At 39.8% G+C, this 72089-nt stretch overlaps 1 protein-coding gene across 1 annotated transcript; it reads left to right on the top strand.

Moving 5' to 3' along the window:
* The first annotated feature begins 22933 nt into the window (after positions 1 to 22933).
* On the top strand, positions 22934 to 40527 carry PHLDA1 (pleckstrin homology like domain family A member 1). Its single transcript, XM_075209554.1, has 3 exons — positions 22934 to 23114; positions 24289 to 24859; positions 35656 to 40527. Exon 2 carries the CDS (start codon positions 24388 to 24390, stop codon positions 24832 to 24834), a length of 447 nt encoding a protein of 148 aa, XP_075065655.1. The 5' UTR covers positions 22934 to 23114; positions 24289 to 24387; the 3' UTR covers positions 24835 to 24859; positions 35656 to 40527.
* The last annotated feature ends 31562 nt before the right edge of the window (positions 40528 to 72089 follow it).

Raw genomic sequence — 72089 nt, 5'->3', positions numbered from 1 at the left:
AGGACTAGAGCTTGGATGTATGAAGAAGGCATTTGTATATCATGTATATACACTTTTACTTATAGACTGATATGTGCGAGATTTTATTGTAAAGTCATACATTTACTAATCCCATGTTGTACTTGACCAATCAGGTGATGATATACATATGATATATGTTTTATGGATACTGAATACAATAGGATGGTAATACTGTCCTTAATAGTTGAAAGACTATAATTCAGACCCTGTCTCCTTGGTTTTTCACACAGAGGGGCACATTTATCAATATTAACATAAAGTGAAAAATAGTTTTCAATCCTTATCGCAATGATAAGGATTGAACTATTTCACACATTTATGTACAACCCAGCACAGAAACAGCAGTTCCGAAAAACTGCTGTTTCTGTGATAAAAAAAATCATACTTACCCCCCTCTTCGGAACGCGATGTCCCTGGATCACCTCATCGTCCTATTCAGTCTTCTTCTTTTAGCAATTGTGCATGTGCAGTTCAAAGACCTGCACATGCGCACAAACATCTCGCTCAATCCCTGCAACTACAGTTACAGAGAGAGAGCGGTGATTGACAGGGAGAGATCACATGATCCCTCCACACATGCGCTGTCCAGCTCTACTCTTGTAAGCAGAGCTGACAGCACTGAGATTTCTCATTTATGATAATGTACGCCAGCTTCAGCTGGCGTACATTATCATAAATGAGACATTATCAAGACAAGTTCCCAAAAAAAAATATTTGTGTTAGATTGCAAGAGGGAGCAGTCACCATACTATTGAATGGTGACTGCTCCCCAAAACGAAGCAGAATGCAAAGCAGCAGATATCCACGATATCTGCTGCGATGCACCTTTAATAAATATGCGGGGACACATCGGGGTATGAATTGTACGTTAAGTGCACCGTCACAATTTGTTAAATATGCCCCAGAGTGAGAAGATGTTTCTCTGTTGAAGGTATGAGTAAGGTATATGCTAATATTTTAATTTATATCTGTATATAGACTGATAAGTGCGGGACGTTTATTATATTATTTATCATATATCATATATACATCTGCTTTGATAAAGAGGTCTGCTATTTAGATGATGTCTCATATATCTTAATTGTTCTGTATTGATTGAATTGCAGTAGGACGGTAACATCCACTTTAAGCGTCAGATTATTTTGATTTTAACCACACCTCACTGGACTTTTAAATAGGAGCAAGGTGTAGTTTCGGATCAGCTTTGAAAAAGTCCTGGTTTTTGTGGGACGAAACGCGTCAGCTGTTAATCATCGTTTGGCACATTGGTGCTTTATCATCATCATCATCATCATTTATTTATATAGTGCCACTAATTCCCCAGCGCTGTACAGAGAACTCATTCACATCAGTCCCTGCCCCATTGGAGCTTTATTTGGTAGATGAGGGGAAAAAACATTATTTTACCTTCACCTTTTTCCGCTGTTTGGCGGAACTGATTATCATCACTCTATTGGTTTCTGGACTGGCGGAAGACTTTCATACAGGACATTTACAGCGTGAGTGGTGTTTGAACGTCCACGGCACCCACGGAACGACTGGGAGCACAGTTGGAATAGCTGTAATTCTCATTACCCCTCCGGAGGGTCTACAAATTGGTAAGAGATTTTTGGATTTTACTTTTTCCTACATGCCAGCTGGGAAACCGATGTTCTAGGAGAAGGTTACACAATTGCCATATTATAAGACTGAGGTGAACACGCCATTGTTCTTCCTTCTAAATTACTTGGATATTACTGACAATACTAGTGATAGATTATTAGGCTATACTTTCCCTCAAGAGCCGTTTTTCGATCTATACACTAGCGTGGTCATCTTGTGCCGAGGAGTCTGCATTATAACAATTGTGGATTTTTTTATATATATTTTTTTATCACCCTTATTTTTTGGGATATTATCTCTGGACTTGTAGGGATCCCTGCTGATACAATCAATTTTTTTGCCCGGGCATGTTTCATTGTTTTAACTTTATATCTGTGGGTATATACCTATATATATGGTGATTTATTCATTATTTGTTATTGTTACTATTTATTTAATGTTTTTTTATTATTATCGATTTCAATTTATTTTTATTTTAGCATTTAGTATGTATTGTCTTAATGGATTAAACATTAACATGTGTCTTTGGTTTGGCTATATCAGTCTATGCTAATTAGTCAGAGCGACTATAACAGGTTTCTCCCAGCGCTTGACACCTTTTTGTATGCTTTGTTTGTTTAACGATTTGATGATTCGTTGTTAGAGCTGCAGGGACACTGCCTGTTTATCATTTTGGTGCACTAAGTCCCACAAATTATTTAACAATATAGTGGACTGTCAGCAGGGGCAGATCTAGAAAAATGCTGTACCCGGGACGAGATAGGGGGGGGGGATTTAGGCCCCGCCCCTTTCTAACATCTAAGGCTGCTGACGGCTGCATACTATGTGCAGGTCCGTCCAGCCGTGACAGGCAGGGACAGTGTGCTGCCCGGCTGCTCTGATTGTGTTTTAAACACAGTCAAAGCAGCCGGGCAGCACACTGTCCCTGCCTGTCACGGCTGGACGGACCTGCACATACTGTGCAGCCGTCGGCAGCAAGTGTCTGCTAGGGGGGGCGATCGCCCCGATCGCCACCCCCTGGATCCGCCACTGACTGTCAGCGCCGTTGGCGATTCTCTAGGGAATCCAGTTTCAGGTTTTACTGTTATAATTTCAGATACAAAAAATAGCAACATAGAAAATAATGTTATCATTTTTTAAAGGTATAGCCTTAAGATCGGTCCTTGTTGAAGGAAAGTGAGAGGTGATGAAAGCAATCAAGTTCTACCTGTTCTTGGAGGGAAGGTATCAGTAAACAGAATTAAGTCATACTTGCATACGTTGCTGGCCCTACCGCTTACATTTGCATCATCATGTTTCAGGGGTTGGGGCAAAAATGATGTGATTTGCTGCGCACTCCCCTTACTTTTACCACTTGACTTCCCCTCCAGAAGATCCAAAGTTGGCAAGAATTAAGTACAGAACATTTTGTGATAAAAGCAATAGGTGAAAAGTAAAAGTTCACATTTAGCAAGCCTCATGACAATGACAATGCATGAGGTACAGCAATAGTGAGTGTAGATATTAAAACAATATTAGCAGAGGCTTCTGCTAACAAAGCTACAGCTGATACAGTCCCTATACAAATGTATATTGATTGCGTTAAAGGATCAAGCAGGGTGCTATAATAAACTATATGAATGTGTAGATCCCTATGTTCCTGTGTCAGAAATATCAAAGCAAACTTATGTATTTCATGACAAAAAAGTGTAGTGTGGTTTAGTTTTCTTAGAGCTGTAGCACTGAATGGTTCTGTTATAAGGGTACAAAAATGCTTTGTTTGTTTTCTCAAACAGGGCAACAATAAATAGCATGACCTAGTATACACAGTGTTTCCTTGTTAAAGTGTTAAAGTGAGTTGTAGGACTGAAAAGGACCAATAAAAGCAGGTACAAGCTGAGCGACAGGGTGATCTTTGGGTTTATTAGTAACAGTCTCAGGTTTAACTGCTTGATCTGTTTGAAGGAGATAAAAATAGAATTCAAAGCTTTCATGAGATATTTACAATCTTATCAACACGCTCCCAATCAGCCAGTCTACTGTATAAAGCTGAAATGCGGTCTGGACAGGTGTCAAAAGACTGTTCTCAAAAGCTGCAAGTATTGCCTGAGAAGCCATTAATGTTTAATTTTAGAGTATCTTTCAACAAGCCTTGGCTGGGTGACTGATGTGATGGGTTGGTATAAAAGGGTTAATCAACCAAAACCACTAGGTTTGTCTAAAAGTGATTCAATTCCCAACACAATTATATTTCTCATTGCTACACAGCCAGTTAAGCTACGGTTCAAGAGCTGACACTCTTAAGGAAGCCTTCAGTCACTCCCTGACATATGCCAAAATACAATCACAACATGATTTAATCAGAGATATAATAACCCAAACAATTATCTGTCTTGTATAACAACCAAGCTTTGACACATGAATCACTTAAGAAGAACACAAACATAGAACATTATTACATGAACTTTAAAAAGTCCCAATGCTTATGGAATAAAAAGGACAATAAAATTAAATACAGAAATACAATTGCAACAGTTTTCATAAATAAACAGGAATAAAACCAAACATTATCATTTTAAACTTATTTATTCTGCTGGCCAGTGAAGTCTAGAAAGTCTAGCCAATTCATCAGTAGAAACATTAAGCTTCTCACAATTTCTCAAATCATTACATTAACATTTAAACATTCTCTCTTGACCCTCCTCCTTTTACTGTGAGGGCACTAAAATGTCTGTAAGCATGTTAATCAGTATGCCTGCTTTTATGTTCCTGTTGTTCCATACCATTTCTAGTGGTGAATTCTATAACTAGGATATCTCATTCCTAAAACATAGCATAGTTTTAATAATAATTCCATTAAACAAAATATACATTTACACACATAGGCATATGAGACATTGTGAAATATGGATTCCTTAGGTAGATGTGTGATTTCTTTGTGCTGCTAATCAGACTAATATTTATGGTTGACACTTGCCATGTAACTCGCTTCATGGATTACCAATATATCATTATCAGCAGCTATTTATATAGCGCCACTAATTCTCCAAAATCAGTTCCTGCCCCAATGGAGGTTGCAGTCTAAATTCCCTAACATACACTCACAGAGAGAGAGACTAAGGTCAATTTGATAGGAACCAATTAACCTACTAGTATATTTTTTGAGTGTTGGTGGAAACCGGAGCACCCAGAGTAAACCAACGGAAACACGGTGAGAACATACAAACTCCACACAGATAAGGCCATGGTCAGGAATTGAACTCATGACCCCAGTGCTGTGAGGCAGAAGTGCTAACCACTAGGCCACCGTGCTACCTACGGAAGTTTTCTCGAATATGAATATGAAAACTATTGCTTTGATGTATGTTGGTTCATATAGAAAACATATATAAAATATATTAAACACACTGCAGTTGGAGGGACCATAACTTAGTATTCTTAGTATTCACAGCATCTGAGATTGCCATAAACCATAGGTGATCTCATGTAAGGTGATCTCATGGCCAAAACAACTATAGATGGGGCCAACACAAAGAAGCTTGGGTTAGCACACATTAGCCCTTGCCATATTGGTGATAGGTGAGCAAATGTAACATGCAATGGCAGGTGGAGTCACAGCAACAGCAGGTGAAACATGTCAAAGTAGGAAGAGCTAACACACAAGTAGGCAAAGCATTGTACTGATAGGTGAAGCAAACACAAGTAAGTGAGTGGTGCAGCATTACACAGTAGCAGGGAGTTCCATGGTTAGCACTGAAGTAATTGTAAATATGTCTGGGAAGTTCTTGCTGTTGCATAAAGACCAGCCATCATTAGGTAGATCATTCTTAGTAGGGTTGCATACACTGTCAATCCCCCACTGGTTTTAAATTTTGCATAGCAGGATAAAATAAAAATAAAAAAATCACATTGCCTTTGTCTACTTGTATGCAAAACTTTAGGGTGGTCCTACAATGGTGATAGGTATGCAAATTCCACCAAGAAGTAGTTACACACTTCCAATGCCCTTTGTACCTGTTATTGGGAAATTTGCATACCCACCACCATCAAAAATGAAAAACACATACTATTAAATATAACTGTGAGTACATTAGCACCAACAATTCAAACAATGCTGTTTTTGTTCAGCTGAACTCAAAATATATACATGAAATGTATTGCAAATAAGGCAAGCAGCTATTTATATAGCACAACTAATTCTACCGCAGCGTTGTACAGAGAACTCACTCACATCAATCCCTGAACCATTGGAGCTTACAGTCTAAATTCCTTAACATACACATACACAGAACGAGAGAGATTAAGGTCAAATTTAATAGCAGCCCATTAACCTACTAGTATATTCTAAAAAATCATTAACATTACATTAAAACCCATTTAAATTGTAAAAAATAAACAAAAACTTATAAATAAAGGAGTGTACTCAGTTTTCCAAAGCGCTTGTTTAATTTTCAGCTGAGACATTTTAATTTATTTTAAATTAAAGTGCCTTAAATGGGAAACTGTTTACAGTTATCTCTTTTTGCAAATCCATGCCAATCCTGCATGAACTTGCTAGTTTCCTTTCCATAATGAATAGACACTATATATTCTACTGGTAAACAAGATGGTGTGTCTTTACTATTACCTGCTGCAACATTGTAATTCTTAATTTACTCCTTCACACACACACACACACACTACTAACATTAATTAAGATACAAAGTGAAAGTAGTTTTCAATCCTTATCGCTTTGGTAAGGATTGAACTATTTCTCATATTTATGAAAAAAGCAACACAGGAACAGCAGTTCCGAAAAACTGCTGTTCCTATGAAGTGGAAAACATACTTACCACTGCCTTTTTCCTTCCGAAGAAGTATGCGATCCACGGAGATCCTCTTCTCACTTCAGTGCGCATGCGCCGACTGAAAACCTTGGGCATGCGCACAAACATCTCTGCACTATATAGTTGCGGCACTATACAGTTTACAGAGAGCGGTGAGTGACAGGGAGGGATCATGTGATCCTTCCACACATGCGCTGTCCAGCTCTGCTCTTAGGAGCAGAGCTGACAGCACTGATACTTTTCAATTATGATAATGTACGCCAGTTTCAGCTGACATACATTAACATGCTAAAAATATTATAACATTTTTTTTTTATCAAACTTTAGTAAATAGGGATACTGAGCAGTGCCCATACACTGTTATGGGGACTGCTCAGTAAAACAAAGAGATAAGCAAAGCAGCAGATATCTAAGATATCTGCTGCGATGTAGTGATAATAAATACGAATTTTGAGGTCAATCTCCGACGACGTTTTCGGGGATTGAACACACTTTTTACTTTCATAAATAGGCCCCTTAATATGCAGTGTAGCTGAATATATATTTTTCAAGAACAAACTTTTATTTTGGATCTCTGCTGAAACATATTTGTTCAAAAACAGTTATCTCCAATACATCTAAACAGGTGTTAGTTGTATGGAATATTTCCTCAGCATTCTTTGTAAGTTTATTCAGTGAAATATCATTTGCATCAGGACAGTTTATGCAAAAATAGTCAAATGAATGAACCAAGTATGAGCATGTAACTGTGCGGTATTGATTCATATTTTATATAATAGCAATTCAAAAATAAGTATATGTGCACCTTCCCAGGTGCATGACACTAAAAGATAAGGCTGATATAGTGTACTTCAACTTTAATATAATTTTTGAATTAAGTAGACAATATTCCTGTACCTTGAGTGGCCTCTTCATCAAAATGAGCTTAGAGTGTAAAATATATAATAAGAACATTGAAGATATGTCATATTTTCCAAGGTGCTCAGTAATTTCAACAAATGACCATACATGCCTATCTTGAGAAAGGGGCCTACTTTGGTATTAAGATGTTGACTCTTCATGTTGTATAGAGCACATAAAAATATAGGCTGTTTTTGGTTGTCTTAATTTAAAAAAAAAAGTGCACCTATTATAGTTTATTTCAATGCACTTCTGTGTCTATGTACATGCTGGTACTTGTAGTGGAATGTAAATTGTGCCCACATCATGAAATAGTAAGTGTTATCCCCATTATAAATAAATTACTATTGCCCCCATAAAATAATTATAAAATAATATTGCCCTCTTAGTATAATCATACATTAATTTGGCCCCCTAATAAATTCATATAAATATTGTGCCCCCATAAGATCATTTTTATATTAAAACATAATTATTGCCTCCTTATTAATAAGTATATTGTGTCCCCTCTTATGTTCTGAATAGCAAGACAACTCAAACAGCATGCAGTCTGCCCTACTCGCTTCTCACAAACATCTATTTTTTCTGGCTTTTCGTCCCACTGTTTGTCAAACCGCAGCTTGATAAAGTTCACTCTTTGTATTCTTACTATTTTATAAAACTAGGACTGCTATGTCTAATGTGGTGATTTGGGGTTTATTTAGTTGTTTGGCCTTTAGTGAATCTGGTAGTTTGAAAAAAAATGCTGAAAAACAGATGGTTTCACTAATCCACACTTTAGGAAAATATCCAGAATTTCAGTACAGGAAACAGTAGAGATTCTATGGGGACCCAGAAAAAAGGGTTATATTATGTGGATGGCTATTTAAAAAGTGTATTTGAAAGAGAGTTTTGAAAAATGGAAGACTAAATTCCAGATATTCCATTTACAGTGCACTGGACAATTCCTTATTTGACTTTTCATATATCAATTTATAGAAGCTGTAGAATGAATATACTTGTTTGTATGAGTGTATGGTCTTGTGGTTATGCTTATTTATACACTGTTTACATCAAGTTGCATTGAGCTTCATCAGAACAAAGGAATAAAGGGACTTAATAATACATTGAAGTAATCTGGTGATCTCACAAAAAAATGTTTTAGTTAGAGGGAAATAAAGAAAGTCAGAAACAGATCCATAGATGGAGCTCTAGCATCCAACTTTTATTCCTTGCCGTTTATAATACCATTATTGTTTCATATAGAATTCCTGACTATGTTATATGGAATTCTCCCTTCAATGGGCAACACCCATTTGATACATTTGCAAATTGCTGCCTCTGTAAATGAAAGACATTTCAGAGCCTGGGAATACTGTGACATTATGTTTTGATGACTAGACATTATATTTATAATGTGTAAATATAATTATCAGACACATGAGTCATAGTACTGTGAACAACTGAACTGCAAGATTATAGCATATAAATAATACCTTTTCATACATTTTCAAGTCTCTGGGACACAAAGCAACTTCCTTAGAGCTAGGTTTCAGGAGAAAAAGCTGTTGTGGCCTGGTGATGCCTACTCCTGTCCCTGTACTTTACCAGACAAAATACCTATATGCATCAATTATGTGCCATAACATGATATGCTGTTAACTCAGGTGAGCCCTACCCACAGTACACTAGTGTTGGCCAGCAGGTGATTATCCTGGACGTGAAACTGGAAAACACCAATTTTAATATAGTGGTATAAGAGACATTTTCTCTCAGCTGACCAGAACTGGAAGATCACCAGTAGACATCAAAATATTTAACCCTGCATAGAAGAGGCTCTAAAAAAAATAATAGATGTTGCAGGCTCAGCTCCTGATGTGATTTATTTTAAAGACAGGGAACTGCTTGTTTCACAAGTCTCTCTTTGAAGTGAGTTGCATGTCCAACATCACATATTTGCCCATTACTTTAGATTATAAACCTAGAGTTACTCTAGTTACATTTAGCCAATATCTCCTTCCACCAAACAAGTAAAATGTTAGGGTTCTGTGCTAGGAACCTTGTATTTCAGGAGAACTTACACTGCCAGCTGTGCAATGCTTCTTATCCCAGTCTATTATTAACAGTGCTTTGTTGGGGCCAGTGCAACACCCTGACCTATTGGCACTGTTTGGATTTCCTGGATGATATATACTTTTTTTAATTTTACATAACTCATTTTCATTTTTAGTTAGGCCCAGTTCCATCAGTATATTTATCTTCTGGTCTTTATAAATAGCTGACTTCATCATATTTTTTGTAGTCTTCTTCTTCTTAATATTATTATTATTATTATTACTACTACTACTATTACCATCTTTCTTTAATTAATCCTTTGGAAAAAAAATATACTTGTCTATATACTCCACGTGAGGGTATGAATGAACTACATTGTATTAGTGAAGCTCATTCATAAACTGTATCAAGGAACTTAATCTCCCCAGCTTTAGCTGTAGTGAGCCCATGAGCACTGGCACTTGGTTCAATGTTGGGAGTAGCGGGGCATGTACCTCCAATTAATTCTTTAACTTTATTTTTATTTTACTTGCAATGTGTATCTTGGTGTGGCTGAAATCTTATTTGGTATTTTTGACACTTAGGGATATATTTACTAAACTGCGGGTTTGAAAAAGTGGAGATGATGCCTATAGCAACCAATCAGATTCTAACTGTCATTTTGTAGTATGCACTAAATAAATGAAAGCTAGAATCTGATTGGTTGCTATAGGCAACATCTCCACTTTTTCAAACCTGCAGTTTAGTAAATATACCCCTCAGGCTCACCGGCCCATGCTCCACAGGACAGTGAGTGGTGACCTCATGTACGAAGCCAAATTTACATACCTGTCATGTAGTTTGTGTTATATACTGTTAGGAACTTACCTTGTTCCCGTTCCGCTGCGCTGTCAGCGGGAGCTGACAGCGGTGTCCATCTCTTCAGCGCTTCTTCTGTTAGCGATGCCGCACTTCCGGGTTCTCTCTGCTGCTGATCATGTGACTCCTGGGCGGGGAATTCAAACTCCTATATCTCCCCTGCTCTGACACGCTGCCTGTGTCAGAGCACTGTGTTTCCTGTTCCTGGCTACTCCTACTCGGGTGATCATTCCTCACGGGAAGACCTTGGTTCCTCCACATCTCCAAACTAAACTCCTTAAATGGGCTCATGCCTCCCGTTTTTCTGGTCATGCCGGTATAAAGAAGACCTTGGAATTTATCTCCCGTAGTTATTGGTGGCCGGCTATCCGTTCGGACGTTCGACAGTTTGTGACGGCGTGTTCCACTTGCGCTCAGAATAAAGTTCCTCGTCAAGCTCCATACGGTCTGCTGCAGCCTCTGCCAATTCCGGATCGACCTTGGAGTCATCTCTCCATGGATTTTATCACAGATTTACCCTCCTCCAGAGGGTTCTCAGTAGTGTGGGTGGTCACCGATCGCCTTTCCCGAGCCGCTCATTTTGTGGCATTAAAAGGTCTCCCTTCTGCTCCTATTCTGGCTCAACTCTTCATTAAAGAAATTTTCCGCCTACATGGCTGTCCAGATATTATCGTTTCTGATCGAGGAACTCAGTTTGTGGCAAGATTTTGGAGGGCCTTTTCTCGTCTTTGTGGAATTAAGTTAAATTTCTCTTCTGCATATCATCCGCAAAGTAATGGTCTCACGGAAAGGACGAATCAAGAATTGGAGAAATTCCTCAGATGTTTCATTTTAGCTAAACATGATGATTGGGTTGATTTATTACCTTGGGCAGAATTCGCCCACAATAATAATTCACACGACTCTACCTCCATTTCTCCCTTTTTTGCTCTTCAGGGATTTCATCCTAAAGTTCCACCCTTCAAAGAGTTAACCGCTTCTGGGGTCCCTGCAGTGGATTCCCTTCTATCGGACTTCTCGTCTAGGTGGGATCTTATCAAACGCAAATTACTTCACACCTCTGCCATCAGTAAAAAAGCATTTGACAAAAGAAGAAGACCGTCTCCACTACTTACTTCTGGTGACAAAGTGTGGTTGTCTACAAAGAATCTTCGCTTGTTGGTTCCTTCTAGGAAATTCGCTCCCCGATTTATCGGTCCCTTCAAGATCATTGAGGTCATTAATCCGGTGGCCTTTAGATTAAAATTACCCCCTACCTTGAGGATTCCCAATGTCTTCCACATTTCCCTTCTCAAACCACTTGTTGTTAACAAATTCTTCTCTTCAAGAAGACCTCCTGCTGCTATTTCTGCACCAGATCAGGAATTTGAGGTGAAGGAGATTCTAGATTCTCGGATTTCCAGAGGTTCCTTGCAGTTCCTGGTTGACTGGAAAGGTTACGGTCCTGAAGAGCGTTCTTGGATTCCTGCACGAGACCTTCATGCTCCGAGTTTGTTGAAGAAATTCCATACCAAGTTCCCTCTAAAGCCTTATAGGTTGTCCGGAGGCCACCCCTGAAGGGGGGGGTACTGTTAGGAACTTACCTTGTTCCCGTTCCGCTGCGCTGTCAGCGGTGTCCATCTCTTTAGCGCTTCTTCTGTTAGCGCTGCCGCACTTCCGGGTTCTCTCTGCTGCTGATCATGTGACTCCTGGGCGGGGAATTCAAACTCCTATATCTCCCCTGCTCTGACACGCTGCCTGTGTCAGAGCACTGTGTTTCCTGTTCCTGGCTACAGTTCCTGTGTCCTGACTCCTGTGAACCTGCTCCCTGTTAACCCCTCTATTCCTCCTACTCCTGTGTACCTACCTGGCTGTGACCTGACTATTCTTTGGCTTATCCCTGGCACTACGCAACTGATACCTTCTGTGTACCGACTCGGCTGTGTTACCAACTATTCTCTGGATCTCCCTCTGGCACCGTATACCTGATACCTTCTGTGTACCGACCCGGCTGTGTTACCAACTATTCTCTGGATCCTGCCACGCATCCATTGCCTCCGTGCATCTACCGGTTACTGTTCCAGACCTACTACGCCTGGAATTGACGGTTAATGCCTGTACTTGCACCGCATTGTCTATTTTCTTGTCTGCCTGCCATCACTTAGAACTTTCTCCCTTACGTCAGTAGGCTAATCTGGGGGCCGCGACCTGCGGTTCTTCGGCAGCTAAGCCCACACTACCTTGCGGTGGTTCTTGGTGAAGACCGGAAGGCCGTTAGACTCCGCGCCCTAGGTAAGCCTGTGCTAATACTGACTAAGGCATCAAAATCGTAACAGTTTGCTCTGACCCCTTATCTAGCTGATGGAAGCGACAGGGAATCCCACTGCGAGAGTACTACTGGATAACTTAGCGGCTCAGGTTGAGGAACAGGGGAAAAATCAAGAACAGTTATTACAGATTCTGCAGACTCTGTCTAACAGGTTGGATACGCTCCAAGCAGCTCAGGTGGCAGCTCCTAATCCTCCACCTGCTCCGGCCCCACAGCCTTCCCCCGCTCCAAGCGGTTCAGCTGTATCTGCTCCCACCACCTCTCAACTCCGCATACCTAACCCACCCAAGTTCAATAGGGATCCTAAGGAATGCCGAGGCTTCTTGAACCAGTGTGCTATTCAATTCGAACTTTTGCCCGGAAACTTTCCCACACAGAAAACTAAAGTCGCTTATATTATTTCCTTATTGTCTGGTCAAGCGCTTGCCTGGGCTTCTCCTCTCTGGGAACATGATGACCCCATTCTCCATAATTGTGCCACTTTCTTGGAAACCTTCAGACGCATCTTTGATGAACCCAGACGAGTCTCCAGTGCAGCTTCTGGACTCCTCCGTCTGCGCCAGGGTACCCTTACTCTGGGCCAGTATGCCCTTCAATTTCGCACTATGGCGGCCGAACTTCGTTGGAACAATGAGGCTTTAGTGGCCACATTTTGGCAAGGCTTGTCCGATCGTATTAAGGACGAGCTAGCAGCCCGAGAGTTACCCACTACCCTGGATGCTTTGATCTCTCTCTGTAACCAGATTGATATACGTTTCCGTGAACGCACTCAGGAGAGAGAGAGTTCCCGTCGATCTACTTTCCGTTTGGCTCCTCGCTTCCAAAGTCCTATTACACCGGAGGAAGAGCCTATGCAGTTGGGAAGAGCACGTTTATCCCAGGAGGAAAGAGAGAGGCGGTTCAAGAATCGTTTATGCCTTTATTGCGGGGAACCCGGTCATGTCCTGAGTCAATGTGGGAAGCGCCCGGGAAACGATCGGACCTAACTGATGACGGAGAGACTAAGTGAGGTATGAACATTCTCTCTCCTATGGATTCTAGTTTTTCTATCCAAGTTATTCTGCAATATACTGATAAACAATTGTCTCTTCCAGCGCTTATTGACTCCGGTGCAGCGAGGAACTTTTTACGAGCTGACATTGTAGAGCGGTTATCATTGCCTAGGCAACCCTTAGATCCACCTATTGCCATTACAGCTATAGATGGCAGTCGTATCATTGGAGGATCCATTAAGAACAGAACTGTCAACATGTCTCTACGCATTGGAGCCTTACACACTGAGGAAATCTCCTTCTTAGTCATTCCAAAGGCTATCAACCCGTTGATCTTAGGCCTACCTTGGCTCAGACTTCACTCCCCCACTTTAGATTGGCAGAAACCGGAAGTTCTTGCATGGGGTTCAGAGTGTCATTCCCGATGTCTTCCCAGGATTCATAGACCCGCTATGGGCTGTCTTCCAACACCCTCCGGTATTCCTCCTCAATATCATTCGTTTTCTGATGTCTTTTGTGAAAAGGAGGCTTCCAAGTTACCCCCTCATAGACCTTGGGATTGCTCCATTGAATTGTTGCCGGATAAGATACCACCTAGAGGACGGGTATTTCCATTATCTCTACCCGAATCAGAGGCCATGTCCCTATATATTAAGGAGAATTTAAACAGGGGTTTTATCCGGAAATCCTCGTCACCAGCAGGAGCAAGTTTCTTTTTCGTAAAAAAAAAGGACGGCGGATTGCGTCCTTGCATAGACTACCGTGGCCTCAACGCCATAACGAAAAAGAATAGGTACCCCTTACCATTAATCTCTGAACTCTTTGATAGGATCAAGGGAGCTTCAATTTTTTCTAAACTGGATTTGAAAGGGGCCTACAACCTTATCCGTATTAAACAAGGGGATGAATGGAAGACGGCGTTCAATACGCACGATGGGCATTTTGAGTATCTTGTCATGCCATTTGGACTTTGTAACGCTCCTGCGGTTTTTCAAAATTTCATTAACGAAGTTTTTCAGGATTTCCTGTATCAATTTGTTGTCATCTACCTAGACGATATTCTTATTTTTTCACCTGATATTATTACTCATCGCCATCATGTCTCCTTGATTCTTCAACGCCTTCGGTCGCATCATCTGTACTGTAATGTGGACAAGTGTGTCTTTGAAAAAACGCATCTTCCTTTTCTTGGTCACGTGGTTTCTGGCTCCGTATTACGTATGGACCCTGAGAAATTAAAGGCGATTTCTGATTGGCCCCAACCGGTTGGACTTAAGGCCATCCAGCGTTTTATTGGGTTCTCTAATTATTACCGCCACTTTATCAAAGGGTTTTCGTCTGTTATTGCACCCATCACTTCCCTGACCAAGAAATCTGCCAACGCTAAGACCTGGCCACCAGAGGCGGTAGAGGCCTTCAAGTATCTTAAAGAAGCCTTCATATCGGCACCTATTCTTCAACAGCCAGATTCTTCCTTCCCCTTTTTTCTCGAAGTTGACGCATCCTCCACTGGAGTAGGAGCTATTTTGTCTCAGAAGAATTCTACTGGAAAGTTTTCTCCCTGTGGCTTCTTTTCTCGTAAATTCTCATCCACCGAAAAAAAACTACGGCATTGGAGACAGAGAACTACTTGCTATCAAATTGGCATTGGAGGCCTGGAGACATCATTTGGAGGGAGCCAGATTTCCTGTTACTATTTTTACGGATCACAAGAACCTGCTTTATCTACAAACTGCATCCTGCCTCAATCCCCGTCAGGCCAGATGGTCTTTATTTTTTTCACGATTCAATATGATCATTACCTTCAGACCAGGGTCCAAGAACAAGAAGGCTGATGCTCTCTCTCGTTCCTTTGATTCTATGGATACCGAAGAAGAGAGTGTTAGGTCTATTCTAGATCCAGAATGTATTTTGGCTACTACTCCTACTCGGGTGATCATTCCTCACGGGAAGACCTTGGTTCCTCCACATCTCCAAACTAAACTCCTTAAATGGGCTCATGCCTCCCGTTTTTCTGGTCATGCCGGTATAAAGAAGACCTTGGAATTTATCTCCCGTAGTTATTGGTGGCCGGCTATCCGTTCGGACGTTCGACAGTTTGTGACGGCGTGTTCCACTTGCGCTCAGAATAAAGTTCCTCGTCAAGCTCCATACGGTCTGCTGCAGCCTCTGCCAATTCCGGATCGACCTTGGAGTCATCTCTCCATGGATTTTATCACAGATTTACCCTCCTCCAGAGGGTTCTCAGTAGTGTGGGTGGTCACCGATCGCCTTTCCCGAGCCGCTCATTTTGTGGCATTAAAAGGTCTCCCTTCTGCTCCTATTCTGGCTCAACTCTTCATTAAAGAAATTTTCCGCCTACATGGCTGTCCAGATATTATCGTTTCTGATCGAGGAACTCAGTTTGTGGCAAGATTTTGGAGGGCCTTTTCTCGTCTTTGTGGAATTAAGTTAAATTTCTCTTCTGCATATCATCCGCAAAGTAATGGTCTCACGGAAAGGACGAATCAAGAATTGGAGAAATTCCTCAGATGTTTCATTTTAGCTAAACATGATGATTGGGTTGATTTATTACCTTGGGCAGAATTCGCCCACAATAATAATTCACACGACTCTACCTCCATTTCTCCCTTTTTTGCTCTTCAGGGATTTCATCCTAAAGTTCCACCCTTCAAAGAGTTAACCGCTTCTGGGGTCCCTGCAGTGGATTCCCTTCTATCGGACTTCTCGTCTAGGTGGGATCTTATCAAACGCAAATTACTTCACACCTCTGCCATCAGTAAAAAAGCATTTGACAAAAGAAGAAGACCGTCTCCACTACTTACTTCTGGTGACAAAGTGTGGTTGTCTACAAAGAATCTTCGCTTGTTGGTTCCTTCTAGGAAATTCGCTCCCCGATTTATCGGTCCCTTCAAGATCATTGAGGTCATTAATCCGGTGGCCTTTAGATTAAAATTACCCCCTACCTTGAGGATTCCCAATGTCTTCCACATTTCCCTTCTCAAACCACTTGTTGTTAACAAATTCTTCTCTTCAAGAAGACCTCCTGCTGCTATTTCTGCACCAGATCAGGAATTTGAGGTGAAGGAGATTCTAGATTCTCGGATTTCCAGAGGTTCCTTGCAGTTCCTGGTTGACTGGAAAGGTTACGGTCCTGAAGAGCGTTCTTGGATTCCTGCACGAGACCTTCATGCTCCGAGTTTGTTGAAGAAATTCCATACCAAGTTCCCTCTAAAGCCTTATAGGTTGTCCGGAGGCCACCCCTGAAGGGGGGGGTACTGTTAGGAACTTACCTTGTTCCCGTTCCGCTGCGCTGTCAGCGGTGTCCATCTCTTCAGCGCTTCTTCTGTTAGCGCTGCCGCACTTCCGGGTTCTCTCTGCTGCTGATCATGTGACTCCTGGGCGGGGAATTCAAACTCCTATATCTCCCCTGCTCTGACACGCTGCCTGTGTCAGAGCACTGTGTTTCCTGTTCCTGGCTACAGTTCCTGTGTCCTGACTCCTGTGAACCTGCTCCCTGTTAACCCCTCTATTCCTCCTACTCCTGTGTACCTACCTGGCTGTGACCTGACTATTCTTTGGCTTATCCCTGGCACTACGCAACTGATACCTTCTGTGTACCGACTCGGCTGTGTTACCAACTATTCTCTGGATCTCCCTCTGGCACCGTATACCTGATACCTTCTGTGTACCGACCCGGCTGTGTTACCAACTATTCTCTGGATCCTGCCACGCACCCATTGCCTCCGTGCATCTACCGGTTACTGTTCCAGACCTACTACGCCTGGAATTGACGGTTAGTGCCTGTACTTGCACCGCATTGTCTATTTTCTTGTCTGCCTGCCATCACTTAGAACTTTCTCCCTTACGTCAGTAGGCTAATCTGGGGGCCGCGACCTGCGGTTCTTCGGCAGCTAAGCCCACACTACCTTGCGGTGGTTCTTGGTGAAGACCGGAAGGCCGTTAGACTCCGCGCCCTAGGTAAGCCTGTGCTAATACTGACTAAGGCATCAAAATCGTTACATATACAATAGCTATGAAGAGTTCATATTATGTTTTGACATGAGACAAGAACAGTTTCTTACTTCTGGCATCTCAGTGAGAATATCCCTAGTAAGCACACACACTGCACTTAGCTAAGAAAGCCCTCGCTCCACCCAACTCCTCCCATCAGCACTGCCATCTAGCTCTGCAAACCCATGTGCTTTGATAGAAGTCTAGGTAGACCTGTGCAAATCCAAATGCACAGCTCCACCAAGAGGGATTTTGTGCTGTTTTGAACATGGTAAATGCATACTTGCCTATTGTCCATACTTCAGGGAGGTATGAAATGAAGTGAAATGAAGAGGTGAGTGCTATTTGATGATGTCATTCACGTTATCAATTGGGCCTGATTTTGCTATCCAATCCTGCCCGCTAAATGTTCCCTGAGTTGGGCAGAGCTTGATAACGCAATTTGTGTCATCACAGCACATTTCTACCCACATTGGGGGCAATTAGAACAGTGAGCTGCTCTCTCCCAGGAACACAGGAGACCTCACTCTATTCTGGGAGTTTCCCGGACATTCTGTGTCCGTGTTCTGGTTTTGGTTTTGGACCTGGATTAACTTCGTGTTTTGGTTTTGGTAAAACCGCCCTTGCGTGTTTTGGTTTTGGTTCCCGAATTTTTTTCTAAAATCCCTATTTTTTTTTAGAAAATCACATATTTTTTCTTTTTCCCCCCCTACATTATTATTATTAACCTCAATAACACTAATTTCAAGTCATTTGCAGTCAATTTTGACCACCACACAGATCACAATATTATTTCCATACACTTTCAAACAGAGACTGCAGCAGTTCTTGCCAGTGATAAGAAGAAGGCCATTGTCATGCCTGGGCATAAAACAAAAAAATCCACCTCTTATGTGTGGAATTATTTTTACCCAAATCCTGACAACACTTGTCTAGCCATTTGTAGCATTGTAAAGCCACAGTCATTAGAGGTAGGGACCTTAACCATCTAGGAACCTGATCTATGTTACGCCATTTGAAGCAAATTCATGGAAAGCTTTTGTGAAAATCAAAAACTTATGCTAAAAAATAACAACAAGCAGTCCAGCATCAGCTACCTTCCTTCTCTCAGCTAGATCCCAGCACCTGCAATCTACACCCACAACACCTTCATCATCAATATCATCACAAGTGATCGGAGTTAATCCTGCATAAGTTTCTAAGGCGAGATGAACCCTCCCCTATCCAGGACTCCTCAGAAGAATCCTTGAGCGCTAGGCCCACTGCTGCTGCTCTTGCTACTGGGGGTGGATCTTCAACCCAGAAGCAGACCAAGAAGAAGACTACTAGTAGTTTAGAACAATTGACTGTTACACAATCCTTTGCAAGAAGAAGCAAGTATGAACGCTGTGACCCAGTCGCAAAGCGGATCACAGACGCCATGACAACTATATTAGTATTAGATCTGCGTCCAATATACATTATTAATGCAGCTGGTTTTAGACAGTTACTTGAGGTCTTCTGTCCCCGTTACCAAATTCCATCACAACACCATTTTACTAGAAAAGCTATTCCTCACCTCTACCAGAAGGTTCGTAAAAATGTACTTATTGGGCTACAAAATGCTATTCTACCCACTCTACACTTAACCACAGATATGTGGACAAGCGGAACTGGACAAACTAAAGATTATATGATTGTGACAGCCCACTGGCTTGGTGATTCGCCTTCACCAGCAGGGACAGCAGCAGCAGCATGTACCTAAGAACGTCGCATTTTTCAGAGGCAGGCTACCCTGTGTATCATCTGCTTCACTAAGAGGCATATTATTATTATCGTAGATCTGTAAGATACCACAGTGCTCCACAGCGCCGTACAGTAGGGAAGACAAGGACATACATAAAATAAGACATACATAAAACAAAAACAGACAAGGGCGTCAAAATGAATGGAGACATGAAAACAAAGGGTATGGACCCTGCTCATTAGAGAGCTTACATTCTAAAGTAGGAGTACACAACTGAAATAAGAGGAGGGAGTGTGGCTCAGAGTGGAGATTGGGTTAGTTGTGAGGGTACATTAGTGTGAATAGTGTTATCAATGATAAGGTCACCTCTAAAGAAGAGATGGGTTTTCAAAGAGCATCTAAAGATTTGAATGCTGTGGGAAAGTCTGATTGAGCATGGTAGGAAATTTCATAAGTGGGGAGCAGCACGGGAGAAGTCTTGAAGGCGGGAGTGAGAGGTGGTTATCAGAGATGAGACAAGGCGCAGGTCAGAGGTAATACCGCTGACAATCTGTTTGAAAAACTAAGGGCTGTCATTGCAACATGGCTTAACCTGCTTGGACTGTCCTGAGGATATGTGATTTCTGATAACGCCACCAATATTTTTAGAGCATTACAGCAGGGGGAATTCCATCAAATTCCCTGTTTTGCAAACACAATCAACTTGGTGGTACAGAACTTTTTTAAAAAATGACAATGACATGCAGGAGATGCTGTCTGTGTCCCGAATTATTTACGGTCAATTTTGGGATTCTGCAACAGCATGTAGGAGAATGAAGCAGTTGCAAGAAGAATAGAATTTAGGGGGAATGTACTTTTAGTCCAGCGCAGTGGAGAATACTTTCCGTGTTGTGAAAGGTGCTGAAACCACTCAAAGTAGTCACCCGTGAAGTCAAGTGATTCCCCTAATTAGACTTTTTGAAAGCAGCCAGAGAAATTGAAGGAGGAAATGAAACAAAGTAATTCAGCTAATTATGTTGGACTTGTAGATTAAGTACTTTATTCGCTTCGCCAGGATCCAAGAGTTATCAACATCTTGAAATCGGATCATTACATTTTGGCAACTGTGATTGATCTAGGTTTAAGAGCTATGTCTTTTCTTTCTTTCCAACTGTCCCAGATCTCAAGAGGTACAATGCGTTCCTGGTCAGCAAGCTGACAGCTCAAGTGGTGCATGACACAATGACGTCTTCTCCTTCAGTTTCTCTGGAAATTGCTGCTAGGAAAAAACTTAGCTTTCCCAAGACACCCAGTGGTGATGTAGATGAGTCTGCACAACATTTGGTCTGGTCTAAAAGAATTGCTTAAAAATCATGACAGCTCTTCCGCAAAATGAACTACAAATTCCATGAGGAAGGCCATTACCAGAAATTACATCAAAGTACACAGACTTCTGTGATGGTGGATTCCAGCGGAGATTAATTAGTATTGTTTGAGGATGATGTACACACTGATGAGGGTGAATATGATGACAGTGTAGATTGCAGGTGCTGAGATCTAGCTGAGAGAAGGGAGCTACCTGATGCTGGTATGCTTGCTAATATTTTGGGCAGAATGGCATGTTGGTAATTTTATGTTTTTCTACAGTAAACTTTCACCCTTATTAGAGAGGAGTTTTTTTCTTTAAAAACGTACAAGCTTTTTATTTTTTTGTTTTCCTGACTTAAAACCACTATGCAATTGAAAATAGATAGACTTTAGCACATGAGGTAAAGGGATTAGAATCATCATGACTGAGACTGGAGAGTGACAAGAACAATGCCACCCTTTCTGTTTCTGTATGAGCTACGGCACAGTAGAATGTCACTGGAGACTTTTAAGAACACTGACAGCCCAATTATTACAATTTCTGTTTCAGCACTGAACCCTGCCACCTCTCCTGTTTCCAAGTGAGCTATGGTACAATAAAATGTAACTGCAGATTTACACCAAGACTGCCAGCCCTATTATTTATATTTCAGCAATGACAATTAGCAATGGAGCATTGGAGCTCTCCTCTTTGTGTTTTACCTATATAACACAGTACAATGTGATGCAGATTTAGAAGACCAAGCCTGCCAGCCCTATTATTTGTATTTCAGCAATGACAATTAGCAATGGAGCAGTGGAGCTCTCCTCTTTGTGTTTTACCTATATAACACAGTACAATGTGATGCAGATTTAGAAGACCAAGCCTGCCAGCCCTATTATTTGTATTTCAGCAATGACAATTAGCAATGGAGCAATGGAGCTCTCCTCTTTGTGTTTTACCTATATAACACAGTACAACGTGACTGCAGATTGAGAAGACCAAGCCTGCTAGCCCTATTATTTCTATTTCAGCAATGACAATTAGCAATGGAGCAATGAAGCTCTCCTCTTTGTGTGTTACCTATATAACACAGTACAATGTGGCTGCAGATTGAGAAGACCATTATTTGTATTTCAGCAATGACAATTAGCAATGGAGCTCTCCTCTTTGTGTTTTACCTATATAACACAGTACATTGTGACTGCAGATTGAGAAGACCAAGCCTGCTAGCCCTATTATTTCTATTTCAGCAATGACAATTAGCAATGGACCAATGAAGCTCTCCTCTTTGTGTGTTACCTATATAACACAGTACAATGTGACTGCAGATTGAGAAGACCAAGCCTGCCAGACCTATTATTTCTATTTTAGCAATAACAATTAGCAATGTAGCTCACTGGAGACTTTGAAGATCACTGCTACCCCTTCTCTTTCTTTTCTACCTATGACACTGCCCAACGGCACTAGAGACTGCCAAGAACTGTGCTACCCCTTCTGTGTCCATCTGCAAAATGACGCTGGATCGCCGTGGAGGGCGGTACATATAGAATCCAAAGCTCGCAAGATCCTAGATCCGACGACGTAACAATGACGTTTTGCCTCGTTTGCAATTCCGAGGACGCACAAAAGTACTGAGCCAAGTCAGATCTCGGATCTGCTAAGTTCGGGTGCACTCGGTTTGTCAGGGAATGGAGCCTGAGCATCTCTACTTTATATCAGTGAAACCTACTTACTGCAAATCTGGGGAATTAACACAAAATGTCAGCAATCTAAAATAGTGCATTTATTTCTTGTTTATAAAATTTCATTTTGATCTTCTATTGTTCATGTTTTCAGTTTATACTTTAGTGTGCTCTATTATCTTCTTTTCAGCTGTTGCTGAACATGTTCATGTCTCAACTGAGTGAAAATCAATTAGTCATATATAGAAAAAAATCAATTAGCAATGCATAAAGTGATGTATAGGACATAACTAGACACGTGCAGTTGTAAGAGCTAATAATAGGAACAATATTCACATAAAACATAGGTCTATTACTATAGCAGTCCCATGCTCTGTAATAATGAGGACCGTGAGACAGCTCCTTCTATTGGAACACACATGTCATCTGCCTTGTACAGTAACGTTACCTAACACACAGTGGAAGTCTAATAAAGCCATGTGCAGAAATGATGAATGGTGTATGGAATAGGATAGTGCTGTGAGTGCTATGTCTCCTCCCTCTCTTCCTTCCTCTCCACATCCAGTCTTGTGGCTGAACCCATCTTGCAACATCCTAGGGTCTGGTTTCTCTGCGCTGCCAGTGGGCGGGAGCTGGTTCAAAAGCCAGAGGGGAAGATTTTCCAGGGAAAGCACAGACAGAACTGCAGCTGTTGCAGTCACACAGGAGAGAAGGAGAGAGAGCTGAACTCCTGCATACACTGTTGTCTCGTTGGCTGGGAAATTTGGCTTGCATTGTTATTTATGTTATATATCTATAGATCCGCCTTGTGGGAATTCACACATTACTAAGCGGCTTGCCAAGTAAGTATCACATATTCTGTTAATACTTAGCTATATTATTTATTATCATACCTTATCCACAAACTGAGATACATATAGTGTATATTGTCCATGCCATAGTTGTGTGTTGCCCCGATGTTCAGTTAATGCGATGTTTTCATACGATATTAGATTTAATGTATCTCAATTGGTTTCCATTTGTATGCTGTGTATATTTTTCGACTGAAAAAGGTTGGCAAGCATCATGTCATTGTTATACATTTTAATCGGAAAAAACCTTATTGACTTCCATGCAATAAGTTAGTTGCAAAATGAAATGGCTAATAACGTTATGTATTGGACTCTGGGGAATCTTGTTTTGTTCAGGTTATTGCCCCAGTTTCTACAGCTATTGTCTTTCTTTGTATGCCAAGCAGTCCTTGGGCATCGCATTCTAGTTCCACGTTTGACACATCTGCATAAATGTCAGATTTCCTCCTGCAATAAATACATATCTGTCTCTTATCTCATGTAATATATAATGATTGCCTGAGCATGTGACGGTGTTCGCTCTGACATATAGCTGTAAAATAAACTCATAAAGATGGATTGCGTCAAACTATATTTTGAGTATCACATTTTATGTGCGGAGTTTATGGAGATATTCATACACTGGGCATAATATAAACATTGTTAACATTTGTTGCAGTAATGGAATTATGCTGAACATAGCAGTCTGAGTTAGTTAACCATGTATTGCTTTATAGTAGCTGGTCAAACATAACACAGATCAAGCGTTTACACTGCTATTTGCCATTTAATGCTATACTGGCACTAGCTTATTATACAATATAAACATGTATACATTGCACCTCTTTTAGTTTATTAATCCAATCATTTTAGTCAGACGTTTATATTCAGCTTCAATTAAAGTTGATCTATCTCCCAACCCTTAAAACAGAACAGTCTTTCTTAACTGGAGCACTGAAAGTAATCAGTCAATGGGAAGCTGTAAAGGTTAAAGATACCCAGCAGGTGGCGCCCATCTCTAACCCCTGGGATACGCCATATTACAGACCACAGAAGAAGCATTGAGTCAGGGTGGACTGCAGCTGCTGATTGCTGCCGTCACACTCTGCCCATTGAGGCTTTGTACTGCGATTGCTGCCTGGCACATTGTATTGTCACTGCCTTACTGTTAATGATTCCTTTTCAGAGTCTGCTCTCGCATTGGCTCCCCTTGCTGAAATCGTCCTGCACCTTTCTTGGAAAAGCAAGGTTTCATCATTTGCATCTAGGTCCAGCAGCAAGTAGCATGTTGGAGAGCAGTTGTAAGGTAATAAAAGAAGGACTTCTGGAGAAGAGGAGTGATGGTTTGCTGCAGCTGTGGAAGAAGAAGAGGTGCATCCTAACCGAGGAAGGGCTTCTTCTCATCCCACCCAAACAGCTGGAACAGCCTCAGCAGCAAAGCCCCCAAGCTGAGCCTGCACGGATCAAGGAGCTACACTTCTCCAATATGAAGACGGTGGATTGTGTGGAGAGGAAAGGCAAATATGTTTATTTCACTGTGGTCATGGCAGAGGGACGGGAGATTGATTTTCGGTGTCCACAGGAGGAGGGCTGGAATGCAGAGATTACATTGCAGATGGTGCAATATAAAAACAGACAAGCTATCCTAGCTGTCAAATCTACAAGACAAAAACAACAGCACCTGGTCCAGCAACATGGGCACCGCATCAGAAGCACTTCTAACTCTGCATAGTCATAGCATCATCATCTGATTCCAGGTAAAGCGTTTCTGGTTTCATACTGGCAATCATTACGCTGCTCTCTAGTCCAAATGAAACTCTCACATACATTAAGATTGTGCTGCGATTTCCCAAGTTCTCAGCTGCACTGATCATTTTTAGAGCAAGTAAAAAAGTAAAATACATCCAATAACATGTTTACAGTAGACCTCTTGTTGAAGTAATGAGTCATCCTTAGAGGCCTATATAACAGGCTCCCAAACCCCCAGAAACAGCAGAAATTTAAGTATCCCCTCTATTTTTACTAAGTGATCACAGCAGATATCTGCTGCAATCCCACTGTTATCGTAAGCAATAACAGTTTCTATGGGGACTGCTATTTTTCATGATTTAACAAGTTCTGAAAAGCAAAGATTTGAAGATAGCGTTAGCTATTGAAGCCCATGGAGAGAACATTGCGGTAGAGGGATCTTCGGATCCCACACTGCATCTTACCTGCTCTCCCCTCTGATTAATATAACAAAGGTGGCCACTATGCCATAGTGACCATAGAGAAGATAGGATATAGGTACTCTTGTGTGTTCGCAGGGACAGCATTTTATTCTGACTGCTGTCCCGGCAGTTTTAATAAATGGTCACAATCTTTCATTCCTTAACATTGCGATAAGGAATGAAAATAATTGTGCCAAAAAAAAACGTTATTGTTAAATATGCCCCTTTATGTCCAAACTCCATCACAAGCCCCAAATTTTACTAAATGCACATCTGTCTGCATAAATGACAAATGTAATCTGACACAACACTAAATTAGTGTCAATTTCAGTCATTCGCAGGTTTTGCTTCTGATGAAATAAGCTAAAAATGTTATTAGTGGGGATTTTCAGCATTGTCGCAATATATCTGTTGGTAAAATGCAATTGGAGTAAATGCAGTTACAATGGCCAATTTGGTATACAAATGATGTAACATGATGTAATTTTCAAACACAAATTACTTTTGTTCCTGATTCCTTGGCTTTCATACTCATAGCTGGTACAGACATTTCCAGAGAAAGCATGTTCTCAGCAGAAGGGTATTATGTTTTATTTTTTTTAATTCATAGGGTGGGAAAATATTATAGAAATAATAGAAATGATTCCAGAAATGATTGAAACTTTTTTCAGTTTAAGAGATGTTTGTGAGATAGTTTATGGACAAGGTGGACATAAATGCTGATAACATTTGAGCTAATCCAGGATTACTCTTCTCTCCTGGAATGGATTGCAAGTTTACTATACTTCTGGCTGCTTGATGGAGTAAGGCTGCACCTAGGCTAAGTGTTGCTGTTCTTTGTTCCTTTTAATGATGTTCTTGCTCTGCTAGTCATGTCACAGCATACTCTACAATCATCTGCTTCTGCCTGGAGGGGAGTCACACTCCTGTAGAGTACTAAGAATAATGGTAATACAACATGAGTGCTAGGTGCCCCATATCTTGGAGTGCTGTTTTATATGTAGTTTACATGGGGTACATCTTGCACACAGGCTAGAAAACCCTTTATATATCGGAGTCATAATAAAGATAATAGGACTGATATTTGAAACACTGCTTTCTAGAAAATCTTAAATTATCCAATTTGCTTTACAATTTCTCTGGAAAACTAAAATAAATTCTGATGGAGTGATATCTGAAAATATTATGGTTGTAAGTCATTTCTAACTGTATTTGTTAGATTGAAGATGTCTTGCATGCTGTTATTATATAATGTTCTGAAGCTGTGAATGATCTAAAGCTAGAAGCATTTGGGTCCATACTGTTACCTAGAAAATGTGTAGACCTAGAGAATGTGCATTTGGATCCATACTGTTACCTAGAAAATGTGTAAACCTAGGGAATGTGCATTTGGATCCATACTGTTACCTAGAAAATGTGTAGACCTAGGGAATGTGCATTTGGATCCATACTGTTACCTAGAAAATGTGTAGACCTAGGGAATGTGCATTTGGATCCATACTGTTACCTAGAAAATGTGTAGACCTAAGGAATGTGCATTTGGATCCATACTGTTACCTAGAAAATATGTAGACCTAAGGAATGTGCATTTGGATCCATACTGTTACCTAGAAAATATGTAGACCTAAGGAATGTGCATTTGGATCCATACTGTTACCTAGTAATGTGTAGACCTAGGGAATGTGCATTTGGGTCCATACTGTTACCTAGAAAATATATAGACCTAAGGAATGTGCATTTGGATCCATACTGTTACCTAGAAATGTGTAGACCTAGGGAATGTGCATTTGGGTCCATACTGTTACCTAGAAAATATATAGACCTAAGGAATGTGCATTTGGATCCATACTGTTACCTAGAAAATGTGTAGACCTAAGGAATGTGAAGACGGACCTATGCTTCATGGTTACACTTCTAAAGTTATTACACATGATGGCTGTTAGTTTCACTGAATATTTGGTTATTTGGTGGTTGAGTATCTTGTATAATTTAGTTCTGTAGCAATCGGAGTGTTGAAGGTTAAGCACAATGATTATCCACGTTTTATATATAACCTATAAAAGTAAACTCACATTTTATTAGTTTAGACGTTTGCTTCATGATGTGTAAAAATGGCTCTATATTGCTGCACACATTCTTTGAAATCCAAGACGGGAGTGGCTGAATGGCTCAATTGATACTTTCCTTATTTATCTTCCTCTGAGATAGAGGAAATCGTAAACAGATGCTGTATTGCTGCTATATTTAACTTTGATTCACAGTGTTTGTTAAATATTAGCAATGTTTTGACTCAGCTTTCTCCTTCATTCTATAGTAAAGCTGCCAATGAACTGAATGCAGGTCAAACTACAATGTAATGACATCACAGACCGTTACTGCACAAGATAAGATCTGGATTTTATGGTCTTTACTCTAAGGCAAAACACTGCTTTGTACTGTCATAGTTGGTTTTCTAGTGTTATGCTGACCACACCCTGCTATATTGTACATAATATTCAGCAATCTAAATTGATGGGGTTATTATTAACATATTTGTAAATGCGGTCGGAAGACAGCAACGGTTATTGACCTGTGTGTGGTCATCATCCAACTGCTCAAACAGCCCCTGGAAGTGAGCCGGCTATGCAGCCTAAGGGATAGTAAAATTGGACGTTATCTTGTCACTCGATACTTGTGCCAAGCAGCACGATCGCCCTGTGTGTGGCCACCTTTAATATAGCCATTTATGTAACTGGAATATAATATTGTGTTGAGATAAGTTTATTATATTAGCAAATTAGTTTATTATGTTGCACATAAGGAAAATACTTACTGTTTTTCATGTAGCACACAAATACTTTATAGCTTTGTTTTGTAATGGAGGAAATATCTCATTTTAACTTTATGACATGTATCTAGATATATCCTTAAAGGTCACAAAGAGCCTTGTAAAAGAAAGTAATTTGATAATGATTTAAGAAATGATGTTTCAAACATTTTGTACATGCGTGAGAGGGGATCTATAAGTATTATTAACTGCTTAGATAGTATTAGTGAAGAGCTTTGGTTACTACTTCAGACAAATACATACTTGTAGTTGGAAAAGTAACCTCAAATAATTGTATGCCAGATCAAGGAGCTGATTTACAAACTCATGTACCATTCTTTCAGCTTATCTGATCATATTCTCTCTGCTCTAATCAGATTACAAGAATCATCATCATCACCATTCATTTATATAGCGCCACTGATTCCGCAGCGCTGCACAGAGAACTCACTCACATCAGCCCCTGCCCCATTGGAGCTTACAGTTTAAATTCCCTAACATAGACACACACACACACACACACACACATACACAGACAGAGAGACTAGGGTCAATTCTGATAGCAGCTAATTAACCTACCAGTATGTTTTTGGAGTGTGGGAGGAAACCAGAGCACCCGGAGGAAACCCACACAAACACAGGGAGAACATACAAACTCCACACAGATAAGGCCATAGTCGGGAATTGAACTCATGACCCCAGCGCTGTGAGGCAGAAGTGCTAACCACTTAGCCACCGTGCTTTTTTTCCATATTCTTTTTATTTCATTTTCTCTAAATTGAAATGGACGTATGGGAGCAAATACAAATCAGTCATGTAGTTATGCGCTTTAGTAAGCTGATGTGGACTACAAACAGTGTAATGTCTTATAATTATAGTAAGCTTAGTAGAAATTACTCGTTTCGAATATTGTTCATATTGTAACATGAATAATTCTGATTTAACATTATATTTTCATTCTTCTAACAAAATATATTAATACAGATTAGAATTCTTTTGTCATTACAGATATCATAATAGTTTTTGTCCTCAAACATGTTTTTACTAGTTTAAATGTGTAAAGTGCTCATTCAGGGCCTGATGCTGAATTAGGAGCAAAGCAAAAAGGGCAAATTTGCACCTGGACAAACAATGTTACAATGTTAGGAGTAGAAATTGATTTCTTTTATTGCACGCAAGGAAAATACTGGCTGTTTTTTCATGGAGCATACAAATATTTGATAGCTTTATTATTACAATGAAATTGAATTTGATCTATGACATGTCGTATCTCAACTATGTATCTGGCCCTTCATCTTAAATTCACCTCCCGCTCTAATGCAACATGGTTTTGCCAAGGTGCAAATTTACTCATTTTCTTTGCTTTGCTGCTAACTCAGCATCAGGCCCTCAATGTCCTCATGTTCTTTTACATCATCTAAGTCTGTATTATGCATCATTATTTTAGTAGCAGACTCTCTGTAAACATTGATTAATGAACTATATATATATAAATATATATATATATATATATATATATATATAGAGAGAGAGAGAGAGAGAGAGAGAGAGAGAGAGATAGAGATATAGATATATATATAGAAAATATATGTATATATTAATTATATGTATATATATATATATATATAGAGAGAGAGAGTTCATTAATCATTGTTTACACACACACACACACACACACACACACACACACACACACACACATATACATATATATACATATATATTTATATATACATATATATATAGCCATCCCCATAGAAAAACATGGATAGTATTTCTTTAGACAATACAACATTTGATGGTCACCCCTGTCTAATTTTTAGGTCAGTCATTAAGTAGATGTAATTATTACAAATTGTTTACTTGACCGTTGTACAAAGATTTGGAAATGTTAGTACATCATAAATTAATTCTAAACATATGTTAAGCCTATAATCTTATATGCTATTCTGAATCTAGTTTCCTCCATGTGTCCATACATGTAACAGCAGTATAAATTATGCCACATGAAATACAGATGATACTTAGTAATATTTTGCATCTATGAGAAATGAGTTACACAATGGTTATATTTATTTTGTTTTCATTTATAAAAGAAGACTGCATGGCTCCAGGCTTCAAATACCGATAACAGGTGAACCACAATTAAAGTATGGTGGTCAAAATGATCGCTCTACTGATTAAAACCCTTGGCAACCTGATCTGTGATTGATGGGTTCTAGACTAAAGATCATAGTTGGCAAGTGTCCCTGATTTCCATGGACAATTCCATGTTTTGAAGATTTTTCCCAAGCAATGTCTGGAAATTGTTGGCAAGTATGAAACAATAACCACTAAATGTTAAATGGAAAGTGTGCAACATTTGAGGGAAATTAAAAGTTTGGTAATTTCAGCTTAATTTAAACATCCCCTTTGTCACCTTACGTGAAATGTTAATTGTGTAGTTCCTTCCTTATCTCCAGCAGATAGTTCACTGAGCCTGTGTGTGTGTCTGGGTATAACTTTCAAATTATACCATCATGTGTATTATTGTAACTGGTTTGAGCAAAACTGCTACATCTGGGGACATTACAAACTCTGGAACATCTTGTGTGTCATTTTCACTTTTCTTTACTTCCTGACATAACTGCTTACCCCAACTCACTCATATTCCTATATCACAACCTGCACCTCAATGTACATACTTAATATACCATCATTTAATCCCTTATTCACTTCCTCCCCTCTTCAGGATATGCTTCTGTTCAGAGCATTCAGTCTCTCCCTCTTCTATCACTATCACCTCCATACTGCATCCTTCATCACTTGTCAACACTCACATCCTGAATCCACCACACTCACCAACCTATACAAGCAATAAGAAACCTCACACTAACAAATTAATGGACCCTCTCCACCCTTTTTTTACATTCACATTCCTCTTGTTGCTTACCTGCATGTCATTTTTTATGTATGGTGTTCCCACGCTGAGCAGCATAGTTTATCACTGTGGAGCTTTAAAAATATAATAATAATAATAATAATAATAGTATTGGGCATGATTCATTAAGGAAAGTTAAGCAAAAAATTGAGTAGTTTTTCTTATTAAGTGTTCTGGACAAAACCATGTTGCAGTGCAAGGGGTAAAAATTAGTTTATTTTTTTTGCAAATACTGGCTGTATTTTCATGTAGCACACAAATATTCAGGGCCATCCTAACAACATTATGGGCCCCCGGGCACAGCAGTGCACCGGGGCCCCTACATATATATATAGAGATAGAGATAGATAGATAGATGTACTTGCTCAGTGACTCTTGAAGGTTTTCTTTGCAGGTTTTTTCTTTTGCAGGACTATTTATTCTAATTAACAGCCGTGCCTATGGGGCCCCCTTGCCCATGGGGCCCCCGGGCACCTGCCCATCGTGCCCAATGGAAAAGATGGCCCTGAAAATATTGATAGCTTATTTGTACACTGAAATTTAAAGTTAATCTAGGGCATGATCTACCCCAAATATAAATCTGCCATCACATTTAAATTTACCTCCCCTCCAATACAACATGGTTTTGCCTAATGCTGGGTACACACTACAGAAATTTCAACCAACTTTTTATGTCGAGCGATTTTACATGCGATCGATGTTCCGATCGCTCGGTCCATGGACTGCATACACACTAGCCTGGTTTAGGACGATAAAGGGAAGAGAGGACAGCCATGTTGTCGTGAGCAATGAATGTAATTTCATACTCACTATTGTGGATCGGTCGGAAGTTTATACACACTACACAACGGAAACGAGATTGGAACGAAAATATTAAACGGTGCGACCAACCAAATGAGGCGACAATCGTCCATTTGGGCAGACTTTCGACCATCGTGTCACTGCACACACTGACCCGACTTCTGAACGAGCGGTCGTATGTCGGCTGATTTAGCCGATTATTGGATGAAAACTGTGTAGTGTGTACCCAGCTTTACTTGCTATTGCTTAAATTTCCTTAATGAATCAGGCCCATTATATTTCTGTAATCTGAGGCATGGTTTGTTCATTTTCAGATTATGGGACCTATTTATGTAAGAGAGCATATTAAGGTAGCATCTCTTACCACCGCTGATCACAGTGACTAGAGATACATTTTTGGACCAATTTATGATACTAATCATGTCAGGACATGCCCTACCATAAAAGTTTGTCCCAGTGAAAAGAATTCCATTGAAAAGTTTGGTTAATCTCCTGCTTGGCTAAGTGATTAGCACTTCTGTCTTACAGCACTGGGGTCATGAGTTCAATTCTCGACCATGGCCTTATATGTGCGGAGTTTGTATGTTCTCCCCGTGGTTGCGTGGGTTTCCTCCGGGTGCTCTGGTTTCCTCCCACACTCCAAAAAAAAACATACTAGTAGGTTAATAAGCTGCTATCAAATTGACCCTAGTTTTTGTCTGTCTGTCTGTTTGTCTGTCTGTCTGTCTGTGTGTGTGTGTTAGGAAATTTAGACTGTAAGCTCCAATGGGACAGGGACTGATATGAATGAGTTCTCTGTACAGCGCTGCGGAATTAGTGGCGCTATATAAATAAATGATGATGATGATGCTTTACCCTATTATTAAATAGTAATATTTGCCTTAATCATGCCTTAATAGGCTTATTTATCAAGCATCTATTTGTGTTAAAACAAATAGACGCTTGATAAATAGGCCAGGGGGGACGAGTCCACAGTCTCCCTGATCTGATAATTTATCAAATAATGAAGCAGTCAAACAGTATATCACCTCTATTTTGTCAGGAAACCATATCTAAATACCATTCCCTTGTCACAAACAGCATTCTGCGTGTTCGTGACTTGAATGTTTGCTGTAAGGGAACACACAGGATTCCACTCTCAATCTTGCTCTCACATATCCCTTAGGCTACAGATTTAACTGGTCCCTTTTCAACACAGGCACACACTTCCACACCTCTCTCCAACTGCCACCATCTACAGCCCGTAGAATGCCTATGACTTAATTACCCAATTGTGCACACTCTGCACTCAATTAACACAGCAAAGCAATCAACTGCTTCTAAACAGGCAGCAATAAGGACAACACTTGTTAAATGTTAGATTTAATATACAAAAAAGGTACAATGCTTACAGATTGTAAAAATAATGAAGAATAGATGACATAGCACACCGCAAAACAGATTAAAAATAAAAAGGACAAAGTTTCAAAGTATAAATTTACATACAAGTTGTATAATCTACGCCAAAGGAATTTGGTTTAGAAGATGGACAGCTTATCAATGTTGATTGATTTTACAAAAGTCTTACAATATCTTGTAAGTGGTCTCCTCTTTTAAAGACACTTTTTCCACCTTTCCCCTCATACAGGGTTTGGTCTCCAGAGCAGGCCTGTGACACATTTTACAACCTCAATTTGCATCTTCCCTGTTTAATACCCAATTGTAAAATGTAACATATCTTTCCTGGGGAGTGTCACACAGATCCAATTTTATCATTAGTAAATCAAATAGAAATGTACCAATCTCCCGATGCATATATCCATTAGATTAGTTGAGCTGATACTCTGTGTGACAGACAGCTTTATTAGCCATATGGCCCTTTCTCATCCTATTTATGAATATGTGTTTGATCACTAATTATACTAATTATATTGATTGTAAGTGGTATTTTGGATATTAAATTATATTTGTCTATATAACATATAGCAAACCATCATGTGGTCAAAACCCATGTCTCTTGGTGTATGACCTCCTGCTAGGTCGGATACTTAAAAGTCTTTTCTGATGCCAAAAACCACTCCAGTGCCAGGACAAAGCTCACCACTTGGGGTCTTTGAAGCTGTTCAGTTCCCCCTAGGTGACAACTTTATCTTGTAGGTCTTGGGTCTGCAGGGCCACATTGAGTCAGGTCATTAACCCTGTGTGAACAGGCTTTGCTTTGAAGTAATTTGCATTGCACCCTAGCTTTCCGAGAAGCACAAATTATAAATGGATTAATTTGATATACAGTCTTTACAACAGTACATTATGAATATGCTTTGTTCACTACAGTTATATTATGGGCTAATCCTTAGAACTGTAACTCCTCCCTTTCACGATCATTAAAACTGCTCGGCATATTGCAACGGTCAGCCAGAATGATGAAATAAAAATATACCTATCTATACATACATTGTATTCACAGGCTTTGAAAATATACCAAAATGCAGATTATATATGTAATATAAATATATGTACAGTCAATAAAGAAAATCAGTTTAAAATTTATATGATGTAAATATTTAGGAAATGTCTAAATAAATACATAGAAGATAATGTGGAATAAAAAAACAACTACTGCATCTCAAAACAAAAGCACAGATCTGTCTTTTTGCTTGTTTGTATAATTTATATTAGATTTTATATAAATAACTTGGTATAAATGCTTTAGATATGTTTTATGTTTAGCCGTTGCATATGGGGAATGACCTTACCCTATCAGTGTTAGTTAAACAAAAGTGCAATTTCATAGCGCAAAGGCTGTTTTCTGCAAGTGTGTCCGATTTGATAAAAGTCCACATGTAAAAGTATATACATGTATATATAGGCCTAAAAGGTGCTCTTGTGGGAAAATGTGTGAATACAAATTTTGGGATTTTTTAAATAAAATTGGTGTCGAGAAGTAGATGGTGGTTGTCTGTATTTAAAGTGACAGAGCGGTCAAGGAGAATGAGTGGGGAGAAGTGAATATTTGACTATTTGATGAGGGGAATGTGCATTTAGGGAAGTGTTCCCAATTTTATGGGTAGATGGATGAATGGCATATTTATCACTGCAATCAGACCTGATTTTGTCATGATCATTTAATCCAGGGTTTCCCAAACCCAGTCTTCAGGGCTCCTTAACAGTGCAGGTTATCCGGATCACATGTGACATAATTAGGACCACCTGTGGATCTGTTACAATGTGTCAGTCAGTAATGAATACACCTGTGCTCCAGCAAGGAGATATGGAAAACCTGCACTGTTAGGGAGCCCTGAAGACTGGGTTTGGGAAACCCTGATTTAATCTATAAATGAGGCTAAACTATACACAAGTATTTTAGAATACTAGTGTATTTTGAAATTTTACAAGAATAAAGTGCTTTGTAAGGATATGTACTATGCTACATACATTTTTTTTTTTGCTACAGACGATATGTTAAAGGTAGCCAACCCATAAAATAGAAATGATAGATCAATATGGTTACTATTAGACAAATATTTTAATGCCAACATGTAGTTTCATTGAAATGCTTAAATGTGGATGAAATTGAGTTACTTGGAATCTTTGGATGGCTGTCACATAGATGACTCCTCATCAAGGAAACCAGAAGCAATAGACTGGAAACTATTTCTGTTTGTCATTTCTTGGAATGGTGCTTATTGGATCTGTGATCCCTTATTGACAGTCAGCCTAACACAATTCTGCTAAAAAGCTGTTATGTTGAATTATAACATTGGTAATGTATATGTTCTATCTATGTATGATTAAGTTTATGCCCACATCATTACTCATCTGTGTGTTGCTCTATTACAGGTTGAATTTAAGAAGCACTTTACTGGGTACAAGAAGTCTTTTTGTTCAACTCATCTAAAACATTCAAAAAGTTGGAATTTACTATGCTGGACTACGGACATGTGCTGCAGCTGAACACACACAGGAATAACTGCAGTTATTCATGGACCATAGGATTTGCATTGAGGATGAGAAAGATGTGAAGACTGGATGTAATATATTTATTTCTTCCTTTACCGCTATGTGTCAAACATGACTCTGTAAAGGCCAATGTAATGATGTCTATTCTGCTACAATGTCTTGCTTAGTTTTTGTGTGCTGAAAGTGTTAATGTTTTATTACACTGCACCTGAGGGAGTCGCAAATTATAATTCTTTGACTTTGGCAGATTGCAGTTATTTTCTGCTGAGATCCACTCATACACCATATGAAATATTTATTTTTCCACTGTTAATCCTGAAAGACAGAAAATCAGGCATAAAACAAGTTGAACAGAAGATGAAAAACAAAAAAAAAAGGTTTTGCGTGGTCTGGTGGTTATATTCCACCTGATGTTTTCTGTCTTTGTGTTGTCTGAAGGATTTGCAACTTTTAGCCGCTGTTTTCTATACATCCAGAATGCAGCATCTATTAGCTCCATAAAGGCTGAGAGAACTTCACGGACGAGTGCCCCTGAGTCACACACAGATGTCTGTTCCTCCCCAGCTGGGGTAAATTTCATGTTTGGAAGCAGCAGATTTTCCTTTGAAGTGAAAGAGAGAAAATACAGAAATGAATGTTGGCTCAGAAAAGGAGGCGGAAATGGCTAATTATAAACTTGTTGTAATACAGACCCCTTATATATGACCTATCTGAAGCAAAATCATTAATCTAAAAGTGGCCATCTCCTTAATTGTATGGAATATTTAGGTATTTTTAGATAATAAGTGCTATATTAAAATATGATAGCGATATACATTAAAGGCATTTCGCAGACTAAAGATAGTAAAATGTATCAAATATAGAGCATTATGTAATATAGTTTTCACTATTGTCTGTCTGTAATTGCAACTCATTTGTTGCTGAGTGGCATGAAAGTGATAAAATGTGACTCACCTAATGCTATTGCCACACATGACTATTTAAGATAGTGTTGGGCAACAGGAGACATAAGACCTTGAGAAGTAACTTCTCCCTTTATCTTTCTAATGTTTTAGACTACAAAATACAGAGTGATTTATTTTTTGGCTGGTTACGATCTTAGCCAGTCAGGGGTCTATTTGCTATTTAGGCTTTGTGGATTGTTTGCGCTGGTTCTCTGACATCAATGGTATGTGAAATGGACACAGTGAAAGAGATAAGGATCACCAGTATTAAACACTTTGAAGGTGGTGTATTCTATAATTGCAAATTGTGCTTTCCGTCAGAATCCAAAAGTCATTTGTGAGATCTCTAAGTATACTATGTAGCTCACTACATATCTAAGGGAAAGTTTACTTTTGTGAAAATTTGTAGTTCTATATAGATTTTACTGACACCTTAATGGAAAATAGAATATATACGTTCAGTATTTAGCACATTTGCATCTATTAAAGGGAGATGTGGCTGAGGTATGAAAGTAGTGCATTTCATTGTACTTTCAATTGCATGAGCTTCATATTTTGGCAAAGTCACATTTTAATAAACGCATTTCCAGGGCAAATTTTACCTCCATTTAATGGCTGAAAATAGATGCAGACACAGCTGGTTGTTCTGTCTTTGGATGCATAATCACACACACGCACTCACTTCTTTATTTTGTTGCTGTTTTTCCCCAAAAAACCTGCAGTGTAAATCATTCTAAATGTTATCACATTAGAACGAGTGAATGAATGAATGAATGCAGTACTGTCCAAGTTAGAACCACATATATTGTAAATGCATTATTTCTGACAGGAGCGGCTTGAAAATTCATATGCCAATAAATAAAAAAATGCAAATTTGCATTAAAGGGGCACTATCATCAAAATAATATATCATGTAAATATTTAATCATTGCTTTAGTAGCGCATAGTTATTTTCTATTTTGTGTTTAAAAATGTATACTTTTTTTCATAAACGATACATTCTAGTTTTTGTCATTCAATCTCAATGACATTTTCATTGTTGCTGTGCTGTAAAACAACAGATGACTATCATGATTATCATCATCATTATTATCATCAATATTTTAGATATTACAGATCATTTTTAGATGTACAGAACACAAAACAAATATTTTTCATGATAGTGTTTCTTTAAGGGGCCTAATTATTAATCCATAAACCATGCGGAAACAGATTTTTGTGCATGGTTTTGGCATTTGAAAGTAACACCTGTATTTAACAAAAGCCTAATGCAGGAGATATCATAGATTAGGCTAAGCTTCGCATTAAACAGCAGTCCCCATAATTTATTAATTTGGGCTGTGGTCTGGGTCAAGTTAACAAGCTCTAGAAAACCTAGCTTTTTGTTAACCGTTTTACGCTATAGGGAGAGCATCGCAGGAGAGCGATCTTCAGTCATTAGTAAATAGCACCTGAGTATTGTTATAACTGTTTAGTGTTCTGTAATTCCACCCCATGTTACATTGCTTTTGTAAAACTTATGTCAGCTTTGATTCATTAATTCTCCTATAGCTAATTCAGTTGCAAAACCAATTTAAGTGCAAGCTCAAGTCCTCATATTTAAATTAATTTAAATTAATTATCAAATAATGTCTCCTATTTGCAACACAGATTAAAAAAAAAATCTGCATTGCAGTCTCCAGATTTACAAGGGAACATATGTTTATGTTTTATTAGGAAACTTAGTAAATAACTGCTAATATAGTTATTATGGCATATGTGGATATTAAGAATTGTTTTTTTAATTGATGCATTACTCATAACTAAAGTTGCATTGTAATTTTAGTGATATAAATGAATAATAACATTTGGTTCATTGTTTGGACTAAGCTGTATCATAAATCCATATTTCATAGATTTGGTAGATAACAAAAGTCAATATTCATTTAAACAATTTTATTCCATATGGATTAATATTTTCAAATGTCTTGGCTAAATAGATCTAACCAGCAAAGTATGGCTATGCCTGTGTTCATTGTGCCCTATACAAAGCTTTTGTACATGCAAACTTGATCAAGTCTTGACTCAATAATGTGTACCCGTGAACAGCATGTGTCTGCTATTTCAGTGTGTTTTACCTACAATCTTCCTTTTAGCTAATGATCACCTTTGTTCTCACACAAAAAAAAAGATGAAGGAACTGTAAGAAATGCTATTAGGAGATATGTTTAGATAAATGTTTTTAATCAGTGGGACTCCTAAATGTTTCTGTTTAAAACATAATGTAAATGATTAAGTCTTCAGATTGTGTATAATGATTTTGTATATAGGACCTGATTTCTTTTAGTGCCAATGAACTCCTGGGGGGTATATTTACTAAACTGCGGGTTTGAAAATTGAAGTTTTTGTCTATAGCAACCAATCAGATTCTAGCTGTCATTTTGTAGAAGGTACTAAATAAATGACAGCTAGAATCTGATTGGTTGCTATTAAGCAAGATGTCCAATTTTTCAAACCCGCAGTTTAGTAAATATATCCCCTGGGTATTTAAATTTCTTTCTGGTAAACTGGTATTAACTGAGGATGTTAATAATAAAATAAAAATAGCTAAGAAACCAATAAAATAGATGAATCAATGTTTTGTTAGATAATGTAAGCATGGCTCAGGCAATTTGTAGTTCTACAACTATTGTGGAGCTACAGTATATGTCATGCCCTGCCAACCTCTAGCTGCCAGAATCTGCTTAGATTTGTAGTACTGCATCAGGTCAATTAGATCTGATCTAGAGAACCCAGAATTACTGATTTTACTATATATAATTGTGATATACCAGGACTATAAAGAATACTTGAAACCTACAAAAACCACAGAGTGACCAGTGAACACTGAGCCATTCAGAATATCTAAACTGGGAAAGGGCAGAATTTCTGGGCAACACATATTTTCCAGTGACGTGTTCTGAGCTGGCTTGTTGCAGTGTTATGAAGAATGTGTTCATAACAGTCTTTCAGTACTGATGTCACCACATATGTACATGAACATGAAAGTAAGAACACAGCTTTATTTCTATATCTAGAAGATTCTGTCATGTGTCTTGGATGCCATAAATCATTCACATATTTACAGAAAACAGTGGCAAACTAGTTTTTGAAATGAATCCTAAAAATGGTGAAGGTAGTAACACAATCCAGCTACAGACACTCATATTGTGATTTAATTAATAGCATTGACATTAGCCAGTATAAAATATCAAGGGAGAAAAACTGTTACTCAAGTTAATTGACAGATTAACATTAGCATAAATAGTATTTGTGTCTTTAACAGGCCTGTAGACTATATGCTCAGTGTCTCAGCCCTATCACTTGATTACAAAATAGAAATAAACTGTAAGAAACATAAATAGAAAGTGCAACAAACCATCAAAATAACTTGATAGAAAATGTATTCTGAAATGAATAATATAAATTCACAATCTCTGGATGCAGAATTTAGACGCACAATACATTCTAAGGTGTCCTTGATCAACAGTCATATGTGTTTTTCATGTTTTTTTAATGCCTGTGTACAATCAGATATTTTGGCTGTGTGATATCCCCATGCTGTGCCCTTTCTTTTCATTCACATTATGCAAATTATGGTAACATGCAAATGAGGGTTTCTTAAAGCAGCAATCATCTAGCAAATGTTTCGAAATGTCACCTACTGTGAAGAAGAAACAATGCAGTTGCCGCTTCCTGTGTAAATAGTACCCACAATTTCTGAGAGATGTGATTTATTTTTTAAAAGACATTCCATTCCAAATAAAGTACCAGTGGAAATGACCCTTCATTTTGTCTCAGGGCTGATTATTTCATGATGTTAATAAAGATAATACTGTGTTTGTCATTAGCAGAGAACCCCATTACGTGCTTTATTTTATTCTGGCCCTGATTATATGCTTGATATATGTGCTGTGGTTACACTCACTGTAAAATTGGCATAACACTAAGAAACATGTAGACTTAAGTTTTTGAAAAGATGATTTCATGCAAAATTAAAATAAAGTATGATAATATCTTGCTAATCCATTATGTGACAAGAGCACACTTCTGGAGAACCACACGCATACAACTTCTTTCTTTTTACTTTCTTATAATGTCAGGATGGTAGAATACTTGATAGCATAAAGATTCAATACAGTTTTTTGTGACCCTAAACACAAAATAAACAGAGACCAGGGGGTATATTTACTAAACTGCAGGTTTAAAAATGTGGAGATGTTGCCTATAGCAATTAATCAGATTCTAGCTGTTATTTTGTAGAATGCACTAAATAAATGATAACTAGAATCTGGTTGGTTGCTATAGGCAACATCTCCACTTTTTCAAACACACAGTTTAGTAAATATACCACTAGCCCTCTAGACACCAGATAGTTTTTTTTAGCATAGGTCACCCTGAACAGTGAAACAAACAGGTTTTTATACCTGACACTCCTCCCTCAGTCCTACCTTGATGGACAGGTGACACTCCCACCTTCCCTTTAAAAAGGAGCTCTCATCAGCTGCTCTGTTCGCTCTGACTACAGACACACCATATCAGCTTGCTGTGGAAAAAGACATTTCCAAACAATGTAAGTTGAATCAGACTTTATACCATTATTTTGTCACACATATCTCCTCCACCTGTTTATCTTTAAACTAGGTGCACTGTTACACAAATGTGTTAGTCTGCTTGCATCCTTTCTATTCAGATTGCCAATTAAATGCCTCCCTTTGTTACTACTAGTACAAACTCTTGGAAAACAACATATACACCAATCAGCCAAAACATTAAAACCACCTGACTACCTAATAAATATAGCTGATTCAGTGATACATTGAAACACTATGCTCTTACCTGAATACAATTTGACCAGCAAAATACAGTATATTTATCGTAACAAAAGGATAAAGCTGCAGTATTTCCATCCCTAAACCATAAGTTTTTTCAACCCTTTACTACCAATCACACTGAGGACATTGTAGCCCTGTCTGCATAATGTAAGTGTCGGCACTTAGCCCAGCCGACATGAACTGCCAGCATTACCACAATCAAAATTATGTAACCTACCTAGCTAAACACACTGAGGTATATAATTCAATGCTGGTCAATGCAGGTGAATCAAATACTAAATACATTCTGCGAGTACTTCATATAATGGCCAGCAAATAGAAACTAATATTGTAATCATGTACTGTATATGCATTAAGTCCATTTGTAAAGAAAATCTACCAAGAGTTGTTTATTTCTTAACTGGTTACTTAAATACAGTTACACTATTTTTAAGGGCCTGGTTTAGAGTTATATGTAAAGCTGTGTCTTTAGCTTGCATGCAAACATTTTAGTATTTTGAGTTACACATAACTAATGGTAAGTCCAACTTTAAATCTAGCATATATACTGTACATGTCGGTGGAAAAATGCAGCCATCATAATTATCATCATCTCTGAAACTTGCACCAGGTACAATGATAGACCTCCCATATTAAAAGTATGTCTAAGTTAAAACTAGACACAGATTTCCTAGTGAATGGTCCTAAACAGCCTCACCAAGCGTAAAATGAATGTAAGTATAAAAATGCCCTCAACTCAAAATACGGCTACAGGTTACACGCATGCCTCGTGATAAATATTATTTAAGCCAAAAGTGGACAAAACTAAATGAAGAGCAATCTATAGGACAAATAGTCTCAAAACCTAGAAATGAGGTTTAACAACTCTCTTTGGGACCAATCTTTCAGTATGGTTCATGGTATGTGTAAAGTAGTAATAAACAAAATATAATATTTTTACTAATTGCTCTGTTTTTGTTTTTTTAACTAATGTACTTTTGTAATTTTAAAGAGGGCATATAGGCAGATTGAAACTACTATAGCTAGTGGGAAGTGCTCAAGCCGTGAGCCACAAAGCCACTACTATCTCTATAGAATAGCAGTGGCCACCCTCCGGCTATCGTGCCACATACGGCTCTTTGAGTTTTAAATTGAGGCTCCTGGGTAGATTGCCGAGAGTGTCACCCAGCCGCAGTACTCTGGTGTTGATAGCAACAGATCTGAGCAGCCGCGGGGTTGCCACTGAACTCTCTGTATAACGCAGGGAGGTCACTTTATGACAGGCTATCCAATCAGGGAAGGAGGAGGACAATGTGTAGTGTGCTCTCCCTTCTTCCTTTGCACGGGCTCCAGCGTCTGTGTGAGAGGTGTGACAGGTAATTATGGGGCATGTGGGGTGGCTGACTGGCAAGTATAGGGCATGTGGGAGGCTGACTGGCATGTATGGGGTATGTGGGGAGGCTATCTGGCATGTGGGGAGGTCTGATGACATATTAAGGGCATGTGTGGAAGTCTCATGGCATGTATGAGGAATGTGGGTAGATCTCATGGCATGTGGGAAGGCTCATGTGTATGTAAGGGGCATGTGGGGAGCTCTGATGGAAATGTGAAGAGGTCGAGGGGCATGTTGGCTATTTATGAGTTGTTTTATCCCCCCTTCAACAATTCCCTCCACATCGATTGTAGATACAGAAGCAGCGTGAGTCACAGTAAAGAGACTGTAAGTAAGCCTTTGAACCCTCCTCCGCTGGACACAGCAGCGAGGTAAGAGCTGTGCGTAGTTATTATTATTATGAACCTTTCAGCAATGTTGGATATTTTTTTTTGTCACTTAGCAAGATATTGTAAATTACGTTATATTTTCAATGTATGTGTGTGCAGTATCTGTGCACATGTTTATACTGTATATATGTATATGCACACATATATAAAAGGTAAAGTTGGCTCTTTGCTGTTTCTATAGATATTTTTTGTCTCTTAGACTCTGACTGGTTGGCCACCCCTGCTATAAAATAACTCTTGATTGTTGCTTCTGTTAGGACAAGTCTGTTTATTTTTCAGTTTGTGGCATAATTATATTATCTGAATTTATGGATGCAGTTGAAGCAATTACAGAAGTAGTAGGTATTTTGTGGCTCTCGACAAAAACCCCCAAAACAAAATGGTATCATTATTAAAAATAGTAAACAAATTAAATTCTAACTTCTAGCAACTTCTAGCATCTAAACATATATCCAACAAGTTAACCCGTGCATGATACTCATGCATTCTAGTCAAATCAAGCTACTTAAGGTGTTAAAAAGGTTCTTGTCATGCATTTGGGCCTAGCCCAGGCCTCCTCAGGGGAAGAGCGTTACTTCCCGACGCAAGCGCCCTTTTTTAACGTGGTTTTGTCCACATGTCACCACCTCATCATTTTTCTCCATCACCTCATCCTTCATCTTCATCGCCACATCCTTCATCTCCATCGTCTTACTGTTCTAAAACCTCTCGATACACAACGTTTCTGCTAAACACCTTATCGCTGTGCTCAATCAGTCTTCCTTGAAGGGCAGTATTCATAACCTGCACCTTCACATCACTGCTTCTCCGTACTCGTGAAAATGCGACATACAATTGTCCATGACCAAAAACAGGCTGTGGTAATTAAATACCCACATGGTCAAGTGTTTGACCCTGTGACTTGTTAATGGTCATAGCAAATGCCGCCTTCAAAGGGAACTGCCGCCATCTTAGCTTAAACGGCAGTCCTGTTTCGGATGGACATAAGTCAATCCGAGGTATCATCACCTTTTCTCCTTTAGCAGAGCCAGTCAAAACTTCTGCTTCTATCACATTCGTTTTCAGTGCTGTCACTACTAATCGAGTGCCATTGCACAGTCCTCTCTTAACATGTGTGTTCATGAGGTAAAATTACCTCACGAAAATGAGTTTGACCCTTCAACTCGTCAATAATGTCAGTATACCAAATTTCAGCCCTTTTTGAGGGTTTTTTTCCACACACACTAAGAATTTAGTAGGTCAGTTAACCCGTGCATGATACTCATGCATTCTAGTCAAATCAAGCTACTTAAGGTGTTAAAAACTCCCCACTGTCACCCCCGGCAACCACCAACCACTCCCAACTGTAAATTCTCCTTCAAGAAATATTTAGGTCAGTGTATAACTCTGCCCAGCAGGTGGCGCTGCAGCTTGGTTTTTTTTTTTCACACACGCCACTAGGCATTTATATAGTAGATACAAGCTGATACTAGAAATACTAATCAACTTGGATCTCATTAGCATCTCAATATGGATTGATTTCAGCCAAAATTGAAAGTTTCATGCTACTAAAGTCTAAAGTTTACATGTGGGCAGGCAAAATTATTGATCCTGATACAATCCATTCCAGCTATGTAACGACATACGGACACAGGTCAAGTTAATTGTAACTGGGGTCCGAAATACAGTAACAAGTTCTGCTACCCAGTAAAGTGACCACTCGCCACATCCTAAAAGTATCATATTTGATGTATTAATAGAACATTGGTACTTTCTATTAACAATAAGCAGTGACAGAAATGTCAACTGTAAGCACTATCAGAATAAGTCCAAGTGTTTATACCCAGAATATATACAGAGATATTTGCAGAAATCAAAAGCAATGCCAGAGTATGAAAACAAATAATTCAAATTAGCAGAACTGAAATATCATGATTATGCATTTGAAAAAACAATGTTTCCATGTGCCCAATTTAAAAAATGTTGTCAAGAAACTGAGACTCTTGAAAACAGAAATACCAGCACTGTCAAGATGTATTGTTGAAACTCTTTGTTAGGAAACCAAAGGAATACAAGGTGATGTTGTAATAAAAACAATATGGAGTGTATTGCAGTTCATTGCATATAATGATGGTCTCTGCGCATAAAAAAACACTGGATATTGCAGTGATAAAAAGAAGACAGGTGTAAAGAGAAGCTCTGAGGTAGTGCAGGGATGAGCCACAGCCAAAAGGCAATGCAAGAATATAACACAATCTTTGTGGCAATGCAGGAATATAACAGTCTTTGTAGCAATGCAGGAATACAATACTGTCTTTGTGGCAATGCAGGAATATAACACTGTCTTTGTGGCAATGCAGGAATATAGCACTGTGTGGCAATGCAGGGATATAGCACAGTATTTGTGGCAATGCAGGAATATAACACTGTATTTGTGGCAATGCAGGAATTGAACGGTCTTTGTGGCAATGAAATAATATAATTCAGCCTGTGGAAATTCAGGAATATAACAGTCTTTGCTACGAATGCCCAGCAGAGAGATTAATGATAATTACCGCAGTCCATGTCTGAGAATACTGTGTAGAGCTATATGAATAGTGTGTAAATGCAAAGCTAGATAACAGGAACCAGCAGTCTATAAGTTGCAGAGCCAGGTATCAGGAACCAGGAAACAATAAGTTGCAAAGCCAAGTAACAGGAACCAGGAGAATGCTGAATGCAGAGCCAGGAACTGTTTGATACAAGGTCAGAAGCACACAGGGTACAGATACAGGAACCAGGAAGCTAGTGTGTAACACTATCATTGGCAATGAGTGCAAGACAGGTGAAAGCTTATAAAGTGCATCCTTCCAATCAGCATTCAGAGTGAGACACACTTGAACTGCATAGCAGGTTTGAGTAACAAGCAAAATGCAAAGCAATTGAAAACCTAACACTCTCTAAATGATTGTGCTACAAAACACAGTTTTCTTTCAACAGTGTCCAGTAATCAAAATGAGTTTACTACAGTAAATTTGGAATCAGTAGATAATACACATTTTTTCGGTAACAATGAGTAAGTATTTTAGGAAAACTTAAGGGATTTGCTAGTCTAGCACTTCAAGTTAAGCCTCCTTGCTCAACAAAACAAATTATATGGAACTTTAGCAGATCCAAACAAAAGACTAGAAAGTACTCAACTGAAATATTTTTTTATGTGCATTCAAAAGGTCTTTGCATTTTTGAATGCATCAAATTAAGGATCATTCAGAATCAGCTAAAAAAACATCCACTTCTACATTTTCTTTGTATATCCATCTTGGTCTCTAAAACTGCAGTTACTATGTCTTTATCCTGAAACATATCTCCTAGGCACAGGCACACTGCTTACAAACACTGTTGCTTTCAAGTCGGTACAGTTGTACTTCAACAAGCATGAACTCACGCTAAAACAGGCAACATGCAAGGCATAACAGTCAATAAACTTCCCTGAACTGGTAAGAACATACTGAGCACAAAAATCCCACATTTCAATGGGTTCCCTGAAACACGCATTTCATCCCTCAAGGCTACCCACTCACTCTCACATCTCTGGGAGCATTACATACAAATGTATATAAACTTCCCAGTCCTTGAGAGAGCTTGATATGTTTACATTATAATTACATTTGCTCTGCTGATGAGTGCAAGATTTTACGAACAGAGTAGCTATGTAAGCAATTAATGACTTTCTTTCAAGATTAAAAAACAAACTGAAAAACTATGCTAACAAACACCTTCAATATTCACATTAGTCACATCAGCTTGAGCGAGTCCCAGATGGCTCTGAGGGTGGAGAAACTATACTATAGCTACAGAAGCACCAGCGCCCAATGCTTACTGGACAAATGTATTTCATATTTTAAACACTTATCCCATCACCCTGGCACCCACCACCCAAGTGCTATTCAATGGAGGCCAACACATACCTGGGACCAGATGCCCCTTCCCTATAAGGAATTTCACCCTGTGCTAACTAGGCTGGGGCAAGCATCACATCACGACAGAGGGACCCTACACCTCTCTTTTATAGATTGACCAGCTTAGCCTGGTGCTGTTTGCCACTTTTGCAGGAGGACCCCATGCTCTATGTCCGTTTGCATTAGGCTATAGCGCTCATGCAGGTTAAGGTTTTAGAGCAGACCATGGTTTATTTTTATTTTTTTACAATGCTAAAGATCATACTTGCCCACACTGCGGGAGACTTCCGGATTCCGGAAAACATTTCCAATAGAAAATTTAGTACATTTGCAATGATATACATTGGCGCACTGCGCTACTAATTAAAATAAATCTATACAGTAAGTTATCTATAAGTGATTCAGCCTCACATGGCTTACAGATGAAGAACTTGTATGTTGCTGAGTATGCAGGGGTGTTTTTAATTTATTTCAAATAAGGTTATTTTGAAAACAAGGGGTGTGTTTTTTTTAGCATCTTTCTTCGGTGTACTACAAGTGCTATAAGTGCTAGCCAAAATAACACTGATTCAGGATTAGCCCATTTGTGGTCAGTTTATACATTTTATACATTTATACATTTTATACAAAGAGTCAATACAGGTATACAGGAAGTTATTTACAAGAGTATTGGTGATAATATAGAGGCAATGTGGGTAGAAATATCCAGTGGAGGAAAAAGTTAATAGAAGTTGCTGATCGGGATAAGATGTAAAGCAACAGATATTGGTCTGATTTGTCACGGGCACTAGGAGTCTTTACCCAGGAAATCACCAGATGTTGGCTTACCAGAGTAATATAGATGGTAATAGGTACTCTGGTAGCAGGGTGACAACGGAACTGGAGGAACAGCAGATGGTGAGAGAATGCTCGAGGAAAGTCTATGACTAGCAGCACTGGTAGAGAGTATATAATTGAACACGAGGAACTGGATGGACAAGGAAACGTGAGGGTAGTCAGTGGTCTGCGTGTAGCAAGTTGTACCACTGCTATAGTGAGGAGGAATGTCCAGAGGTAGCGAGGAGGTAGTGAGAGTCAGCGGTCTGCGTATAGCAAGTTGTACCGCTGTCTAGGTAAAGGAATGGAATCCAGATGAAGGTAGATAACAGGGAAGTCAGTGGTCTGCGTATAGCAAGTTGTACCACTGCTATGTGAGAGGATACTAAACTGGTGTCACAGGGAACTGGAATCAGTGGTCTGCATATAGCAAGTTGTACCACTGCAATATATATGTGAGGAGGGCACGAGGAGATGAATGCTATGCAGAGTATACACGGGTACACAGAACTTGATCCCACGATGATATCACAATACAATGATAACAGAGCAGCACTGCTAAAGTATACAAAGTCACAATAACAATCCAGGCAAATAGGAGACAAAGTCAATGGTAGCAATAGTCTCAGTGGATAGAGGACTCCGGAGGAGAACACAACACAGTCCAGCTAGATATGCAATACACAAGCAAAGTCAATGAGAAGTATGCATACCGCGGTTCAAGAGAGCAGGCTGTCAGAGAGGCGTGCAGGGATACCTGAACGGCTGAAGGCCGGCAGGAGGAGAGATCACTGGAAGGTGGAAGCGGTAATCAAGTTGGTGCAGCGCACGGCAGGTAAACCATCATGAACGAGGCAATACTCTGGAAGCAGTAGTAAATGGAACTGGAACTTGAAGAACACGGGAGAGTTGAGGCGGTCTGAACTCCAGTAGCAGAGATGGAAGCAGCGGAGCGCTGACCCGATGAACACAGGTGAGTTGAGATGAGCTGGAACTCTGTAGAAGCAACGGAGGCAGTGGATAGGAATCAGCTGGCTGCAGACACGATGAACACCGGGGAGTTGAGGCGAGAAGGAACTCTGTAGAAGCAGCGGATAGGAATCAGCTGGTGCAGATACGATGAACACAGGAGAGTTGAAGTGAGTAGGAACTCTGTAGAGACAACGGAGGCAGCGGATAGGAATCAGCTGGTGTAGACACGATGAACACAGGAGAGTTGAAGTGGTCTGGAAACCACAATAGAAATAGCAGGAATCAGCAGGAGCTGAATACAGGAGGAAACACAGGAACACCTTCAGAGGCTCATGGGAATGAGACTCCAAGATCAGGCAACGAGGTATTGACCACAGGTGCTTTAAATAGGGAGTGTTGCCTGATCAGCCAATTAATGAAAAGCAACAGATACTGAAGGCTTGAAAGGGCTGCACATGCGCAGACCCTCAGGATGGCGGACGGCCACGGTTCCTAAACACACGAGAAGTAGCACTCACAGTCCGGTGAGTGTCAGTAACCCCCCTTTTAAAGGTGGGCACAGAACACCTGGAACCGGGTTTGTCCGGAAACTTGGAGTAGAACTTCTTAAGAAGAGTTGGAGCGTTGAGATCTTCTGCTTTGATCCATGAACGCTCCTCAGGACCAAAGCCCTTCCAATGAACGAGGAAACGAAGAACTCCTCGCGAAATTTTTGCATCTAATATGTGAGTAATCTCAAAGTCCTCCTCTTGATGAATTTGAACTGGCCGAGGTGCTGAAGGAGGGACCGAGAAACGGTTGATGATAAGAGGTTTGAGCAAAGACACATGGAAGGCATTGGAAATACGAAGGTTCTTAGGAAGTAGAAGTATGAAACAAACTGGATTTATCACTTGAATGATCCTATACGGACCAATAAAACGAGGAGCGAACTTCATAGATGGGACCTTCAAACGAATATTTTTGGTTGATAACCAAACACGATCTCCGATTTTCAGTGGTGGAATAGCCCGTCTCTTTTTATCTGCAAAAGACTTATATCTGGCAGAAGTCTTCTTTAAACAGGTTTTGACCTGCGACCAAATATTTTTGAAGGTTTGGCAAATAGTCTCTACAGCAGGAACTTGGGTGGGAGGGAGGGCAGGAAATTCCGGAAAAGACGGACGATGACCGTAAACCACAAAGAATGGAGTTTTAGAAGATGACTCATGATACATGTTGTTATGAGCGAATTCAGCCCATGGAAGCAATTCTACCCAGTTGTCTTGGTTAGCTGAAGAGAACATCCTTATAAAAGTCTCAAGATCTTGATTGACCCTTTCAGTTTGTCCGTTTGATTGAAGATGGTAGGAGGATGAGAGTGATAATCGTATGCCCAAGGTCTTACAGAGGGACCGCCAGAATCTGGAAACGAATTGTACTCCTCTATCTGAAACAATCTCGGACGGACATCCATGAATACGGAAGATTTCTTTGATGAAATACTCAGCCAGAGTAGAAGAAGAAGGAAAACCAGTCAATGGAACGAAATGCGCCATCTTCGAAAATCTGTCCACCACTACCCAAATAGTATTGCAGTTTTTACTAGGAGGAAGATCAGTAACAAAGTCCATACTAATATGGGTCCAAGGCTTGGACGGAATGGGTAGTGGTTGAAGCAAACCCGCTGGAGTTCTGCGGGGAGTCTTGAACTGGGAACACAATTCACATGCAGCCACAAAATCTTTGACATCTCTCCTCATAGAAGGCCACCAGTAACTTTGAGAAAGAATTTCAAAGGTCTTGCGTTCACCAGAGTGTCCAGAAAAACGAGAAAAGTGAAACCACGAAAGGATTTTCTTCCGAAGAGCAGAAGGCACGAGGGTTTTCCCAAATGGTAGCACTTTAGTGGAAGAAGCAGCCAGCGAAATACATTTGGGATCTAATAGAGTGGTTGGGACCATCTTCAACGTCTGAGGACGTCACAAAAGCTCGAGATAGAGCGTCTGCTTTTTTATTCTTTGCAGCTGGTTTGAAGGTTATGATTAGTTCAAAACGAGAAAAGAAAAGAGACCATCTTGCTTGACGAGGTTTCAAACATTGAGCAGACTGTAAATATGACAAATTCTTATGATCAGTAAAAATTGTCACAGGATGACGAGCTCCCTCCAAGAAGTATCTATACTCCTCTAATGCTACTTTAATAGCCAGCAACTCCTTGTCCCCGATGGTGTAATTCTTCTCCGCAGGCAGAAGACCCCGAGAGTAAAAGGCACAAGGATGGAATTTTTGTTGCTCTGATCTTTGGGAGAGAATGGCTCCTAAACCAACATTAGAGGCATCTACCTCTAGGAAGAAGGGAAGCGTCACATCAGGCTGTCGAAGAATAGGAGCAGAGGAGAAGGACTCTTTAAGAAACTGGAAGGCTTGAAGGGCCTCGGAGGACCATTGCTTAGTATTGGCCCCTTTACGAGTTAGGGCCACAATAGGAGATGCAATTGAGGAGAAATCTTGAATGAAGCGTCTATAGTAATTGGCAAAACCTAAACAACGCTGAATTGCACGAAGAGTAGTTGGCTGAGGCCAATATAACAAAGCATTCACCTTTTCTGGATCCATCTGAAGACCAACTCCGGAGACAATATATCCCAGAAATGGAATCTGGGGCAACTCGAATGAACATTTTTCTAACTTGCAGAATAATGAATTTTTACGGAGTCTGGAAAGGACCTCTGCCACATGTTGATGATGGGAAGGCAGGTCCTGCGAAAAGATCAATATGTCGTCCAGATAGACGACGACACAAACATATAACAAGTCCCGGAAGATCTCATTAATGAAACCCTGGAAAACAGCGGGGGCATTACATAACCCAAAGGGCATTACTAAGTATTCATAATGCCCATCTCTGGTGTTGAAAGCTGTTTTCCATTCGTCACCGGACCTGATTCTAATTAAATTGTAGGCACCACGAAGATCCAACTTGGTAAAGATCCGAGCTCCCTTAATACGATCAAATAACTCCGTAATAAGTGGAATGGGATACCGATTTTTGATAGTTATAGCATTAAGTCCACGGAAATCAATACAGGGGCGTAATGATCCATCCTTCTTTTTAACAAAGAAAAACCCGGCTCCAGCGGGATAGGTAGAAGGTCGAATAAATCCTCGCTGGAGATTCTCTTGATTTATTCAGATGTAGCTTGAGTTTCAGGTAACGAAAGTGGATACACACGACCCTTGGGAGGAGTCTTGCCAGGTTGAAGATCAATCGGACAATCCCACGAACGAGGAGGAGGAAGACGTTCAGGCTGGGTTTTATCAAATACATCGGCAAACGAAGCATACTGAGGAGGAAGTCCCGGTGAGGAAGGTGAAATGGAGGATTGCTGTATTTTAAGAGGAACGACTTGAGAGAGACAGCGATGATGACATTCAGTTCCCCAAGACGTAACTTGAGGAGTGTGCCAGTCAATCTGGGGAGAGTGACATTGAAGCCATGGAAGGCCTAATACAATCGGACTTGTAGAAATGGGAAGAATTAAAAATGAAATTTCTTCTTGGTGTAATACACCAATTTGAAGGGTTACTGGAGACGTACTCTGAGTGATGAGACCATTAATAATGCGTGATCCATCGATAGCAGTCACAGTAATGGGTGTCTTCAAAGTAATCACTGGTAGAGACCATTGATTCACGAGGGATTTCGAAATAAAGTTTCCCGCAGCTCCAGAGTCAATAAGTGCTTGGGACTTAAAGGATTTGGGAGCAAAAGGAAACTATAACGTCAAAAGCGCAAACTTTTAATTTCGTAGAACATGGAGAGGACTCCAGGGACCCTAACTTCACCTCTCCAGAACTGGTTAGAGCCTGGCATTTCCCGATTTTTTTTTTTTAGGGCATGAATTGAGCATATGTGTGGAATCAGCACAATAGATACAAAGTCTATTTTTTACTCTTCGGTCCCTCTCCTCTGAAGTTAATTTGGAGCGACCTATCTCCATGGGTATCACCGGAGATGAAGCTGGGCGAAGTTGAGGACTTGAGCGAAGAGGTGCTTTAACTGAAGTTGTTTTTTCAGACTCTCTTTCACGAAATCTCATGTCTACACGGTGGCAAAGAGAAATCAAATCTTCTAAAGAAGTAGGTAATTCTTGAGTAGTCAGTGCATCTTTAATTTTATCAGAAAGCCCCTGCCAGAAGGCGGCAATTAACGCTTCAGTGTTCCACTGAAGTTCAGAGACTAATATCCTAAATTGAATGACGTACTGGCCTACTGTACGAGAACCCTGACGTAGACGGAGAATGCTGGATGCGGCGGAAATAACACGACCTGGTTCATCAAATACACTTCGGAACGTGGAAATAAATTTGGCACTATCCTGTAATAATGGATCATTTCTTTCCCACAGAGGGGAAGCCCATGCGAGAGCTTGTCCGGAAAACAAGGAAATGAGATAGGCCACTCTGGAACGATGAGTAGAGAAATTTTGAGGTTGGAGCTCAAAATGAACTGAGCATTGATTTAGAAAACCCCTGCATGTTTTGGGGTCTCCATCATATTTTGACGGAGTAGGCAGGTGAAGCGTGGAAGCCGTAGACACCTGGGATGGCACTGGGGAAACGGAGGAAAGCACAGGAGCATCAATAGTAGCTGTGATATTTTGCACAGACGTTCCTTGGGAGGCTAACGCCTGGTAACATTGCAGCAACAGTTGTTGGCGAGCATCCTGTTGTTCCATACGGGTAACCAGATGCTGCAGCATCTCTTTAGCTGTAGGTTCCGCATCTGGGTCTGTCATGGCCTGATTTTACTGTCACGGGCACTAGGAGTCTTTACCCAGGAAATCACCAGATCTTGGCTTACCAGAGTAATATAGATGGTAATAGGTGCTCTGGTAGCAGGGTGACAACGGAACTGGAGGAACAGCAGATTGTGAGAGAATGCTCGAGGAAAGTCTGTGACTAGCAGCACTGGTAGAGAGTATATAATTGAACACGAGGAACTGGATGGACAAAGAAATGTGAGGGTAGTCAGTGGTCTGCGTGTAGCAAGTTGTACCACTGCTATAGTGAGGAGGAATGTCCAGAGGTAGCGAGGAGGTAGTGAGAGTCAGCGGTCTGCGTATAGCAAGTTGTACCGCTGTCTAGGTAAAGGAATGGAATCCAGATGAAGGTAGATAACAGGGAAGTCAGTGGTCTGCGTATAGCAAGTTGTACCACTGCTATGAGAGAGGATACTAAACTGGTGTCACAGGGAACTGGAATCAGTGGTCTGCATATAGCAAGTTGTACCACTGCAATATATATGTGAGGAGGGCACGAGGAGATGAATGCTATGCAGAGTATACACGGGTACACAGAACTTGATCCCACGATGATATCACAACACAATGATAACAGAGCAGCACTGCTAAAGTATACAAAGTCACAATAACAATCCAGGCAAATAGGAGACAAAGTCAATGATAGCAATAGTCTCAGTGGATAGAGGACTCCGGAGGAGAACACAACACAGTCCCGCTAGATATGCAATACACAAGCAAAGTCAATGAGAAGTAAGCATACCGCGGTTCAGGAGAGCAGGCTGTCAGAGAGGCGTGCAGGGATACCTGAACGGCTGAAGGCCGGCAGGAGGAGAGATCACTGGAAGGTGGAAGCAGTAATCAAGTTGGTGCAGCGCACGGCAGGTAAACCATCATGAACGAGGCAATACTCTGGAAGCAGTAGTAAATGGAACTGGAACTTGAAGAACACGGGAGAGTTGAGGCGGTCTGAACTCCAGTAGCAGAGATAGAAGCAGCGGAGCGCTCACCCGATGAACACAGGAGAGTTGAGATGAGCTGGAACTCTGTAGAAGCAACGGAGGCAGCGGATAGGAATCAGCTGGCTGCAGACACGATGAACACCGGGGAGTTGATGCGAGCAGGAACTCTGTAGAAGCAGCGGAGGCAGCGGATAGGAATCAGCTGGTGCAGACACGATGAACACAGGAGAGTTGAAGTGAGTAGGAACTCTGTAGAAACAACGGAGGCAGCGGATAGGAATCAGCTGGTGCAGACACGATGAACACAGGAGAGTTGAAGTGAGTAGGAACTCTGTAGAAACAACGGAGGCAGCGGATAGGAATCAGCTGGTGTAGACACGATGAACACAGGAGAGTTGAAGTGGTCTGGAAACCACAATAGAAATAACAGGAATCAGCAGGAGCTGAATACACGCGGAAACACAGGAACACCTTCAGAGGCTCATGGGAATGAGACTCCAAGATCAGGCAACGAGGTATTGACCACAGGTGCTTTAAATAGGGAATGTTGCCTGATCAGCCAATTAATGAAAAGCAACAGATACTGAAGGCTTGAAAGGGCTGCACATGCGCAGACCCTCAGGATGGCGGACGGCCACGGTTCCTAAACACATGAGAAGTAGCACTCACAGTCCGGTGAGTGACATGATTGTTGTTCTTTACAGTAAGGGCAGTCAAGATATGGAATTCACTGCCAGGCGGGAGATCCAAAATATATATATATGTGTGTGTATATATATATATATATATATATATATATATATATATATATATCACTTTTGTATTCTTTTTACACAGAAAATTATTTATTGTTCATTAACATGTTATCTATTATTTTCCTGGTTCCAGCAGCCTTATTTCTGTGTCAGAAATCGTCATTGAATAATCACACATTTCAAGCTCATACACACAAGTGTGGAAATTGGGCATTCAATGTGCGCAAATAGTATAAAAAATAATGTATGTACACAGACTTATGTATATACACTTTCTGACAAATATTCCCTTTGTGACAATTTAATATTAAGTAAAATTGATGCTCAGTGCTTAGTATACTATGCTGCAGGGAGGCTTTGTGAACATGCTTTGATTTCAACACTTTTGTGTACACGGCCTTACAGATCACTTACTTGTACATTTTATCATTGGTGCACATTGCATATTAAGAGATATAAAACTCTCCACTATCACTCCAGCACTTAAAATTTAAAATCATACTATAAGTATGTATGATTTATATTTACATCAAAGTAGTTTTCAGTGACTACATTTAATGATATATACACCTGCATCAACAAGCAATGTGTCCCAAAATCACCAATTATATGGACCCAAAAAGTTTGGCATCAAATCAATTGGATCAGTTTCGGCCCTACCAGGAAAAAAACGTTTGCCACATGTTCACTCTGTTAGTGGTCATCTGCCGACTACACTAACAGGCCTACATGTGTTTCACCTGCTTGGTTGGATCTGAATAAACTGGTCATCCAAATTGTGTGGCACGAATGGAAAAGCAACCTGTTGCTTGGAGCTCAGACTCAGAGGTATATAATCTGTCTGTGTGTGGTCAACATTAGGCACTTGTTGATCTGCACATATATGAACTCCACTTCATTAAAAAATATAAAAATGTAATCTTTGTTTGCCACTATACTGTATATGTATAGGTGGAGCATGTTTATATTAGACAAATAATGCAATCAACTGACAGTCAATTGGCACTGTTTGCCACCATGGCACTCCACTCTTATTAAACAATGGAGCATCAGTTAACAACAAAGTCAAACTGTGTGACATGGGGCAATAAGTTGTACATACCATGGTTTTTGCATGAATAAGATTGTCCTATTTAAATGGTAATATAGTAATAATAATAATAATAATGTTTCATATGCAACAAATTATAGTCTCTTCCATACCGATACTGTCTTTACAAGAAAATAAGTCATTCAATAAAGTATGATTAGCTATACACACTTAATCGTATTAAATTATATCAGGGTACATGACACTGAAATACCTGTTTATGTAGTATGTACTGTACATTTTATAGTATGTGCCATGGGGTTGGGTACGAAATGTTCACAATGCACATGCTGACATTCAGAATGTTCGCACCACAATGTTTGCAGTCACAATGTTGACATAAAGGGTTAGATTCACTACCACTTTCACCACTGGTATGTGCAAAACATATGCCTCATATCATGTTTCAAGATCCATGTAACTCAAAATAAAACACGTCATGGAGCATGCTACACTCCCTTACTCTATTGCACTGCGCATTAATGCCACTGATCTGCCTTGCAAAGTGGAAGATACAGTACATGCAACTCTGAATGTTGGCATAAGCTAAGTGTAGTGCACCAATACAAATCTTTATGTCAAACTAATGCACTTATGTGCAACTCTAAATCAGGACCATACTGGCCCACATATGTATCAAGAATGATTACATAATTATGCCGTTAAAGCAAAAAACAGATACGCTGCAAATATCAGCTACACCTACAGAGAACAATAGGGTGCGTTATTTGGCACCCACAGTTCTCATCTAGTCAAAGATTAATAGAAAGTTTACCTGTCTGGGCTTTACTTTGATGATAATACCTATTGTGTAAAACACTGGGTGACTTGTCACTGAACTTAACATTCATAAGAGCTTTAATTTGTAATGTTTACTCAGATTAAACAGATTTCGATATTGTGTTTGCCCAAGTAAACATGCACTAAATGACTATTACAGTAAAACAAACTCTAGGACTAGGTATGCTGAAAATGGAAAATGATTGCAAAACTACCGATGGCGTGATCTGTTGCTAAGAATGCTTTTCAATTGTGGTTTATATTATTTCAAACTTTGAAATTACTCATGCTCGCTGTTTAATACAACAGCTATGGTACAGTGTTGGAAATAACAATCTTACCTCAGTATGTAATGACTGCCAATTTTAGGACACTTAATTTAAAGAGCAAGTAAAGTCACTATTTGACATTAATATATATCAAAGGCTATGTGTTACAGAGCAGTATAATATACATGGAATAACTGGAGAGTTTATACTTAGAGGACCTGATTTATTAAGGAATTTAAATGCCGATATGTGCCGTATTTTGCACAAAATAGCTATGCGCATGCCCAAAACCAGACTACACACCAGTGAATGCAAATGACACGATTTAATGGACAGAACGGGTAGGGGAAGGGTCATATGTACTTGGTCAATGAACAGTAAAGGTGTCCCAAGGTGGAGCGCATGCAGAAGTGCCCGATTCAGGCTTTGGGCATCTCTAAGGTACGTGCTTTTCAGTCATATCCCTTGTACCAGTTACAGGTCTGGTGTTAGTGCCAATTACTATTGATGATGGATGTGTATGCATTCTAGAACATGTGTTTGCAATCAGGAGTAACGTTAAAAATGCATTTATTTGTAAAAGACATTAATAACATCATGATAAATGCATTTCATGGAGGAAATATTTTTGTTTAATAATGACTATGGGCCTGATTCATTAAGGATCTTAAAGGAAGAGGTATCTTATTTCAGTCTCCTGGACAAAACCATGTTACAATGCAAGAGGTGCAAACGAGTTTTCTGTTTTGCACATAAGTTAAATACTGACTGTTTTTTCATGTAGCACACAAATACTTGATAGCTTATTTGTACACTGAAATTTAAAGTTGATATTTGTGTGCTACATGAAAAAACAGTCAGTATTTATTGTATGTGCAAAATATAAAACTAATTTTCACCCCCTGCATTGTAAAATGGTTTGGTCCAGGAGACTGAAATAAGATACCTCTTCATTTAAGATCCTTAATGAATCAGGCCCTATATTATTAATAGGTGACAATCATTGAATGGTTTTCTTTTTTCTATGCATTCTGATGGTACTTTATATTCCACATATGTATTGGATGTAACCTGCACAGTATTGTCTGTCTAAGCAGAGCACACCTAGACCCATATTCAGCAAGAGACGTTCCTTCAGATCCACTTGTAGTTGAATATGGGAGTGTATATGCCAGAATTACGCACATTTAAAAATATATTTTACGTTCATTTTGCGTGTCTTAATGAATCAGGCTCAGAGTAACTAAATATGTCCATCATGCTCTTTTTACTTCTCTGCAGTAAGTTGCCACATCAGTAGGGAGGTGCTTCTCTAAGAGAACAGGCATGGCTTGACTAATAGCTTGGCTATCTTACTTTGCAGAAATGCACTATGTGGACTGGTTGATTCATACAAATGAGTAGGGTCATTGATGTCATGGTAGGTCAGCTGACTGTACTCAGCTTTTTAACCTGTATCAAATCCCATCATAACACAGTCTTAAATATTTAGAAGCTGCTTCAGTTCTCTAATGGAATGGGAAAGGGGTACTAATTTAGTAGCTGTAGCGGAATGCCAGATTAATTCTGGATAATGTATTTGATATTCGCTTTAGAAATTAATATAATTTCACATGGATTTAATGTTGTGGTGGAGCAGGCCATTTTGCAGAGTTGTGATTTTCCAGTAATACAATATTTCTGATAATAAATGAATTACGTTTTAGCTCCCCATTCTGTGAAATGCCATTCCACACTGTATTTAATGTCTATTGTCAAGAAACTGGGTGCTACTGAACTGAGAACTTTTTATTCATCACCGGTGTCTCACGGTTTAATGTACTTTTTAATCATTGACCCAGTTTAAGTATATACACCAGAGCATCGGTCTATTATGTGTATTATTATTTCATGGTATTAGGTACATTTTGCCCTTGCTATTGCCTGCAATATTGTATGTATTAGAAATAGAAAGAATATTGCCATATTGTGTGAAAATAACAGGACAGCAGACGTCTTTTTACTTGTGTTAGCTAAGATAATTACCATTTGTCTCAAATGCCCATTGTTATAATGTATGGTGTAGACCTGGTTTGTAACCAGAACAAAGTAACTTGCCATAGCTAGCTAGCAGCCCATGTTAATTCGCTAGGTCACATGTAATCTGAGAGGTAATTAGGTTAGAAATTATAAATGATATGCAATGTGCCTCCACAGTAATATACTGGCTGAAATAGCATTGGGAAATGTATTAATATGTATTAATATAAATGTTAATGTATCAAAATATATCACAGACTCAGATTGTGTAATGTTGCAGATACTGTGTCAAATGTCTTGTTGTTACACGCAAGCGTGAAGTGTTATTCCTTGATGTTATATTGTAAACCTTTATTTAATGTATTCAGCCAAATAGCTAATTGAGTCAAGCCATTCCATTGTATAATCAAGGTAGCAGAGACTGTATATCTAACAGCTAAAGTGTCCACTCAGAGACCCCTGCTGCAAGGGGGAGGAATGAGACATTTGTCCCGACTCCCTGTGTACACAGCCAAAAATTTAGGGAGAGCAGAATGCCAAGAGAGCTATTCTAGCTTGGAGGATCCTGGTGTACAAGACATCAGCGAAAAGGACTCTGGGCAGGCATTATGGTGCCGCTGAAAGAAACCTTACCAGGACAGGGTCGGTGTGAGCCAGTATCCCAGGCTGGGCGACACCGTAACTGTCTAGCTAATCGGTAGTGGTAATATTGCAGGAGGATAACACTCTGAAAGAGACTGAGATTATTATTTTGGAGTGCTGACTGCAAGAGGCTGCTGGAGGATACATACTACCATTTACCCTGTATCTTGTGAACATCTTGTGGTGTCGTGCTGTTGTAATAAAGCCTTATTTTGGATATATTCTGGTCTACCCGAGTGAGTTGAATCCCACAGAGGGTAACTGCCATCCCAGCTATAAATAGAGCTGAGATGAGGACAGTCAATTCATTCTGCTGTGTGGTGTCATTGTGGTAGGACTGGAAACACCTGGTGCCATATTCCATGGAACAGTTTTGAAACTCTAGAGCTATCAGTATTTGTAACAGCTTACATGTGGGGCACAGTGGATTTATATATATATAAGGTTTAGAGATGAGCGCACTCGGATTTCCTGAATCCGAGCCCACCCGAACGTTTCTGATCCGAGTCGGATCCGAGACAGATCCGGGTATTGGCGCCAAAAAAAACCATGAAACCGAGGCTCAGAGTCATAATCCCGCTGTCGGATCTCGCGATACTCGGATCCTATAAATTCCCCGCTAGTCGCCGCCATCTTCACTCGGGCATTGATCAGGGTAGAGGGAGGGTGTGATAGGTGGTCCTCTGTTCTGGTAGATCTCGTGCTGTGCTGTTTAGTTCTGTGCTGTGCTGTGCTGTGTTCTGCAGTATCAGTCCAGTGGTGCTGTGTGCTGTGCTCTGTCAATTTTGAGTTCAGTGGTGCTGCTGGGTCCTGTGCTGTGTCCTGTTCAGTCCAGCGGTGCTGTGTCCTGTGCTCTGTGCTTCTAAGGGCATAGTTCTTTATTTCCCCATTATTCCCAAGTGTTTAAAAAAATAAAAAAAGTTATAAAAAAAAATACAAAAAAATAATTAAAAAAAAAATTAATTACAACAAAATTTGCAAAACCAATCCTGCAGTATAAGCCCATTGGTACTGCAATATTACCAAGTTCACTGATTCAGCAGTATAAGTCCAGTGGTACTGATATATTACAAAGTTCACTGATTCAGCAGTATAAGTCCAGTGGTACTTATATATTACAAAGTTCACTGATTCAGCAGTATAAGTCCAGTGGTACTGATATATTACAAAGTTCACTGATTCAGCAGTATAAGTCCAGTGGTACTGATATATTACAAAGTTCACTGATTCAGCAGTATAAGTCCAGTGGTACTGATATACAAAGTTCACTGATTCAGCAGTATAAGTCCAGTGGTACTCTCCTGTGCCGCATATAATTTTTAAAGGCTTTGCCGAGTGTGTGTGGCTTAGGGGTACGCTCTCTTGTGCTACATATAATGGAAAACCAAAATTTGGAGGATAAAGTAGGGAAAGATCAACACCCACTTCCTCCTAATGCTGAAGCTGCTGCCACTAGTCATGACATAGACGATGAAATGCCATCAACGTCGTCTGGCAAGCCCGATGCCCAATCTCCTAGTACAGGGCATGTAAAATCCAAAAAGCCCAAGTTCTCAAATAATAGCAAAAAGAGAAACTTAAAATCATCTGAGGAGAAACGTAAAGTTGGCAATATGCCATTTATGACACGTAGTGGCAAGGAACGGCTTAGGCCCTGGCCCGTGTTCATGACTAGTGGTCCAGCTTCACCCAAGGATCTAAGCCCTCCTCCTCCCCCCCTACAAAAAATTTAAGAGAGTTATGCTGTCAGCAACAACAACAAAACAGCAAAGAACTCTGCTTTCTAAACAGATGACATCACAAATCCCCAAGGCGAGTCCAAGGGTGTTGGTGGTTGTGAAGCCTGACCTTCCCATCACTGTACAGGAAGAGGTGACTCCATCCAGCATTTTCAGCACGCCCTCTGCATATGCTGGAAGGATCACCCACAGTCCAGTTACAGATTTGGCTAATGAAGGTGTGAATGTTGTACACCGGGAGGAGGATATTGATGTAGCTGGCGCTGAGGAGGATGTTGATGATTATGATGCAGACAGATACCAAATTGCCTTTCTCAATTTCTATTTATATTCTAGATTATATAACGGCTGAATAATTTTCTATTTTACTCCTAGTGGAGAGGGGATCTGATGCAGACAGATACCAAACAGCCTTTGTCCATTTCTTTGTATATTTGAATTTCTAGTTCTACAGTCTATGCAGGCTGCTTTTTTTATATTCAACTACAAGTGTAGGGCGGGGAAGGGGGGCATAGATAGCCACCAAAGTAACGTGGTCCATTTAATTTCACTTTCTAGCTCCACAGTCTGTGCAGCCTGCTTTTTTTTAATCTTCAAAGTATTTACAAGCCTTGCAATCTAAATTAACTAGAGGTAGTGACGTGCTAGAACTCCACCCTCTATATGCTGCAGAGGATGGAGGAGCATCAAAATGCCATTCAAGCCTACACAGCCACCTACGACCTAGGAAAAGGAGTGGGGATGCGCCTGAGTCAAGCGCACTGGAGAATGATTTCCGTGCTGTGCAAGGTTCTCCAGCCATTTGAACTTGCCACACGAGAAGTCAGTTCCGACACTGCCAGCTTAAGTCAGGTGATTCCCCTGATCAGGCTTTTGCAGAAGCAGCTGGAGAAAGTGAGGGAGGAGCTGGTAAACCATTGCGATTCCACCAAGCATGTAGCTCTTGTGGATGAAGCCCTTCGTACGCTTTGCCAGGATCCGAGTGTGGTCAGTCTTTTAAAGTCAGAGTAATACATTCTGCCCACCGTTCTCGATCCTCGGTTTAAAGCGTATGTTGTGTCTCTGTTTCCGGCGGACACAAGTCTACAGCGGTGCAAAGACCTGCTGGTCAGTAGATTGTCCTCTGAAGAGGACCGTGACATGCCAACAGCTCCACCCTCATTTTCTTCCACATCTATGGCTGCGAGATAAAAGCTCAGTTTTCCTAAAAGAGCCGCTGGCGGGGATGCTGATAACATCTGGTCCGGACTGAAGGACCTGCCAACCATTGCAGACATGTCTACTGTCGCTGCATTGGATGCTGTCACAATTGAAAAAATGGTGGAGGATTATTTTGCTGACACCATCCAAATAGACATGTCAGACAGTCCATATTGTTACTGGCAGGAAAAAAAGGCAGTTTGGTAGCCCCTGTACAAACTGGCTCTATTTTCCCTGAGTTGTCCCCCCTCCAGTGTGTACTGGGAAAGAGTTTTTAGTGCAGCGGGGAACCTGGTCAGTGAGCGGCGAAGGAGGTTGCTTCCTCACAACGTTGAAAAAATGATGTTTATAAAAATGAATAATCAATTCCTCAATGAAGTACAGCACTGCCCTCCAGATAATACAGAGGGACCTGTGGTTGTGGAGTCCAGCGGGGACGAATTGATAATGTGTGAGGAGGAGGAAGTACACACTGTAGGGGGAGAGGAATCAGAGGTTGAGGATGAGGAGGACATCTTGCCTCAGTAGAGCCTGTTTATTTTGTACAGGGAGAGATGAATAGCTTTTTTGGTGTGGGGGCCCAAACAAACCAATCATTTCAGCCACAGTTGTTTGGTAGGCCCTGTCGCTGAAATGATTGGTTTGTTAAAGTGTGCATGTCCTATTTCAACAACATAAGGGTGGGTGGGAGGGCCCAAGGACAATTCCATCTTGCAACTCTTTTTTTGGCATTATGTGACCATTCAACAGTCGTTTGCCATGTTCAAAAAGTAAAACAAAATGTCAACAAATTCTAAAAATTAAACCAAAAGTAAAATGCCCTGTCATTATTTAAAACAAGAGGTATTGACGTGCTAGAATTACTGTAGTGTTATATGTTATAAACACTACACTTGGAAGTTGGAGGAGGTATTGTGGCCCCGGTACCAAATTTAGTACCGGGGCCACTCCACTATGCAGTCCAGATAGAGGTGTATCAGATATTAAACAACATTGACTGTTGCTGCAAAATTTTTAAATAATATTGTGGGGAACACTACACTATGCAGTCCATAAACTTTTTTGGTGGAATTCAGACCCGTGGAGGGTTTTTTAATTATATTGTGGTGACCACTCCTCTACAAAGTCCCGGTACATTTTTTGGTGCGATTCAGACCAGTTGATGGTTTTCTTATTATATTGTGGTGACCACTTCTCTACGCAGTCCAGGTACATTTTTTGGTGCGATTTAGACCAGTTGATGGTTTTCTTATTATATTGTGGTGACCACTCCTCTACGCAGTCCAGATACATTTTTTGGTGCGATTAAGACCAGTTCAGGGTTTTTAAATTATATTGTGGTGACCACTCCTCTACGCAGTCCAGGTAAATTTTTTGGTGCGATTCAGACCAGTTGATGGTTTTCTTATTATATTGTGGTGACCACTCCTCTATGCAGTCCAGATACATTTTTTTGGTGCGATTAAGACCAGTTCAGGGTTTTTAAATTATATTGTGGTGACCACTCCTCTACGCAGTCCAGGTACATTTTTTGGTGCGATTCAGACCAGTTCAGGGTTTTTAAATTATATTGTGGTGACCACTCCTCTACGCAGTCCAGGTACATTTTTTGGTGCGATTCAGACCAGTTGATGGTTTTCTTATTATATAGTGGTGACCACTCCTCTACGCAGTCCAGATACATTTTTTTGGTGCGATTAAGACCAGTTCAGGGTTTTTAAATTATATTGTGGTGACCACTCCTCTACGCAGTCCAGATCCATTTTCTGGTGCGATTAAGACCAGTTCAGGGTTTTTAAATTATATTGTGGTGACCACTCCTCTACGCAGTCCAGATCCATTTTTTGGTGCGATTAAGACCAGTTCAGGGTTTTTAAATTATATTGTGGTGACCACTCCTCTACGCAGTCCAGGTACATTTTTTGGTGCGATTAAGATCAGTTCAGGGTTTTTAAATTATATTGTGGTGACCACTCTACGCAGTCCAGGTACATTTTTTGGTGCGATTCAGACCAGTTCAGGGTTTTTAAATTATATTGTGGTGACCACTCCTCTACGCAGTCCAGATACATTTTTTGGTGCGATTCAGACCAGTTGATGGTTTTCTTATTATATTGTGGTGACCACTCCTTTAAGCAGTCCAGATAAATTTTTTGGTGTGATTAAGACCAGTTCAGGGTTTTTAAATTATATTGTGGTGACCACTCCTCTACGCAGTCCAGGTACATTTTTTGGTGCGATTCAGACCAGTTGATGGTTTTCTTATTATATTGTGGTGACCACTCCTCTACGCAGTCCAGGTACATTTTTTGGTGCGATTCAGACCAGTTCAGGGTTTTTAAATTATATTGTGGTGACCACTCCTCTACGCAGTCCAGGTACATTTTTTGGTGCGATTCAGACCAGTTGATGGTTTTCTTATTATATTGTGGTGACCACTCCTCTACGCAGTCCAGGTACATTTTTTGGTGCGATTAAGACCAGTTCAGGGTTTTTAAATTATATTGTGGTGACCACTCCTCTACGCAGTCCAGATCCATTTTCTGGTGCGATTAAGACCAGTTCAGGGTTTTTAAATTATATTGTGGTGACCACTCCTCTACGCAGTCCAGATCCATTTTTTGGTGCGATTAAGACCAGTTCAGGGTTTTTAAATTATATTGTGGTGACCACTCCTCTACGCAGTCCAGGTACATTTTTTGGTGCGATTCAGACCAGTTGATGGTTTTCTTATTATATTGTGGTGACCACTCCTCTATGCAGTCCAGATACATTTTTTTGGTGCGATTAAGACCAGTTCAGGGTTTTTAAATTATATTGTGGTGACCACTCCTCTACGCAGTCCAGGTACATTTTTTGGTGCGATTCAGACCAGTTCAGGGTTTTTAAATTATATTGTGGTGACCACTCCTCTACGCAGTCCAGGTACATTTTTTGGTGCGATTCAGACCAGTTGATGGTTTTCTTATTATATAGTGGTGACCACTCCTCTACGCAGTCCAGATACATTTTTTTGGTGCGATTAAGACCAGTTCAGGGTTTTTAAATTATATTGTGGTGACCACTCCTCTACGCAGTCCAGATCCATTTTCTGGTGCGATTAAGACCAGTTCAGGGTTTTTAAATTATATTGTGGTGACCACTCCTCTACGCAGTCCAGATCCATTTTTTGGTGCGATTAAGACCAGTTCAGGGTTTTTAAATTATATTGTGGTGACCACTCCTCTACGCAGTCCAGGTACATTTTTTGGTGCGATTAAGATCAGTTCAGGGTTTTTAAATTATATTGTGGTGACCACTCTACGCAGTCCAGGTACATTTTTTGGTGCGATTCAGACCAGTTCAGGGTTTTTAAATTATATTGTGGTGACCACTCCTCTACGCAGTCCAGATACATTTTTTGGTGCGATTCAGACCAGTTGATGGTTTTCTTATTATATTGTGGTGACCACTCCTTTAAGCAGTCCAGATACATTTTTTGGTGTGATTAAGACCAGTTCAGGGTTTTTAAATTATATTGTGGTGACCACTCCTCTACGCAGTCCAGGTACATTTTTTGGTGCGATTCAGACCAGTTGATGGTTTTCTTATTATATTGTGGTGACCACTCCTCTACGCAGTCCAGGTACATTTTTTGGTGCGATTCAGACCAGTTCAGGGTTTTTAAATTATATTGTGGTGACCACTCCTCTACGCAGTCCAGGTACATTTTTTGGTGCGATTCAGACCAGTTGATGGTTTTCTTATTATATTGTGGTGACCACTCCTCTACGCAGTCCAGGTACATTTTTTGGTGCGATTAAGACCAGTTCAGGGTTTTTAAATTATATTGTGGTGACCACTCCTCTACGCAGTCCAGATCCATTTTCTGGTGCGATTAAGACCAGTTCAGGGTTTTTAAATTATATTGTGGTGACCACTCCTCTACGCAGTCCAGATCCATTTTTTGGTGCGATTAAGACCAGTTCAGGGTTTTTAAATTATATTGTGGTGACCACTCCTCTACGCAGTCCAGGTACATTTTTTGGTGCGATTCAGACCAGTTGATGGTTTTCTTATTATATTGTGGTGACCACTCCTTTAAGCAGTCCAGATACATTTTTTGGTGTGATTAAGACCAGTTCAGGGTTTTTAAATTATATTGTGGTGACCACTCCTCTACGCAGTCCAGGTACATTTTTTGGTGCGATTCAGACCAGTTGATGGTTTTCTTATTATATTGTGGTGACCACTCTACGCAGTCCAGATACATTTTTTTGGTGCGATTAAGACCAGTTCAGGGTTTTTAAATTATATTGTGGTGACCACTCCTCTACGCAGTCCAGGTACATTTTTTGGTGCGATTCAGACCAGTTTAGGGTTTTTAAATTATATTGTGGTGACCACTCCTCTACGCAGTTCAGGTACAATTTTTGGTGGGATTCAGACCATTTGAGGGTTTTTAAATTATATTGTGGTGACCACTCCTCTACGCAGTCCAGATCCATTTTTTGGTGCGATTAAGACCAGTTCAGGGTTTTTAAATTATATTGTGGTGACCACTCCTCTACGCAGTCCAGGTACATTTTTTGGTGCGATTAAGATCAGTTCAGGGTTTTTAAATTATATTGTGGTGACCACTCTACGCAGTCCAGGTACATTTTTTGGTGCGATTCAGACCAGTTCAGGGTTTTTAAATTATATTGTGGTGACCACTCCTCTACGCAGTCCAGATACATTTTTTGGTGCGATTCAGACCAGTTGATGGTTTTCTTATTATATTGTGGTGACCACTCCTTTAAGCAGTCCAGATACATTTTTTGGTGTGATTAAGACCAGTTCAGGGTTTTTAAATTATATTGTGGTGACCACTCCTCTACGCAGTCCAGGTACATTTTTTGGTGCGATTCAGACCAGTTGATGGTTTTCTTATTATATTGTGGTGACCACTCCTCTACGCAGTCCAGGTACATTTTTTGGTGCGATTCAGACCAGTTCAGGGTTTTTAAATTATATTGTGGTGACCACTCCTCTACGCAGTCCAGGTACATTTTTTGGTGCGATTCAGACCAGTTGATGGTTTTCTTATTATATTGTGGTGACCACTCCTCTACGCAGTCCAGGTACATTTTTTGGTGCGATTAAGACCAGTTCAGGGTTTTTAAATTATATTGTGGTGACCACTCCTCTACGCAGTCCAGATCCATTTTCTGGTGCGATTAAGACCAGTTCATGGTTTTTAAATTATATTGTGGTGACCACTCCTCTACGCAGTCCAGATCCATTTTTTGGTGCGATTAAGACCAGTTCAGGGTTTTTAAATTATATTGTGGTGACCACTCCTCTACGCAGTCCAGGTACATTTTTTGGTGCGATTCAGACCAGTTGATGGTTTTCTTATTATATTGTGGTGACCACTCCTTTAAGCAGTCCAGATACATTTTTTGGTGTGATTAAGACCAGTTCAGGGTTTTTAAATTATATTGTGGTGACCACTCCTCTACGCAGTCCAGGTACATTTTTTGGTGCGATTCAGACCAGTTGATGGTTTTCTTATTATATTGTGGTGACCACTCTACGCAGTCCAGATACATTTTTTTGGTGCGATTAAGACCAGTTCAGGGTTTTTAAATTATATTGTGGTGACCACTCCTCTACGCAGTCCAGGTACATTTTTTGGTGCGATTCAGACCAGTTTAGGGTTTTTAAATTATATTGTGGTGACCACTCCTCTACGCAGTTCAGGTACAATTTTTGGTGGGATTCAGACCATTTGAGGGTTTTTAAATTATATTGTGGTGACCACTCGTCTACACAGTCAAGGTACAATTTTTGGTGTAATTAAGAGCAGTTGATGGTTTTCTTATTATATTGTAGGGACCACTCCTCTACGCAGTCCAGATACAATTTTTGGTGTAATTAAGACCAGTTGATGCCTTTTTCTTATTATATTTTGGGGACCACTCCTCTACGCAGTCCAGGTACAATTTTTGGTGGGATTCAGACCATTTGAGGGTTTTTAAATTATATTGTGGTGACCACTCCTCTACGCAGTCCAGGTACAATTTTTGGTGTAATTAAGAGCAGTTGATGGTTTTCTTATTATATTGTAGGGACCACTCCTCTACGCAGTCCAGATACAATTTTTGGTGTAATTAAGAGCAGTTGATGGTTTTCTTATTATATTGTAGGGACCACTCCTCTACGCAGTCCAGATACAATTTTTGGTGTAATTAAGAGCAGTTGATGGTTTTCTTATTATATTGTAGGGACCACTCCTCTACGCAGTCCAGATACAATTTTGGTGTAATTAAGAGCAGTTGATGGTTTTCTTATTATATTGTAGGGACCACTCCTCTACGCAGTCCAGAAACAATTTTTGGTGTAATTAAGACCAGTTGATGGTTTTCTTATTATATTGTGGGGACCACTCCTCTACGCAGTCCAGGTACAATTTTTGGTGGGATTCAGACCATTTGAGGGTTTTTAAATTATATTGTGGTGACCACTCCTCTACGCAGTCCAGGTACAATTTTTGGTGTAATTAAGAGCAGTTGATGGTTTTCTTATTATATTGTAGGGACCACTCCTCTACGCAGTTCAGGTACAATTTTTGGTGGGATTCAGACCATTTGAGGGTTTTTAAATTATATTGTGGTGACCACTCGTCTACACAGTCAAGGTACAATTTTTGGTGTAATTAAGAGCAGTTGATGGTTTTCTTATTATATTGTAGGGACCACTCCTCTACGCAGTCCAGATACAATTTTTGGTGTAATTAAGACCAGTTGATGCCGTTTTTCTTATTATATTTTGGGGACCACTCCTCTACGCAGTCCAGGTACAATTTTTGGTGGGATTCAGACCATTTAAGGGTTTTTAAATTATATTGTGGTGACCACTCCTCTACGCAGTCCAGGTACAATTTTTGGTGTAATTAAGAGCAGTTGATGGTTTTCTTATTATATTGTAGGGACCACTCCTCTACGCAGTCCAGATACAATTTTTGGTGTAATTAAGAGCAGTTGATGGTTTTCTTATTATATTGTAGGGACCACTCCTCTACGCAGTCCAGATACAATTTTTGGTGTAATTAAGAGCAGTTGATGGTTTTCTTATTATATTGTAGGGACCACTCCTCTACGCAGTCCAGATACAATTTTGGTGTAATTAAGAGCAGTTGATGGTTTTCTTATTATATTGTAGGGACCACTCCTCTACGCAGTCCAGAAACAATTTTTGGTGTAATTAAGACCAGTTGATGGTTTTCTTATTATATTGTGGGGACCACTCCTCTACGCAGTCCAGGTACATTTTTTGGTGCGATTAAGACCAGTTGATGGTTTTCTTATTATATTGTGGGGACCACTCCACTACGCAGTCCAGAAAGATACCTCGTTGCAACAATTTGGACTAATAACAATATTGTGACGTGTTCAGAATACACTGTAAATTAGTGGAAATGATTGTTATTGAATGTTATTGAGGTTAATAATAGCGTAGGAGTGAAAATAAGCCCAAAAACTTGATTTTTGAACTTTTTATGCTTTTTTCAAAAAAAATCCGAATCCAAAACCTTAAATCCGAACCAAAACCTTTCGGCAGGTATTTTGCGAAACAAATCCGAACCCAAAACCTCAAGAAAATCCGAATCCAAAACACAAAACACGAGACACCAAAAGTCGCCGGTGCACATCCCTAATAAGGTTACAGAAAAGTGTTCTGACCTCTTAATATGGTTTACATGACTCCATGTAGTTCAAATCAATCTATATGCTTGCTTACCTTATATTTGTCCTCTAATATGATCATTGTGCCAGACTAAATAATTTATCTTATTCATGTAAACATCACTCTAGCATTTAATCAAATAGAAAATTGTATAAATATTGAAAAATACACTTATTTTTATAGTTTTATTCAACTCCCTAAAACATCATTACCATCTTTCCTTCCAAGTTTCTAAAATGCCTGTTGAATTAGACTGTTCCTTCTAATTTTCCTGAAAAGCCAAAACATATTTGAGGGGGTTGCAGCATAGCTGAAACATATGGCTGGGATATGGTATATGTAAATCTTACTTCTCTAGTCTATTGCTATGGAGGAATAGGTTGCTTAAAAAGGCTTTTTTCAGATGCTAAATTTAAATGTTTGCTCTGTTCAAATGAAGGGATGTCCCTGAACAGCATCAATATTTAGATATCTTGTATCATCCCCAGCACTAGGATTGATGGGGAGGAACAGATGAAAAGTGCTGAGGTGCAGCCATCTCGCTGTTTCAAAAGTCACCAGCTGTATTTTTAGCATCATATCAAGCCAGAAAATTATGTAGGACTTCTTATAAATATAATTGCTGACTGCTATTTATGAATTTAGCAAAAATATACAAACTAAAAGAGATAGCAAAGCTAACACTCTGGAAGGGCATGCTGGGATTTGTAGTTCACATTAGTTGTAAAGCCCAGTTTGCCTAAAGCTGATGAATATTGCCTTGACCCTTGAAACCCCTAAATATGTAATTGATATTTTTGCAACACATCATAGTTATAAATCAGAAATAGGTCAATAACGGAATATATAACTAGCTTTAACCATTGAGTCTATGAATTCCTGTATATTTCCCCTCAATGACATCACTGAAATAGAGAATCAGTGGTAATGTGTTGCATTCTAGCTATATCATTCAGGAGAAAGGTCATTTCTTATTGTAGTCACTGTGATGACTGACTAATCAGTGATAGGGAGCGCATGGTGATGGTCTTGTACACAGAATGTCATATAGCAAGTTGTTGACATTCTCAGCACAGGCATTTTAAGAGCTTCACAAAAGGT

Source organism: Mixophyes fleayi, chromosome 4 (assembly GCF_038048845.1).
Source record: "Mixophyes fleayi isolate aMixFle1 chromosome 4, aMixFle1.hap1, whole genome shotgun sequence".
NCBI classification, from domain to species: Eukaryota; Metazoa; Chordata; class Amphibia; order Anura; family Limnodynastidae; genus Mixophyes; species Mixophyes fleayi.
Note: the sequence above shows the minus strand (reverse complement) of the source record. Positions and strands in the feature narration are given on the sequence as shown.

Excerpts from the sequence above, each read along its gene's own strand:
- PHLDA1 (XM_075209554.1), top strand. The coding sequence starts at position 24,388 with ATGTTGGAGAGCAGTTGTAAGGTAATAAAAGAAGGACTTCTGGAGAAG.